At 38.3% G+C, this 69442-nt stretch overlaps 3 protein-coding genes and 2 pseudogenes across 3 annotated transcripts; 4 read left to right on the top strand and 1 right to left on the bottom strand.

Annotated features, from left to right (window-relative positions):
* Window positions 1–28: 28 nt before the first annotated feature.
* Window positions 29–9467, bottom strand: LOC113040539 (solute carrier family 2, facilitated glucose transporter member 11-like; annotated as a pseudogene).
* A 3337-nt stretch (window positions 9468–12804) lies between these two features.
* LOC113040081 (mast cell protease 4-like) lies at window positions 12805–14271 on the top strand. Its single transcript, XM_026198332.1, has 5 exons — window positions 12805–12941; window positions 13025–13175; window positions 13307–13448; window positions 13689–13937; window positions 14020–14271. Exons 1-5 carry the CDS (start codon window positions 12881–12883, stop codon window positions 14176–14178), a joined length of 762 nt encoding a protein of 253 aa, XP_026054117.1. The 5' UTR covers window positions 12805–12880; the 3' UTR covers window positions 14179–14271.
* Window positions 14272–25181: 10910 nt separating this feature from the next.
* On the top strand, window positions 25182–26365 carry LOC113040082 (complement factor D-like). Its single transcript, XM_026198333.1, has 5 exons — window positions 25182–25242; window positions 25324–25471; window positions 25596–25734; window positions 25812–26060; window positions 26149–26365. Exons 1-5 carry the CDS (start codon window positions 25182–25184, stop codon window positions 26305–26307), a joined length of 756 nt encoding a protein of 251 aa, XP_026054118.1. The 3' UTR covers window positions 26308–26365.
* A 31786-nt stretch (window positions 26366–58151) lies between these two features.
* Window positions 58152–66137, top strand: LOC113040538 (granzyme A-like; annotated as a pseudogene).
* On the top strand, window positions 61538–62368 carry LOC113040084 (granzyme M-like). The gene is made up of 3 exons (XM_026198335.1): window positions 61538–61725; window positions 61832–61982; window positions 62231–62368. The coding sequence occupies exons 1-3, from the start codon at window positions 61668–61670 to the stop codon at window positions 62298–62300; spliced, it is 279 nt and encodes a 92-aa protein (XP_026054120.1). The 5' UTR covers window positions 61538–61667; the 3' UTR covers window positions 62301–62368.
* Window positions 66138–69442: the final 3305 nt, after the last annotated feature.

Here is a 69442-nt window from a genome sequence, read left to right as displayed (position 1 = left end):
TTCCTTTAAGGTTAAACATTAGCTTGTACATAATCTTCCACATGACTACAGTACAGTATGTGTGTGCTGGTTAAAGGAAAGGGGGGTGATGCAACATTGAATAATTCACACCTCAAGGGAAAGAGCCACAGTGAAGACTATTGCCCATCCAGTCATGAGAACATAGCCGCCCATCAACATCAGCCTCCTACCCACCTTTCAATCAACAGGTTCTGCACATACACACACACACACACACACACACACAAAACATACAGAGATTTAAATTAATGTATGGCATTGTCATTCTACACAGAAATTATTCAGTATTCAGTTACATAATTAAAAATGGTAATTTAGATTCTACAAACAAATGATATCTTGGTAAAAAGGACTAAAATGTTTATCCAGCCCTGACTGATAACCCCGGCATTCAAGATGAATTAATTCACTCAAACTATGCAAGTGAGGTCAAAGGATTGCCTGTTACAGCTCTGGGACTCTTACATAACTGATAATGGATGAATGGAAGACTCACACATAGAATGCAAGCAGTGAATTCACACATCCCGGTGCCAATGGTCACATATTGGATCTGTCCTGCAGATATACCGCTTCTTGGAACACATATGATGCATAGAAGTAAATCTGAGGATTGAAAAAAAATGTCCTAAGTTTCTGAAATTAGGAGTGTGCAAAACACACATACACACGCACACCAACACTAACACTTGAAATACTTCTGAAGCATTTTTGAGTATGTAAAAAAGTGTTATGTACGTGTTATGTTTGTAAGTGTTACATGTTGTGAGATTTACCAAAGCTCTTTTGCAAGGCAAGTCAATTAGTCATTTGCTGTTTAGTTTTTCAGCAGCCATTACTCCAGTCTTCAGTGTTGGTTATCCTTTAGAAATCATTCTTTGTTCATTTCTTATAATCAGTTTTGGAAACAGTTGTGCTGCTTATATTGTTTGTAGAAACAGTTATATACATTTTCAAACTTCTCTGAATGAATGATTAAATTTTATATTATTTAAAGCATAAGTATTTGAACATAAGTACTACTATTTTATCTAATATTAATACATTAACTTATCTATTTTAACTTCTGATAATAATACATTAACTTATCTATTTCAACTTCTGATAAGTGATTTTGTGTATGTTTGCATGGATTTTTCCCCTGAATCGTGACGAATCTTTCAAAATATTAACATAAAGCCTGCAACACAAGCATTCATTCTCAATGATCGGCTGGGTGTGTTTTTTGGGGTTAACATTCACTTTATGAAGCAATGCACTGGTGATCCAGTTACACTTGAATTACCAACTAAGAGCCAAAGATATAATGACACAGAATTGGACAGGGGCAGGACTCACCGAGTCATTACCACACAGTTGCATGGCACTGCTTAGGACCGCCACAGTGATGCTGCCAGCGGACGCTGCGGTCAGTGAGAGCTCCCACGGCTGTTTTGGCACGTTTCCCTTCGTCTCATTCTGTTCCTGCAGAATCTCATCCAGCTCTTCTCTCTGCACCTCACAGCCTCGCAGACGCTGCAGTGCTGCGGAACAAACATTACTGTTGTATATAATCATGCATGAGAATTACTGCTTTGTGAACACAATCTAACGATATCTAACGTTTTGTACTATTTTTTTTTCTAACCAAAAGAAGCAAATGGTTTACTTTCATTGTATGGCCAAAAGCATCTTTGAAAAACTTGGAAAGAATTTGAATTATCCCTTTAAAAACTGTTAAAGTTATTAAAGTATATATAATATTGTTTTATCTGTAAACTCTTAAAGGGGGGGTGAAATGCTCGTTTTCACTCAATATCATTGTTAATCTTGAGTACCTATAGAGTAGTACTGCATCCTTCATAACTCCAAAAAGTCTTTAGTTTTATTATATTCATAAGGAAAGATAGTCTGTACGATTTTTCCCGGAAAAACACGAGCGCCTAGAGGCGTGACGTGTGGGCGGAGCTAAAGAATCACAAGCGTGTGGAAAGTTTTTGCGTTGAGAGCGTTTGGAAGCTGTGACAGCTGTGAAGGCTGAAAACTGAACGAGAGCAGCAGCAGCAACGACTCGCTCCGAGCGGGCTCGAACCGGGTCTCCGCATGGGAGGCGGAGGACTAACAAGGAGGCAGAGTATTTGTAAGCAGTTTTACTCACCGCATGCGGTTCCAACAACATTGTGACCCTTTTTCGTTGGAACTGCATTTTCCTTAAGAAATAAACGATGTGCAAATCCGTCGTCAAATGGGCCTTGTTTTGAAAAACAAGCATCTTCGAAATGCAGGGAACAAACAAAAACACTTGCACAAATCCGTTGATGCTCTGTAAAATAAACTCCATCCACTGGTCCCTTAATGCTGTTTCTCTTTTGGTAATCTGTGCAGGGTTGTCTTGCCCTGGCAACCAAAAACACACTCCTTTTGGTGACATTTCGCGACGCTCTCGCTCTGATCAGTGAGTCTGTGCTCAGCCTCTCAGTGCTGTGCTCTACGGGAGCGCACGCTCTTGCGGCAAAAGTGCCCTAGGACCCATATAAGGAAATTCCGCTCCATCTAACGTCACACAGAGACATATTCGAAAAAAAAACTTGAAACCGGAAGGAGTATTTTTGGAACAAAAATACTCCTTCAAACGTACAACTTAATTTTTGAAACTTTGTCCATGTTTAGCATGGGAATCCAACTCTTTGTAAAAAGTGTAAAAAACTCAATATGCATGAAATAGCATTTCACCCCCCCTTTAAAAATAAAAGTTCCCAAATAACTTTTCATTATTGAAAAACAAAAAACCAAACATAATATGCTGGATATATATGTTTTGAAGCATAGCAGGGTTTAAGCAGGTCATAAGCAACTATCTCCTGCTCAGGACCAGCTCATAACCAGCTTATGGCTATCATATTCTGTATGGCAAATAGAGCTGAAAACAACGAATCGATTTAATCGATTAAAATCGATCATTAAAATAGTTGTCAACTAATTTAGTAATCGATTCGTCGCTAAATAAATTTTATTTGCCATAAGCGGCTCATTTCGTGCATATTTAAATCTGCGGTGACCAAAGTGTGGCAGTAATGAGCCACCGGAGGTTTTACTCAGCCAGCAGCAGGTGAAGTAGCGAATAGCCAATAGCTGGCCTCGTTTTATGACGTGCTTCCCGAAACAGCGTCTCTGCAGCATTCAGCGGGAAGTGGGAGTACTTTACTTTGAGCCTTTAAAATGAAGAGTAACCTGTAAACTCTGCACTACTGAACTGTTTAAGGGCCGTTCACATATCGTGTCTTTTGCGTTGCTCAAGTTCGTTATTTCCTATGTAGGCGCGCAGTATGCACTCTCATAATGGAAGCGACGCGGTCGCGACACGCACGCGGTGCGATGCGCCCGTTTTTCCAGGCGCGTCCACACCGCATCCATTTATCCTTTGCTGAAATTTCCGGTCTTCATGGAGAGGGCACGTCATGGAGAGAGCACGTCATGGTTGCTTAGCAAAGGCAGACGCCTCAGGGGCGCTTCTGCCCGAGCGCTTTGGGAGAAGAGAAAGCGGCGCGACTAGCGTCTTCCACGCGTTTTTAGGTGCGATATGTGAACGGCCCCTAAGAATTGTATTTGTGCAGATTCTCCAGTACAAGGTTGTTTGCAAATGTTTAGTCGTAAAGCTGATAACATTGCTTTTTAACAGTTAACATTTAAAGCTTTACAACATGTTATGTGATCAGTTTGTCGTTTACCAGTTCATAATTCAGACTTGCAGCCTAATTATGACTGAATGAGAGAGGTAAATGTTTGAGTATATTTAAATGCACTTCTTTTCTAAGTATTCACTGCTCTTTTTCACACAGCAGGTTTTTTGTGTGTGTCCCAATTTTTTTTTCTGGACAACCTTCTGATGGATTTTACTTTAAATTGTGAGTTCCATTCAGGTTTCATGCCATTGGCACTTTTTTTCGAAGGATTGTTTACAATTTCACAGCATAAGCTATAAAGCTTTTTCCCAGTAAATAATAAAATACAATGCACTGCAATTTTATTCTGTTTTATCCTTATACTTCGTGAAAATATGTTCTCAAGATTCCTTAAGCTTTGTTTGGGATGTTAAACTACTTTAGGAGCTCTAAGGACTGCCATGGTGAAAACAATATTTGAAATCTCCTTGTGAATTTTGCTAGAGTATGGATCAGTGTTTTGATTGCAGAAGAGTTCGACAAAGGATTACTAACATAATAAAACAACTCCAGGTATATTTTTGATGAGGATATGACAATGCAAAATGGTTAAATCTCTTAAAAATCTATGCTGAATGATTAAAGACCTTTATTAATAATTTACTTGGGGAAAAAATGGAAAAAACTAAAATATAAGTACATAAACCGATTAATCGATTAATCGTAAAATAATCGACAGATTAATCGATTATTCAAAATAATCGTTAGTTGCAGCCCTAATCGCAAACAATATAGCAATATACAGTATAACTGCACCAATACTTAAAACTCAGGTTCTCATACCCATTAGGGGCCTCTTTGTCTCCACAGTCAATGAGGAGGTAGCGGGGACTTTCTGGGAACCATGGCAAGGTGAGGAGCTGGATGAAGCCTGGGATAGCATTACTAGCCAATAAGTACTGCCAACACGGCTCACAAACCTAACAGCTCTCTGAAATAAATACAGACATTTTTAAAATCAGTCATTCCAGTCATGCTTGTCTATTAATTTGGGCAAAAAATAACATTGCCACGTTAGGTATTTTCAATGCTGTTCATAAAGTACTCAATAAAATAAAATAAAAATCTTCACATTACATAACGAAATGGTAATCACTCTCATTAGCGTCGTAAGAGATATGTCAAATATATAACATACTTCAGACTGACCACCTGTCCCAACACCAGACCAAAGAAGTGAAGACTGCTGAGGACAGGGACACAGCCCCTCGTAAGTGCTTTGTGCACTCTCACAAAATACATGGGCTGTACATTCATTACTGATGCCTGAATAGAAACAGAGAATATGTTTTAATAATACTAGGAAGAAAACTAGTCATCTCAATGGCAAAATAGAAAAGAGACCATTAAACTGCATTTGCAGGAAAAATATATACACAGTACCTGCATTTATGCCAACCAAAATCTGGAGATGATAATCATTCTCAAATGACTTTGCTGTTCGGCTTAACAACGCAAGCAATGAACTTGAGAAGAGAAAGACATTGTTCAGCAACATAGTCTTCTTCCTTGGAAACAAGAACATAACAGAGCATACTTAGATTTACTACTTATTTAAAGTTTAACATTTTTTTTACATTTAAATCATCAAGTCTAAATAAATATAAATAAATAAAAATTGTGCATGGAACATGAACTTTTCATGTAAATTATACTGTATAAAAACAAGATTAATCATACCTCCCGAAACGTACAGACATTGGCCCTGCTATCAGGGCCCCAATAAAGCCGCCCAGTGAGAAAATGGAAACAATAAAGGTCCATATCAGTGTGATGTCGTAAACCCCCAACTGTATTCCCATCGCTCCAAAAAATGTCTCATTGACAAAGTTTTGAATGAACTGCAGGAATGAATACAGAACAGAAAACTGGTAACTGGTCTTAATAGACACAGAGAACTAATATGAAATGAATTTAAACATTTTTACTCTTTCACAAACACTAAGTCAATTAAATACTTACCACAGTTGGTGCATTCATAATGGCCAGGTTGTATCCATATTGTAGAGTCCCCCAATAGCTGTAGAGGTCACCATTAATACCAAAGTGTATGTATGACCCTGAGTATACACATAACTATAATAATAACAGGCATTTAATGTGACAAAACAAAATCAACTTCACAACAAAATAACTACAATTAAATTAGAAATCGGTTAAATATGACTTTACAGTGAAACTCACAACTTATTTATTTAATTTAAAAACACAAATCTGACTAAAAGGAACACCACCAATAAACAGTCTACCTTCTTCTCCTTTGTGGTCATGCTGCCCTCTTTAAAAAGAATCCAGAGGATGAAATCCAAGAATAAAGAAGGTCGTTGTCAGTTTGTGCTCGCCATTAAATGAGACACTGATGCTCCGAGAAAGGTGCGTAGAATAGAGATCTCGAGTCTATGACACACGTCTGCTGATGTTACAGCCAGCAATAAGTAACCTCAGAATAGTTTAATCAACCACCCTCTTGACTAGATTAAACAATGTTGTAAAAGATTTTCGAATTCTCTTGAGAATTTTAAATGAAACTATCGTGCTCTTTACAAACTATACACTGGCGCTATGTCCACGTGAAAGTCCAAGTCCATTTGAAAGAAAATTAATCTGTAGTTCAACTCCACCTATCGGAATATAATATAAATGTGGGTACTGTAAAACGGAATATTAACGTGCTATTTATTTATTTTTTTTTAGAACAAATAATTTTAGCTTGTTTTACATTCAATCATCACAGGTTACTTAAATGTTTATGGTAACGTTTATAGAACTCCAGTAAAATATTAAGACTATCCATACATACCATTAGGGGGCAGCATAACATTATCATCTTTTGGCACTTTGAATTTTGCACTGGACAAGAAAGTTTAAGGAATAAATAAAATCTTGGTTTTTGGTTGCCCTATCAATAAATTAGCATTAATACATTATTTGGATCAGTTCAAAAATCTCTTCAGACCAGTTTAGGTAACACAAAGAAATGCATAACTGACCTAAGACCTCTGTGGACATTTGGGTTCTTCCAATAAGTGTTGTAAAAGCAGACACTTAAGAATGATCAACCAAATCAATCCAGTCTTGAGGAATCATTTTACCTGGTATAAATCAATATGGCTACCAATAATAAGGAGCTGTTCTCAACCCTTAATTCACTCTGTAGTTAGTTCTGAAAATAAACGCAGTCAACCTTTTTTTGTTTTTGTTTTTGTTGCATATTTAAAAAAATAACTTTACATCGAGAAAAAAAGGTACACAGGTTTAACCAAATATGTTAAAACACTATCAGATCTCCATCAACGCACGTCTTTTAAATCACACGAGCGCACACGCATGACACAAGCACGCGCTCACAACAGAAGGATGTCAATGGTGTGAAAAGGGTTCTGTGCTAGGAGTGATTTAGGAGTGTATTAGTAACGGGGTTTTGTAGTTAACAATGTTTTATTATCTTTATCGTGAAAGTGAATTAGAACTAATATATAGATAGGGCTTCATATGACGTCAGTGGTAAGACGGCGTTGCTCAAGTTTGACTCAAGTTCAATACCTGAGTTGACGAAACAGGGAGAATATGCTGTAACTTTCAGTTTTTTTTTTTTTTCATTCCTAATATTATGCACGCAATCTCTATGCTACTTTATGTGCAAGCTTGTGTGCTCTGTCCATGTGCAGCAATGTAGCAGCAAATTTGTGTCAAGCTGAGATTAACAAACTGTACAACTTATAACATGCTTTAACCTCACCCACGTGCAAATCATTCCTGAAGACAGTCAAAACCTTCAGAGGTAATTCATATAATTAATAAATTCATACAATCATTTGAATAATTCCCTTAACACTCTTTTCTGCAACAACCTCCCAACTTTTCCGCCCTATTTCGACTCAAACCGAAACTACTCTGCTCTGCACACCTGAGCTATGTTACCAATTTTATATTCAGCAGATCTACAGCCTGAAGGAAACATCAGTTTCTTAGTTCAAATACACCTTTGTAAAGGGTGCAAATGATACTTAATATATCAATTAATAAAACTGGAGCCCTATTTTAACGATCTTAATGCAAAGTGTAGAGCGCACGATGCAGGTGCACTCAGGGCGTGTCCAAATCCACTTTTGCTATTTTAACAACGGAAAATACGGCCTGTGCACCGCCGGGCACTTTTTTGGAATGGGTTGTCCCTATTCTCTTAATGCGTAATGGGCGTAACGTTCAGTAAACCAATCAGAGTGTCATCTCCCATTCCCTTTAGGAGGCGAATGCGCTCGCGCCATTGCTGATCACTATTTACATGGCGGAATTTGTTGGTGGAAAAGCTGAATGTTTATCAAGGGAAGAAACAGTCATGAGTCAGTTAATATATATGTGTGTGTATTGACACGATTGTTCAATTAATTAGCCAATTTCATTAATCATTATAAGTAGTAATAGGCTGAATTGGAAATAAGTAGCCTAATTCTAATACACGCAATCCATCAATACATTTTTATATTTATTAATTTTTTATATTTATGTAGCATACACAATAATATTCTTTTACACTGTAATCCTATTATTTTTAATATTTGGCATGATTGTGTGATGCGCATCCCTGTATGTAATAAGCAAAGTCAACCTGCACTGTGGACCTGCCCAGAGGCACATTTTCTACCAAGTGCTCTTTAAATAACCAAAAAATATTGAGCCATTGACTTTAGGGGCAGTCTATTTTCAGCTCCTTAAAATAGCAATATGCCAGCAATGTGCCTGAACACATCTCTTTTTTAGACCATCACATCCATGGGGTGCAGAAATGGGCGCAGATGCAGTTGCTAATTAAACGACGTGGCACTGGACGGGAAAATGCGAATGGTGCCAGACTGAAACTAGCAAATACACTTGCGCTGTGCCTTGCGTCGAATTGCACCAGGTGTATGATAGGGCCCTGGTACTTGCACATCTTGCCGGTTCGAAAGAGAGTCCTGATGCACCTTGGAGTTCCAGTAGGTTGGTTGAAGTTAATTGATGAGGAAAAGAACCATTTCGAACTTGATGAATGGAAAGACAAAGCTGAAAGGCCTGCAGAAAAACTTTCTGTATAAGTAATACAGAAGAGTTCTAGCTCACATTCATATTTTCTCAGTATCTAACAAAACCGCATACTGGCATATGTTGGAGACCACGCCCACACCAGATCACATCTTCTTTAGAAGATTCACGCCTCTCAGGATAGGCTTGTCCAATGAGAAAGGCTGAAATTCCAAAGTGGGAAGGTTTGAAATACTGGAGAGTTTTACAGCCCTTTGTCTGAGAGCATGGTTATTTGGGTGTTAGGTGTTGGTGGAAAATTACTAAAGATTCTTAGAATACTAACATATGCTACCAACATATAACAGTACCCTCTCATTTAGATCATCAGAAGATGAATTCATTGATACTAAACATGGTTAAGATTACACGAATGAGTAGTTCCATCATTAGCATGCATAAAACAGCAAAAATACAAAATATAAAAGACAATATACAACATATACCTCGAGTATATGTGTGTTCATTCAAAGAAAGGTTTTCCTATTAATTCATTAGAGAGAGTACATTTTTATGGGCATTTATGTGTCTGTTTATGAGAGACTTGAGTTAAGGGCCCACATTCCTTTGAGCCATAACACTGGTGTTATCAGATGATTTGTCTTTAGCTGCCATGGAAACAGGGGCCTGGTCTGCCTTTTGAGGTGTTAGTTTCATTTCGGGGAAGGGTCCATAGACCCTCATATTTGTGTCACAGTGTCTGGTCTGTGTATCCCTGGGTGTCCATTAGTAGTCTCACTTCCCCATATAGTCACCCCACTGCAGGAAGTGCATTTCCCACAAGCCTTTGTCCGAATCATCAATGTTAATTGCACACCTGTTAATTGCACGCAGTTGTTCCCACTTTCATTGTTTTCACCTGTCCATTGTTGTGGCAAAAACAATTACTAACAAATAGCATCTCAGTGTAAGAGGCAAGGAATCAAATTATATTTAAGGAAAGAAGTTTATTTTCCTTAAATAGGTGCGTTCACTGTTTCAGCAACTACCCTGAAACACAACAGACCTGAATCACACTGAAAACAGACAGCCTTATTATACTGTTATCACCCCCACTTTTTACAAGGCTCCTTCTTTGTAAATTTCCACTTAACCCAGTAAACTCAGAAAACACTATGGTCCTTCGAACCCCCTGGGCTTTTATTATCTTCACACCCGTGAGGTCAAAGGTCTTTATTTATGGCTAAGCCCTCTGTCTTTCCTGAGTAAATTACCCGCTCTAAAGACCTCAAAAGCTATTTGTTTTACTGTGTGATGTCTAAGTTGCATTCCAGGTGACATACATACATATTGAGAGAGAAACACAAGTTAAATCAAAAGGAAAAAATAAAAATATATAAAAACCCACACAATGTCTAAGAAAGTAAATACAACACTATATATACTGATTTTTTCTATCAGTTTCATGGAGTCCTTGGTTTATGTCACCCTTCCTTTTCGTGTTAATGTTTTTTTATGTTTCTTGTTTTCGACTGCCTTTCTGATATTGACCTTTTGCCTGATTGGATATAGATTTTTGGATTCCCCTTTTAAAAAACTGCAACTGGATCTCTCTGTTTGTGTGTGCGTTAGTTACAATTTGGCCATTTGGTAAGTTTAAGGGGATGTTAGAGATTATTTGTTAAATATTACCAATAGATGTGTGTCTGATTGATCCAAATGCTACATCCGGTTGCAGTGTTATCGTGTAGACAGCAAAACCAGAGTATTTTGGCCTGGGACATTGCAGCCTACACTGTTATCTCCACCTACTGGAAACTTTTTCAGGCTTCTGATTGGCCAGCATGGCTTTACGGTTGAGATAACATCACCACCTGTTGGTTTGGCATGCTCTTGACATAGCATGCATTTCCATTTTCATGTGGACAGAGATTTTTATTTATTTTTAATGAAAAGCATGTTACTGACACCACAAAGTGAGAAAAAAGACTTTTAGGATGTTCTGATGAGTTTTTAATGGGTGCGGCACATTGCAAGTAAGACTTCAGTTTAGTCTGCAATGATGATGAGCTAAAAGCATAATATCATAATTTTAAAGCATATATAATAGTGGTATTGTTAATTATAGTAATAAGATCTTCTTGTCTGTTAGAAATGGGAACTCAAAGTATGGTTAGTGCACATAAGCTAAAAAAGAAAGAAGGGTATGTCTGCATTGGTGTTAAGTCCTACCACAAGCACTCAGACTTTAACATTCACATTTTGAAAAATGACATTATGCTTTTGAGGGTAAAAGTAGGTCTAATTGACTCTTATTAAATTATTAATTCAGATTCAGTCTGAATTTTAAAGATGATAATGTTACTGTGTTACAGCTATAGAAAGAAGGTTGTCAATTAGAGACCATCAGTAGTAAGAAGTATCACTTAAGTCATGTGTTGATGTGTCATGTGTTGATCTGTGTTTCTCCTCAGGGGGATTCAGGACCTCCCTTGGTTTGGTTGATGACCCAAAAGTCTGTAATAGTTGTAAATGACCTGAGGTTTATACAAAGATTTCAGCATATCTTCCATGGATCCACTCCATAATTGTAATAAGTGATTTTTGTATTGAGAAAGGATGACGTAGTTGTTTAAATGTTCAATAAACAAAATGTGTGTTAAGCACCAACACGTTTAAGATTTCCTCATTATTGCAGCGCTATAAAATAGTAGTAGGCTAATAAGGACTCAAATAAAATAAAAAATTATAGGTTTCTGGAAACCTGTTTGCTTTGACCTCCATATATGGTGTTATTGTAATTATGTTTTGCATAAATTCGTAATCACAAGCATCTTAAAAGACATTTTCTAAATGTATATTTAAGAAATCAATAAAGGTGTATTGCAGATGAGCAAAAATAGGTATTCCAGATGTAAACGCAAATCTAATAGTCATCTCTAAGATGTAAGTCTATCAGGTAATGATTTTTATGGTGGATTTTTGTCTGCCTTTAAAAGCAGAAGATGTTGTTTATGGGCCACAACCTGTAACTATGTTTCATTATTTGTTGATGTGCGCTGCATGAATTCTCTCTTAAAGGGATATTTCACCAAATTTTCACCTGTAATTAATTATTCACCTTCATTTCATACCAAACCCATAAGGCATCTGTATATATACAGAACAAAAATTAAGACATTTGTGATCAAATCTGAGAGCTGTCTGACTCTTCCATAGACCGTAAGGTTACTTCCACGATCAAGGGTATTTTTGTTTTCTTTGCACACAATAAAAGTAATTAATGACAGAATATAGATTTTTGGGTTAACAATCCCTATTATATAGGCTTAAACTCTAAATTACCATCCCCCCCCCCCCCACACACACACTTTCCCTTTAGAGCCTTTCAATTACTTGACTTGGCGCATACCTCATAAAATATCACAATAACTTAAAGCTTTGATGGAGACAATTATGAGACCTCCAGAGAGTTTAGCTTAAGGAAAACATTGAGCACAATGTGTGATGTTATTGAGATCTCTTCTGAACTTAGATTTAAACTGTTTCAGATCAAATTAATCTTGATAATGTCAGATAACTTTGATAGAAAGGTATGCAATGGATTACAAACAACCAAAAATTCAGACAACTGTTAGTATGACACTATGTAATATAATACTTAATTTTTTATCAGTCTGTGGTGTAAAAAGGTCACATTAGTAATTAAACAAAAATCACAATATATGGTCAGGTCAAAGTGTCTGAATAATTTTTGGTAAATTTTACTGGTAGTCCACTGTATATAGAATGTATGTATATATATGTAAGAAAACTCAACTATCAATATCAACAAACAGTATCAACAAATATAATATGGTGCAGTTATAAAAATATTACTTGACCTTTAACTTGAGACGTTAATGTGACACAGTAGGAATGAAAATACTATGTGTGTGTCCGACATCCACAGCCACATGCACACATATATATCTTACATTTTGTATGTTGCGGTTTCAGATAAAAGTGGATGCAGATGACAAGAACACAAGTAATATCTTCTTACCATCAGTGTTACTGACACCACAAGCTGAGAAAAAAAGGCTTGCAGGCAGCTCAGTGTCTCCACCCATCCTCACATTTATATAGTGTTTTGTCAGTAAGAGCTCACTGTCTTCATGATGATCATCATCTCTCTGCTCCTGCTGGCCTCTCTGCTGCCACACCTGACCTTCACCGGTGAGAATGATTGTATATAACAGCACATTAGCTATATTAACTTGTATACAGAATAAGCTCACTAATAGTTCTCTCTCTCTCAGCTCGTGTGAATGTGGGTATAGTGAATGGCAAAGAAGCAAAACCCCACTCCAGACCTTACATGGTTTCTCTTCAGAATCGTTTTAAACATACCTGTGGTGGATTCCTCATCTCTGATGAGTTTGTCATGACTGCTGCTCATTGCTGGAAAGGGTAAGAGTTTTAATTTTTTTTTGGTTTGTTTTTCAGTCTAAACGGCAATGTTGAGTTAAAACTGACAAAATGACTGGAGTACAACAAGACAATGTTTTGGATTACATAAATACACATTTCTCTTTCAACAGATATCCAGAGATTCTGACGGTTGTGGTTGGTGCTCATGACTTCAGGAAGAGTGAGGATTCATACCGTGTCGAAGTGAAGTCTTACATCTCACATCCACACTATACATTCTGTTCGCGTCAGAATGACATCATGCTTTTGAGGGTAATGACCTGTAAAACATTGTTTTAAATAATCTCTGATCAGAAAACAGTGGAATAAACCTGACTTATCTATGTTTGAATTTCTATTCAGAAATATATTTTAAGAGGCAATTGTAAATAATAATAAAAATACAAATAAAAATAAACACTGGCACTTATCTCAAAAACAGCAGAATAATACATTTCAGTCTTATAAAATATGATTAAATCTCCTAATAATGGTTGTGTTTTTGAGTTACAGCTACAGGAAAAGGTCAAACCAAATAACTATGTTAACTGGATATCATTACCGAAGGAAGGAGATGTTAGTGGAGGCACTCTCTGTAGTGTTGCAGGCTGGGGAAGAAAGGAGATTAATGACATATTGAGCAATCGGCTACTGGAGGCAAACACGACTACAGAAAACCACGAAGAGTGTCAACGTAAATGGGAATCCAAGTTTTTGGCCTCGCAGATGATCTGTGCACATGGTCGTGGAGGATCCTGCAGAGTATGTACAAAACATTTACAGATTTTATGTTAATATATGAACTGGTTTCACTAGTGATTTTCTGATCTTTGTTTCTTAAAAGGGAGATTCAGGAGGTCCTTTGGTTTGTGGAAACACTGCAGTTGGTGTGACATGTTTTGGGTCCAGAATAAAATGCAATTCAGCTGTGCATCCTAATGTCTATACTAAGATTTCAGCATATCTTCCATGGATTCACCAAATTATTAGAAATATTAAGTGAATTAATAAAAAAATTAAAGGAAGATTTTATTTTTTTTTAATTATTGTGAAAATCTCTCAATAAAAATGTCAAATGGCAATCAATCAGTTGAAGTGTCCTCATTGTCACAATCATATATAAAAATGTCCAAGAAGTCCAAAGTCATTTCAAATTAGTTCACTTGGTTGCCATCTTGGTGATGCTATTTCCAGTCGAAACAATACAAAATAACAAATAATAAACTGGTCAATCAACCTCTGTAATTTGTTTAACTCACTACTAGAGAAAGCAAATTTGTGAAAACTTGCAAAACGACAAAAATGTTTGTAACTGTAAAAGAAAGACAATTAGCCTACTGACTTTTGTTGTATTATTCCCAATACTATGTTGATGAAACATGTCTTGATTAATAAAATATAAAAAAGCTCTATTTTTAGTAAAAAAAAAAAAAAAAAAAAAAATCATGTTTTGTCCTGTTTAAACATTTCTTTACGATCAGAGCGAGGAGTAGAAGTGTTCTGTCATGTGAGAACAGCCTAATCAAATGTGACTAAGCTTGTCATAAAACAGAATTACCATCCAATCACAATTCGTTATTGATTAGCTTGAAGTAAGTGAAGGTGGTACAAGCAGAATCACGCTAAATGAACGGGGGGGTCTGGAGATGCCACAAGTCTCTCCCAACAGGCAATCTTATGGTCTGATGTATCAGAAATTATTGTCACCCCTCGTGAGGGTATCACACAGTTGAAGCAGAGCTTCGAGATGACTGCCCAAATCTCAGTGCTTTTTCCCTCACTGCACATGCAAGGAAGTACTGTAGAAATTTAACCAATGAATCTTTAATGCAGCAAGAAAGACATTGAAAAGAGGAAGATCTTTTAATAAATAAAGAGAAACACGTTGTAAAATTATAAATATTTCAGTTTTAAACCAATGCATGCCACACAAACAATTTGCATACTGCACGATTCACATGAAGTATGGAAGAATATGAGTAGCAATATTCAATTTGGAATGTAATATGCAAAATGACAATGCAATACTGCATGTAAAATACCAATGCATTCTGTATTTACATTTACATTTTCCAATACATTTGTACAACGTTTTGTGCAAAATGAAAATGAAATTACATAATTTTCATTTGGCATTTCATACACTAGTTTAATATGCAAAATGAATAAAAATTGTAATGCTTCATAAATTACTAAATTAAAATGAAAATGTATCACAAATTGTTAGATATGTGTAACATGTTCAAGCAAAAACTGTGGCAAAATTATCATTCAAATGTTATTTTTCTTAATTGCATTTAAACTCCGTCAAAGACACTTACTATTGCATTTTCATTCAATGTCACACAATAAATGTGGCAAAATTCAATGGACACATTAGGGGTCACCCCAAATAGTCGACGATTCGATGATTCGATTCGAGAAGCCTGATTCGACAACCAATCTCACAGTCGAATATTAGTGGGCTGTTATGATTATGGCATTTTGACTATATGGGGGAGCTCAAATGTCTGATTTCACATAGAACCTGCTGTTTTCTGCCAATAAGTTAATATGCAGCCTATTATGATAAAGACTATTGAATCTGAAAATAAAGAAGCTTCAAATAAATATTTTAAAGTGCGTGAATAAATCCAACCACCCCTATAGATTTATTTTTCACTTTCCATAATCCATGACCGACAGAGGAGCATCTTGGCGGCATGGATTTAAAACTTTATGTAGACTCAAACTGACACAGGCAGAGACTGGATTTTTTCGAACAGGTAGGGTTTAAGTGATTTCAAAACATTTCAGCCGGTTTATATATATTGTGGATATATTATTTACATAATATACATATTTTGTTGACCCTGGAACAACATTTTACTCCAAAAATATATTCTATACCATATCCCTACACTTAAACCTAACCTTAACCATGAGTAATCCCTAAAATCAGAGGAAATGATAGAAGAATGACACTGATGTACAAGCACCAAACAGTGGTTTTAAGCGTAAACTTCACAAAATCTAAAAACTGGTTCTTCAAATCTGATTGGTTAATCACAATGTTGTTCCAGGGACAACAACGATGTTGTCCCATGAACATGTCTCACTTGGTAAAATCAGGTTCTGCATGATATAAGATGCATTTGTTTTTGAGTCAAGTGGTTCATTGTAGTACTAAGGTGATATCAATTCAGCACACTGCACAAGCAGGACAAACAACAGAGCAGAATATTAATAATTAAGACTGGACTGTCACACCCATACCATTATAATGAGAACACCATTATAATAAAACCCTGTGAATTCTTAGAGTTTAGCTGCTGTGTTTCTGCACATTTTTTTGTGAAGAACGCGTCAAAAGGAGTTTGCATTCAGAGCCCCGCAGACATGTTCATTTGCATGCTGGCTCTTTTCACATAGCCTATAAGTCCTGATATTAATGTTATGTTGTATGAATAAAGCGTGTTCTACATGGAATTATGAGTTTAATCCCATTGATTAAAACTTGCTTTCAAATGCTCACTCTACTGTTCTTTAACGCATGCAGTTCAAAACAGAAATGCAGAACATTAATAACTATTGTCATATAGGCTAACTCTATAATGAGAGCACTATTGTAAAAATGTTGAATTATTAGGGTTTCGCAGATGTTTTGTGTTAACTATCTTTTGATCAAAACATGAAAACATTATTTTGTCGTTTAGGGTTTACATATAGGTTTATGGCTTCAATATTTCATTCACACTTGTGGGTGGCGCTGAAACACTGCTTTCATCTGATTGGTCGAATCGCTCTGCCTTCAGACTGGAGGGTCGGTGTGGGAGAGCGCTGCAAGTTGTTCCAGCCGGGGAACCCATTTCTTGAGCAGGTTAACGTGGTAGATCTAGTCTGTTCTTCGGTGGCTGGACTTTTGCACACAGTACGTTACCGTCCCCATTCTTTCCACCACAGTGTAGGGCCCCCTGCCAGGTTGCCAGCGACTTGCATGCTGCTGTCAGGACCAGAACACCACCATTTCTCCTGGTTGGAACTCGCGGGCTTGGGCCAGCCGGTCATACAGTCGTTGCTGGGCACACTGGGCAATCACAAGGTGTTCCTTCACTAGGGGCATGACTCAGTCGATTCTTTCCCTCATTTCCCCGCACGTGCTCATTCAGGCTGCGCAGTGGTGCTGGCTGGTTCTCCCACGCTTCCCGTGCAACATCAAGAAGGCCTCTGGGCTACCTTTCAAACAGCAGTTTGAAGCCGGTAGAAGCCTGGGGTACCTCTCAGACTCCGAAGAGCATGTACGGGATCAGGAGGTCCCAGTCATGCCCATCTTCTGCCACCACTCATTTCAGCATCTGCTTATGGGTTTGATTATACTGCTCCACGAGCCCATCCGTTTGCAAGTGATATACTGTGTTTTCGGCTCCCAGGTGTCCCGCCATCGGATGGGAATGTGCTAGTTCCATGACAGTCTCCGTCTTGGTTTTCGGCATGACCAGGCACATATCACCACATAGCCATGTATGCAGGTGAGTGGTATCCGGGATTTTTACCAAGGTAGGATGTGCTAAGGTGACCGAACTACCAGAATCCAACAAGGCCTGAACCAGTTTTCCATCAAGCTTTACCGTCCAGCGGGGCCCCCTGGAAGGTCCCTCATGGTGTATAAGGCTCCAGGCTCAGGCAGGGCTGCTGGGGGTTCAGTGGGCATTGGCTCGTCAACGGGGAATTGTTGAGCCGCCCACAAGGGAGATAGTCTCACCCGGGTGAGAATCTCGGCCTTCAGGAACTCGCGGGGTTGGGCCAGGAATGCTTTGCTTTGGGAGTCAGAGCTCAGAGAGACTCTGTTCTTGTCATGGCATGACTATTTGCCGTTTTTAAACCATGCAGGTGCATGAAAGAGAGCCTATGGAATCACCGATAGTCTAAAAAATATATACTTTTAGATGCACTGATAAACTGACGTTAAATATAAAATGACTATATTTAAAACAGCTAGTTCATGTAGTCGGGCACTACTGTCATCTCGCTTGTCCTGCGACAAATTTGCCACATCTGCGCACAGAAGTTATCAGTCTAAATGTTCTGCAAAATCAGTCAACGGTGAAAAACAATAGTAGATTCCATTCAAAGTCCAACAATTTAACCCTAATATGGACGTAAACTAATGCATTAAATATAAAGTATTCAAAACAGGCAAGTTCATATATTTGGAGTAAAGTTCATATGAACTGATGCATTGGTCGTACGCACTCCGGACCATGCGCCTCATTATGAGACCAACGCACCGCCACAGAAAGAAGAATGAGATGCATTCTAACGTTACTGTGGCATTAAACTCAATAAGTGAGAGCTTGTTTAAAATATTGCACATATCAGGTTACCTGTTAAAGTGCAATGAAATACCTTGTATCTGCAGACGCTGTACATCTGTTTGTGGATTGAGACTTCTTCACTCACCTTCAAAGCATCCTAGGTGTATGTGACTTTCTTCTTTAAGAATAATCGAAGTTGTATAAAAACTTTTCCTTGCATTTCCAAGCCTTTGAAAGGGGGTAAGCGGGTGTATGTTATCAACAGTTTAGAAAACATGAAATTGTGTTCATCTATAATAAAACGTCCCTCACATGGGTGCCCAAGACATTACTGCCTACACCATGGAAGCTGTTATTCACGTGTCGTATTTAACCTTATGTGTCGATGGAGGGCGGAGCTGCAGTAGATTTGCACTTAGTAGTAGACACTCAGAATAATCTTGTTTTCCATTTGCATTAAGATTATTTGGTAACACTTTAAAATAATGGTCCGTTGTTAATAAGTAACTACGCAGGAAGTACTAGGTAGTACTACATTAACACTTAACTTAATACTATGAACTAATATAGAAGCAAGATTAACTAAGCAGTAAGTAATAGCTCATTTAGGACATAGGTAGTTCCTTATTAGGTATTTGATAATTACTAAAGAAAAATATTGTCATTGAGAACTACTTTGGAACTATGGCCAACTAATGAAGAATAACTAATTAATTACTAATCACAACAGCTCCGTCTATAAAGTGAACAATTAGCTTCTTTATGGAAACGTATATATATATATATATATATATATATATAGCCTATCCATATGATATATTTTATGAGCTCCATTAAGTTCAATGTCTCCAACTCTAATAACTTTAACGTTAGTGATATTATGCTGGGGAGGGCTTCTCTTTAGGAAGTGACAATATAAATGATGTTCTCTTGTCAAAACATATTTGCATCCTTCATGAAAACATTGACTGCATTTATAGTGTTAAGCACAAAACAACATCTTCCAGATTACAATGTCTGGTAGAATATCACTAGTTCCTCACAGAAATATATGGCTGTACAGTATGTGTCAGATAATTTTATTGTAAATTACTTGTGAAATCCATGACTCATTAATCAAGTGTTATCTTGTTAGTCCGCAGGAACTACTAGTGATCTGGCCCATTATTTTAAAGTGAAAAACATGTTAACTCCTGACTAATTACTCAAGTGTTACCTTGTCAGTCCGCAGGAACTACTAGTGATCTGGCCCATTATTTTAAAGTGAAAAACATGTTAACTCCTGACTAATTACTCAAGCGTTACCTTGTCAGTCCGCAGGAACTACTAGTGATCTGGGCCATTATTTTAAAGTGAAAAACATGTTAACACCTGACTAATTACTCGAGCGTTACCTTGTCAGTCCGCAGGAACTACTATAGTGATCTGGCCCATTATTTTAAAGTGAAAAACATGTTAACTCCTGACTAATTACTCAACTGTTACCTTGTCAGTCCGCATGAACTACTAGTGATCTGGACCATTATTTTAAAGTGAAAGATTTCACTTTAAAGTGAAAGATTTTTTTTTTTATTTTAAAGACAACATTTCTTAAAACTACAAATAACAAACAAACGTAACGTTAATCATTTATTTTTTGCGAAAATATCAAAAGTGGTACCAAAAGTAGTTCAATGATAATGAGTTCCAGTTGCAGTCCTCTATATGGAGGTAATAGTTTTTATAGGGTACAGAGCAGAATTTAATTTTATTAATCCATGAAATTATGTATCTGTCTTCTCTCCTTGAAGGCGCACTGGCGTAGTACTCAAATGTCATAAACTGAAACACGACATGTCGCAATCTGTGACGAATTGGATGAGGACCAATGAGCGTTCGATATCAGTGCCGTAAACCATGTCGTAACGTGGTGCACTGGCGCTATTTTCAAATTCGAATCATAACGAGCGCGAGCTTAGACTGTGACGGACGCTGTTGCTGAGAATGAAGATGAAGACCGATTGATAAAGGGCTGAATTTGGATATGTTCCTTGCAAACATCTGGATTCTAAAGATATGCAGTACAGCAAACAAATAAAATGGATGTGATTTGTAATTGTATGCTGTGCTTTTGTGTGTATCTATGGTTTGCAGCATGCACAGAAATGTTATTTCCTATTAAATAGACGAGTAAACTGCTTTCAATAAATTTAATAAAAACATGTATTGATATGACAATTAAATACAACAGATTTAAATAATTAAAGCCACGATTTTAATATTAATGCATGGGAATTCATATACATTCACATTTTACGTTAGAATATTTATGTTTTTTTAGCTGCTAACACTTAAGTATTTGTACGTTTTACTGCCATAAATACGTCAACATTGTACGTTTCTATGTGCATGAAAACGTAAGTAAATATACGTGTGATAGAACCACATTTAACGTAAAAATACACACGTATTCTCATGAGATCACGTTGAACACTCCAGTAATGAGTCATTGATTTCACAAGTAATTTACAATAAAATTATCTGACACATACTGTACAGCCATATATTTCTGTGAGGAACTAGTGATATTCTACCAGACATTGTAATCTGGAAGATGTTGTTTTGTGCTTAACACTATAAATGCAGTCAATGTTTTCATGAAGGATGCAAATATGTTTTGACAAGAGAACATCATTATTGTCACTTCCTAAAGAAAAGCCCTCCCCAGCATAATATCACTAACGTTAAAGTTATTAGAGTTGGAGACATTGAACTTAATGGAGCTCATAAAATATATCATATGGATAGGCTATATATATATATATATATATATATATATATATATATATATATACGTTTCCATAAAGAAGCTAATTGTTCACTTTATAGACGTAGCTGTTGTGATTAGTAATTAATTAGTTATTCTTCATTAGTTGGCCATACTTCCAAAGTAGTTCTCAATGACGATATTTTTCTTTAGTAATTATCAAATACCTAATAAGGAACTACCTATGTCCTAAATGAGCTATTACTTACTGCTTAGTTAATCTTGCTTCTATATTAGTTCATAGTATTAAGTTAAGTGTTAATGTAGTACTACCTAGTACTTCCTGCGTAGTTACTTATTAACAACGGACCATTATTTTAAAGTGTTACCGATTATTTTTATTACCACCCTGGCATATAATTGCCAGTGTGGTAATAAATATATAATTCTATATATAATATATATAGTATATATATATAATTTCCAAATTAAACGAATCAATACACAAAGCCATTTTCATATTCTGACAGCAAAAGCTAAATACATACATGCCTCTCTTAATTATTTGTCATTTATTTAACCAGGTAAAACTTTTTTTTTTAACAGAAGTGACCTGGCCAAGATGCAAATGACTTTAATGATGCAAAAGATTTTAAAGATTTAAAAAGACTTCTATTTTGTAGTTTCATATAACAGTTGATGCAGATGACAAGAAGTAACACAAATAATATCTTCTTACTATCAGTGTTACTGACAGCAAAAGCTGAGAAAAAAGGCTTGCAGGCAGCCAAATGTCTCCACCCATCCTTGCATTTCTCAATCTCTCTGCTCCTGCTGGCCTCTCTGTTACCACACCTAACCTTAACTGTTGAGACTGGCTATATAACAGCATATTATATTATATTAATTTTTATCTGCTGAATAAGCTGACTGACAGCAGTCTCCCTCTTTCAGCTCATGTGGATGTTGTTCAGCTCATGCGACTAAACGTATCAATGTTCCTCTTTCTACATAATTCATACAATGTGTAAAATGTGTTTGGACACTTTCTGACACGGAAGTGATTAAAACTGAATTAATGTGATTATATTAGATGCAGAATATCACACCGAGTATCATTTGTAATGACACTATGCCTAACATTTCTACAAAAGAAAGTGTCCAATCATATTAGTCTTTCTTTTGGACAGTATATCTTTATTATTATAACTGAAAATTTAGAAACTTCTTTTAAATTATTTTGTGTAATAAAGTGTTTTGTTTTAAAATTGGCAAGCAAAGTATGATAGACACTTGGTTTTGTATTTTGTAACATAATGCAAAGACATTAATACAATTTTTTTAAACGGGGTCACTGAATGTGAAAACAGCTACAGTTGGTAAAGTGGCGTTCATGTCAGTGAAATTTCGTGGGCAAAAAAGTCCATTGTCTATTAATGTTAAACTAGATGGAATTTGAAAATGAAGGCGAGAGCATCTAAATGCAGATAAGCTTTACTGAAGAAATTAACATGAACCAGAATGACAGAAACCATAGACAGAAGGAAACCAAACACGTAACAGCAAGAGCATTAACATTACCAGACAAAGGGCCAGAGCTGAACATTGTTAACGATATTATTAAAATAATGTTTTACAATATGCACACTCTCAATATATCAACTTTGGAGGATGTGTTATAAAACTTCGTAAAGCAAGGATTTTCACCTTGGATGATGCCAAACATGCCTTCTCACAGTGCAAGCTGGACCAGGAGAGCAGCTTCATGACCACTTTCTGGACCCTGTGGAGTAGGAAACAGTGAACTGTTACCAAGTCTGAAGGGAATCGAGCCCAGTGCAGATGATATTTTAGCTGTTCGATGTGGTGACATTTAATCCTTGGTAACATCAATGCCTGTGTTGTGCTATTATGATGTTACTAAGCCTATCACAGTACAAAGTGACTCTTGTGCCTAAATGGTCTTGTGTACCATCTTGTGCAAGAAGGATAGCCAGTTGCCTTTGCTTCAAGAACTTTGATTCCCCCGAAAAAAATGCGCTCAAAACGAGAAAGATTGTCTTAGCTTTCATGATGCCAACACCTTACCCAACTCTAAACCTAATCTTACAATATTAAAAATACAGTGTTAGTAGCATGTTCTGATTGGTAGCATTATGTGTTAGAACACCAGATTCGCCCAAAAGCTTGTCCCACTTTAACTGCAGAAGCTGTTGTTTATGGGCTACAACCTGTAAGTATGTTTCATTCTTTGGAACACCCATTAAGCTGACTGACCCTTCCATAGACAGCAAGGTTACTACAAGGATCAAGGTTATTTTTGTTTACTTTGCGCACAAAAAGTATCCTTGTAGCTTTGTTAAATTGTGGTTGAACATATTTTAGCAATGTCCTTGCTACATTTCTGGACAATGATTGTGGTAGTAACCTTGCTGTCTATGGGAGGGTAATAGAGATCTCAGTTTTATCAATGAATTACTTCATTTGTGTTCCTGAAGATGAACGAAGTTCTTACGGGTTTGGAACAACAAGAGGGTGAGTAATTAATAACAGAAATTTTTGTTAAAATATAAATAATGGTGTATTTAATTACATATTTACCACATAGACATGATCTATTTGTTGAAGTATATTTTGGGTCCAGGTTCAACTTAATTCTCAGAACCAGAATCAGAAAGAGCTTTATTGCCAATTATGCTTGCGCATACATTCTCACATCCAGAGCCACATGCACATATGAATATCTTATATTTTGTATGTTGTTGTTTCACATAAAAGCTAATGATGCAGATGACAGGAACTAAGACAAATAATATCTTCTTACTATCAGTGTTACTGACACCACAAGCTGAGAAAAAAAAGGCTTGGAGACAGCTCAGTTATTTGACACCTTTTTGGTCCAGAATATGCTGCAATTCACCTGAGCATCCTAATGTCTATACTAATATTTCAGCATATCTTCCATGGATTCACCAAATTATTAGAAATATTAAGTGAATTAATAATTGTGGTGGATATTGGTGAATCTGGGTCAAGTTAGTTTAACAAGTTCAACCTGCCACAGGAGCTACTGAATTAGTTCTACTCCGCCATCACTGAATCTGTTCTCTGCACATCTATAACTGTCTGGCTCAGCTCAGCTACCAAATCTGACCTCAGAAGACTACAGAGGATACTCCAGACTGCTGAATGAATCACTGGCACAACCCTCCTTACTCTACACGAACTGTACTCCTATAGAGTGAGGAAAAGGGCTAGCAAAATCACTCTGGATCCCTCAAATCCCGCACACTCCATCTTTAAAATGGTGCCATCTGGTCGACGCTACAGAGCATCAGAATGGTCAGACACAGGAACAGTTTCTTCCCTCAGGCAACCCATCTCATGAACAGATAACGTGGAACACACAACATTATTATTATTATGCATTGAAGAGAGCCACGGCCCTGCTGCACCGGAAGGGAGAGCCCTGTTCGATGCTGAATAGGCAAGGAGATTTGTAATGACAGCTGGAGGACCCTTACTTTGACCAAAGAAGCAATATCTGGCTGCATTGGGAAGGAGAACCTCTGATTAATCAAGTAAAGAATATGATTTAAAACGCTGATTTTTTTTTCTGATCAGGACTACATGGGCTGCCTTTATTGGAGTGAAGTTGATCATACCTGATGTAATTTTTGAAAGAGTCTGACGACCAACAACCGAGGGCCTCTATCTGATTTTGTGAGAGGCACTTTTTAGCTGCTGAAGTTGCTGGCCCGATTTGAAATGAGTGGCTGGAAAATTTTCTGTGGGTGAGCCTGATTGAGCAAGGATCATGAGAAGAAGTAACACAAATAATATCTTCTTACTATCAGTGTTACTGACATCACAGGCTGAGTGAAAAAAAAAAGCTTCTGGGCAGCTCATTGTCTCCACCCATCATTATATAAATATATTGTCCATCAGTAAGAGCCTACTGTAGCCATGATGACCATCATCTCTCTTCTCCTGCTGACCTTTCTGCTGCCACACCTGACCTTCACTGGTGAGACTGACTATATAACAGCACATTTTATTAATTTGTATCTGCTGAATAAGCTGACTGACAACAGTCTCTCTCTTTCAGCTCATGTGAATGTGGGTATAGTGAACGGCACAGAAGCAAAACCACACTCCAGACCTTTCATGGTTTCTCTTCAGAAGAACTGGCGACATACTTGTGGTGGATTCCTAATTTCTGATAGATATGTTATGACCGCTGCACATTGCTGGAAGTAAGACTTCAGTTTAGTCTAAACTGCAATAATGAGTCAAAATCGTAATATGACAATAATAAAGGGAAAAAACTTCTATTATGATGGTATTGTTCATAATACTAATATGTCTTTTCTTACACAGAAATGAAAGCCTAACAGCTGTGGTTGGCGCACATGAGCTAAGAGAGAATGAAGGCTATGTCCGCATTGGTGTGAAGTCTTACCACATGCATCCTGACTTCAACATGAGCACTTTGGAGAATGACATTATGCTTTTGAGGGTAACAGTAGTTCAAATGACTGTTATTAAATAATTAGTCCGAATGTCTTTTAATGATGATAACGTTTTGTATTACAGCTAGAGAAAGAAGTCGAACAAAACAAGAATGTCATGAAGATTTCCATACAAACAGAGAAAGACATTGAAGCTGATTCTGTTTGCCGTGTTGCTGGCTGGGGAAGACTGAATTTTAAAGGGAAAAAGATTTTTCATCTCATGGAAGCAGAAGTGAAGATCATGAATAACACTGAATGCAAAAATAAATGGAAAGACAAATTCTCAGTCTCAGAGATGATGTGTGTCTATGGAGATGGAGGAAGCTGCAGTGTAAGTAAAAACATTGTCGAATTGAGACCATCATTAGTGAGAAGTACTGTATCATTTCAGTCATGTGTTGATCTGTGTTTCTTCACAGGAGGATGGAGGAGGTCCTTTGGTTTGTGGAAACACTGCAGTCGGTGTCACTTCCTTTGGTGACCCAAATATCTGCAACAGTCCTGAATTACCTGTAGTTTATATAAAGATTTCACCATATATTCCATGGATCTGCTCCGTTATTGCAAATGTTGAGTGATTTTTGCAATGAAACAGAATTAAGTGTTTGTTTAATTGTTCAATAAACAAACTGTGTGTCATGCATCGTTTGTAAGTGGTGCTTATTATTGCAGCCCTATAAAATAATAGTAGTCTACTGATAAGGATTCAAGTAACTAAAATCCAATCCGCCACAACAGTATCCAAGTCAAATAAATGCTTCATAATGATAATCATGATTGTCATCATAGAATTGGAAGTGAAATGTCTAGACGTATCAATCCTCTTATTTCTACAGTGGTCATACAATGTGTTTGCACACTTTCTGACACTGAAGTGATTAAAACTGAATGAATGTGGTTATATTAGATGCAGAATATCACACCAAGTAGCATTTGCAATGTCACTAGGCCTAACATTTAGACATTTTGTCTTTCTTTTGGACAGTATATCTATAATATTATAACTGAAAATTTATCAAGCTTCTTTTAAAGTAATTTGGGTAATAAAGTGTTTTGTGCTCAAATAAATACATAAACAAAATAGGCAAACAAGCTTGACAGCCACTTGGTTTGGTATTTTGTAACATAATGCAAAGACATTAATACACATTTTTTAGACGGGATCACTGAATGTGAAAACAGCTACAGTTGGTAACGGGGCAGTCATCACGTCAGTGAAATTTTGAGGGCGAAAACAGCCATTGTCTATTAATGTTAAACTAGATGGAATTCGAAAATGAAGCTTATTGAAGGAATTAACATGAATCGGAACAACAGAATATACCATAGACAGAAGAAAACCAAACACGTAACAGCCAGAGCATGAACATGACCAGACAAAAGGAACAGAGCTGAACTTTGTAAACGTTACAATATGCACACCTGTCGAAGATTCAATGCTTTGATAGGATGAGCCTGATTCGACTACCAATCTCACAGTCGAATATTCACAGAGGTGTTATTAAACCAGGATCATGCCATTTTGGCAAAACAGGGGTGATCAATGTCTGATTTCAACTACCGGTTTTGTCCTAATAAGTTAATATACAGCCTATTATGATAATTCTGTAAATAAGAATGTGCAAAAGAAAGAAGCTTTTAATAAACATCTTTAACGTGCATGAATGAATCCAACCACCCTGTGACAGATTTAAAGAGCACCTATTATGCCCCTTTTTACAATATGTATTGCTATACTTGGTTGACCTCCCAGGTGGCAGTATTTGCACCTTAAAGGGTCATGAAACCCAAGACAGCAGAGGAGTTTGTGTTACACATCATAGAAGACAATGTTAGCATCTGATAATTTTAGCTGTATGAGAAAACTGGTAAAAAAAAAAAAAGAAAAAAAAAAGGCCAAAGCCTTTTTTGCATTATTTTCATCTTCTGGGTGTAAAATAGGGCTGTAGATATGGAATATTTTAGTAATCAAGTATTCTACCAAAAATTCCATTGATTAATCGAGTAATCGGATAAAATGAGTTTTTGCTTAATTAAAGTGCAATATTAATTATGCAAGAGAAAATAAGACTCATGGGTCTCTTAATATGAACAACTAAGTTTCCTTTTTTTAGAGAAAAAAAAAATATATATTTTTAAATGCATAAAATGCAATGCATACATCAAAAATAATTTAAATTTAAATGTAATGATTACCCATTGTTTCTCTGTCTGTACTTGTACTTTGAACAATGACAATACAATTGACAGATTAATTTAGTGCATTTAAGTACCATTCAGTTGGGGTTTTAAATAAAGCATTTTCTGTGATGCACATTAAACATTAAACACATAAAACATTAATTTAATTTAACTATTGAAAATTAAGCAAACTTAACTTTTTGGTAAACAATGGGGATTTACTATAAAAAAATGGAACAAATGTTGTGGGGTTAAACCTTTAAAAAAATTATGTTTGATTTTTTATTTAGTAGTAGGCTATGTACATTCTGCTGAACAATAGTATTACGTATCTGGCAAATAATTGTCTTTAAACTAAACCAGACTTTTATTTTGACTGGTTGACGTACCTTTACAGTTCTATGTATGTGATGTGACGCTAGTTTTACTCAAATCAAACGGTCAAATGCTCATGAACTGACTGTCAGAGCAGTTATGGAGATGTTGTTCATGTGTTCACGTCCTTATTTAGTGAGACTTTACATTTGCCCGCGCCCTCAAATCAAAACACTGCTGACTCCTTGCAGAATACGATTTCGGACACATCGCTTGTGTCTCCTTCTGCTTTGTGGGTGACGTAAACGCACTGTGTAACATTAAAAACATAATTGCAAAAGAACCTGACGTGAGATTTAAAATAAATTAAAAGAGGCTTCAAGGCAGAGGAATTTGCTTTCAAAAGCCTCTGTTTCCAGAGTCCATACTACAACGGATAAACAACATCCCAATTTATCCACTCTGGAGGCGGTTTAAAAAAGGCCGGAAGGCCAATACAAGAGGAAAAAATGCACGTATTAAAAACAGGAACGTATTAATGCGGACAAGGCTTGAGCAATTGTCAAATCAGCCAACCAATTGCAAAGCTGGCAACACAGTAGGCTACCCAGACATTTTTAGCTTGCCTCTTCAAATGTTACTTACCCTTCTACTTTCCCGCAGCCAACAACTACAACAGCCGAAGAAAGCACAAAGCTATTTTTACTTTCAACACTTTACTTTCAACACCCAGTATTTCCATCCTGTTACTTCTAACCCCCTTTTTTCTTTTCAGTGTCCTCCAGCTCACGTAGCAGACATTAGCATAAGGCTACCTCTGCTAGCAGTGCAGGCTACACAGGTTCTTCAAGACATCACACACCTCAGCCCTTTCCCACGACCCACAGCTACAGCAGCTGAAGCAAATGTGAGGCCGCCTCCATTCATAAACACGCCCACAACTCTTCTGCTCCCTCATGCTACTAACCATTTTTCTGTTCAGTGGCCTCCAGCTCCAGATTTTGGTCGCATGGTGGGCCTCCAGCTCCAGATTTTTGGTCACATGGTGAACCTCTCCGTCCGAGTTATGTTGCATGCTCTAGGGCGGACCCGGATCTCCCTCCCGGTGGAATAGAGCTGCTGACTCCCTTCGGTTGCAGTGAGAGCCCTCTATCAAACGCATCAAACCATGCTTTGCATTTAGTCGCAAGGGGGACTCACCCTTCTGGTGCAGCAGAGCCGCAGCTCCCTTCGGACGCAGCAAGAGTCCCTCCACCAGTCGTCTTTCATTTAGCGTCAATCAGGGCTCTCCCCTCCGGTGCAGCAGGGCCGTGGCTCCCTTCGGTCACAGTGTCATCCCTCCTTCTGTCATTTTGTATCATGCCGTGTTCCTTACGGCAGACAGGGCTCCCACTCCCAATGAAGCAGAGTCACGGGCTCCCTTTGGATGCTGTGAGAGCCCTCCGAGGCATAAAACCATGCCTCTTATCAACTCGCAATGTGGGACTCCCCCTTCCGTTGCAGCAGAGCCACAGCTCCCTTCGGATGCATCAAGAGTCCCTCTATCAGTCACGTCTCTTTGCCTTCTCAGCATCGGACTAGGGCTCCTCTTCCGGTGCAGCAGACCCATGGCTCCATTTGGTTGCAGGGTGAACCCCACCATCTAAAATATGTTGCATGCTCAATGGTGGTCAGGGCTCTCCCTCCCGGAGTAGAGCCACTGGTTCCCTTCAGTTGCATTAGGAACCCTTCATCCGACACGCCAATCCCCGCCTCGAATGTCATTGCCTATTCAGCACCTGACGGGGCTCTCCCTTCCGGTGCAGCAGAACCACGGCTCCCTTCAGTCACAGCGTGAACCCCCTGTCTGATTTATGTCGCATGCTCAATGGCGGCCAGGGATCTCCCTCCCGATGGGGTATAGTCACTGGCTCCCTTCGGTCGCAGTGAGAGCCCTCCATCAGATGCATCAAACTGCACTCAGGGTTCACGGGCTCCTTCGGATGCTGTGAGAGCCCTCCGAGGCATAAAACCATGCATCTTATCAACTCGCAATGGGGGACTCTCCCTTCCAATGCAGCAGAGCCACAGCTCCCTTCAGATGCAGCAAGAGTCCCTCATTTTTGATATCTGGCATCGTGCTCCTCTCATAGCAGCACGGAGGGCTTGCCAGTAAGATGTTGCAAGCCGTAGCTCTCGTCGAACTCTGCACGGGCTCTCCTGGTCGCTCTGTGCTTTTCTCTCTTCTCAGAATGCATATTTTGGGGGGCAACTAAATTTAGCTCTCTGACTGCTGTCCAATGCCTTTAAGCTTCTTTTGGGGAGTTCTTTGGGTTCGGGCTATGCTCCTGGCCAGGACCCCTCCCCCAGGACAGCACGCCAAAATATGCTTACTATTCACTTTCAGATTAGATGTAAGGGTTAACTCGTGAAATGGGGTTTTATTAACAAAGTTCAGGAAGAGCACGATCAGATAATCATCCAAATTGGCACAGGTGCATCTCATTTAGCTAACCATCTTAACTACCACAACAAGTGTATATATATCTAGCCTTCCTACCTCCTGTCCTACGAAGGTTTTTCGGCATCCCTCCTCCACCCCAATTTCTCACTTCTAATCTATTTTATCCCAAATTAGGGGGAGTTATTTGGGTTCGGGCTATGCTCCGGGCCCGGACCCCTCCCCCCAGGACAGCACGCCAAAATATGCTTACTATTTGCTTTCAAATTAGATGAAAGGGTAAACTTGTAAATTAAGTGAGCGTGTCTGCTACTGCACTCTGCAGACGCAGGTAACGTTACATTAATTGATACAAAACAAAATATATATTAAGAGGCAGTGTAGAGAAAAATAAATCTCTGATAGCTCAGGCCATGCCCTGAAGAAGGCCCCATGCCGCTACGCGTGGGCATTTAAAAATTGTCCATTTAGGACATGCCATTTTTGCAATAAAGACATGTTAATTATGGAGTGCCTTGGCTATCAGAGATTTCTTTTTCTCTACACTGCCTCTTAAGATGTTCTACCTTGGACCGAAGAGCACCCAAATCAAACTTAAAAGGGATTGAGCACGCCATTCATCTTGAATCTAAACAAAATATATCTTATTATTAAAATATAATTTAAGTATTTATTCAGGAATTATTTAAACATAAAAGTATTAATATCAGAAATTGATTTGAATATAAAATTAATAATAAAATAGCCTCTGTAACATTATTGCTCATGTTATACTGAAATGAGAAAGCTTAACTTACCATGCATTATCTTGGAAATAAAGCTTTTTCTTTAAGTCCGTACTGTGTGCAGTCAGTTATTTCTCTGAATAAATTATGATGTGTATATTTTTTATGTCCTGATTGAGTAGCATCTTTTTCAGCTCTCTAGGATTGTGCAAATATGTTTACTAGCATTACCTTTCCATGTAAAATGTTATGTATATGCTAAATCAATCATTAATTTAACCACCATTTAAATCATTACATGCTTCAAAACTAATGTGGTTAATGAAATCCTTGTTGAAACATTTGCTGTAAGCCTACTGTACGAATAAAGACACTTCAACACAATTACATGAACAATGAATGACTACAAGGCGAATGATATGTGTAACTGTTGTACAAAGCATAAATCTTCAGATTTTGGAATGAGCACTTTGGCATTTGCTGAGGTCATGTCCATCTGATGTTCATCATGTTCATCTGATGTTCGCTACTGTAATGAATATAACTTTTTAATAAACAGGGGAAGCTCCCGAAAAAAAAAAAAAAAAAAAACTGTTTATGCCTAGGGTGTTTGCATTGTAAGAATATACAGGGATACTTCAGATTTAAAAATGCAGACTTGTTAGGTGGTTTTCTCATTAAATTTGTACTGTATTCTGTATTGGAATAGTGGGAATACCAATCCACATAGCAAACGGACTTTGCCCAAATGTGGCTATAAGCTGACACTGCTGGCCTCCTGTCAGAAATCTGGGCCATGTGTCACAATGACGGCACGGTGGAGATCCAGCAAAAAATATGAGGGCCGATTGTTGGTGGGAGGAATGTGGCCTAGTTTAGTCTGGTGATATGTGGCCCAAATCAGGCTTAGATCTGGCAGCATATTATGTGACCCATGTTAAACGAGATAAATACAATATTGCATGATAATGTTTAAATGATCACATACATTTTAATGAAGTGTAGTATTGTTTAAATATAATCCTTGAAATGGCAAGTCAAAACTGAATTAAACATTATCATTTAAAAATTAAGCAAATTAGTCGAGTCCATTAAACTGTACTTAATTAAAATTGTATTAAATGTTATATTATTTTTCTTGGTATATATAATCGTATAATCCTTACATGAAGAGAGAGAGAGAGATCATTTAACCATTATCATGTAATATTTATTTTGTTTACCATGGGGCACACACTGATCTATAATAGAGAGTGGGGTCACATCACTTTTATTACCATAATGTGATGCACAAGCATGAAATAAAATGATCATGAAAGTGTCTTATTTTTATTTAATTCCTCTGTATCCATATGATGATTAGTGTAAGGAACTTATCAAAATTCAAACCATTCATAGGCGATATGTATCTCCTTCTTCTGTGGCTATTGTAACTACTAAATAATTTGCCATTAAGAAGTTTTACAACAAGTTTTATGGCAGCGATATCAAACGCTCATTGGCTCTCATCAGTTCTTGTCATAGATTGCGAGATGCCGTGATTCCAGTGATGTGTGTTTTGAATGAGAAACGCGCACATTGAGGGAATGGATTAACTTACTGTGGTACTGCTCTTTGACACATTTGCAATAAATTCTTGATGAAGTTACATGTGTCTATCTGTTACATTTCTATTATAGACTGTATACTTTATACACTCACCCTTTATTGGTATTTACTATTATTAATTATTATTATTAGTAACCAATTATTATATTGGTATTATTTATAAAAATAAATAGAAAAATCAATGCAATAAGTTTATTATTTTTATTATTGTAATAAATAATCTGATTTTCAGTTTAATGTACTTTATTGGCAAATGTTTGTGTGTACATTACCCAGACAACAGTTTCGGCCTGCATGGATTTCATGGATTTCACTACGTTGCTGATTGTTTTTTATCATTTTGATGCAGGATAAATAAGGGCAATCTGATGCAGACCGATTTCTCCTTCCTTCTTCACTCTTAGAAATAAAGGTGCTTCACGATGCCATAGAAGAACCTTTCTGTCTAACTGGTCCCATAAAGAACCTTTAACATCTCAAGAACCTTTCTGTTACACAAAAGTTTCTTTATTTATGAAGATTATAAAAAGGTAAGAAAGAGGTGGTTCCTAAAAAAAACTTTGACTAAATCTGCCCAATCACGGAAAGTAGGGACACAAGTCGGTTCTTGGACATTTTAAGTTATTCACAGATTCTGAAAGTGTAGTCTCCAAGCTTTCCAACGATGTGTAACACATGGAAATCTGATAATATTTGGAGAAGTTGTGGCCAATTAAAGTAGGCACGCAAAAAAGCTCAAAAGGGTGAAAAATGGCCTCTAAACATTGTGCAGTTCTCACCTGTTCTCACCTGCTGGGAGTGACAATAGGGCTCATTTACATCTCATTTAGATAAGCCATACCCCCTGTAAAGCTTCCCCTGTAAAGCTGCATGGTTGCATAGCAACAACAGACACAACAGGTTCTTTTTGGAACCAAAAATGGTTCTTCTATAGCCCCTTTCACACTGCACGTCGGACCCGCAATATTCCCGTAACATTGCCTGGTCGCCTTCTGTGTGAAAGCAACCACGTCCCGGAATTGATTACCGAATCGAACCCGGGTCGGGGACATAGTAACATTGCGGTAATCGATCCGGAACGAGCGCTGTGTGAACAAAAGCCAGATCTAATTCGGTATCGAAGTGATGACGCGCGTTATCGCGCGACTCTTTTACCGGCTGTTTTGAAGGAAGATCAACATTCGCGACGAAAACACATGTGCAAACTGTAATGAAGCAGAGATCAGTTAGTTCCTCACTTTCCGCGCTGACGCAGAGATCGTTTGCTTGCTTCAGTGAAAGTATAACGTGCCTAGCGTTGTCGACTCGTACATTACACGTCACGCGCTGATGTCACGTGTCGTTACGGGATCTTCAAGGGTTGTGTGTGAAAGCACGCACATATACCGGATCATCACTGGCTGTGTGAAAGTGCCAAATCTAGCAACCAGGGAACAATTACAGGAACACTTTACCGCTGTATTTGCCGGAATGGCAGTGTGAAAGGGGCTTATGGCATGTCTCGAATAACTGTCACGGGCCGAGCCAGGGGTGTGGAGGCACTCCCTGTCGGCCGACAACCCCACTTCCACCCTTCTTGAGGAGCTACCCCGCACCAGAGAAAAAGCGGACCACAAGAATTCAAAGTTAACACATTTATAAATTTAAAATAAATGTCTCTAAAAGCGGTATGAGCTTCCTCCCTCCAGGTTGAGTGACTGGATGTGTAGCTCTAGTTCCCCTTCTCCACTACCAACACAGTAAGGTGAATACAGCCTGAGCAGCTACACTGCCAGATGGCGAAGGCTTGATGGTAACTCCGTTCTTTGAGTCCTCAGGCTAGATATCATCAGCGACTATCTCTGTTCAGTGGGGTTTCAGCAACAATTCAGTGACTCTGCAGGGCTTCACACAGATTCAATATGAGTGGTCGAGTCAATGGATACTCAATTCCATATGTCACGGGACCTACAACGGTAGCAGATCGACAACAGCAGATAACTCACTTCAGTAACTATGCAGGCTTTTCACTAAACTCAGACAGAGAGAGAGGAGGTACAAATAGGTCACAGCTTTAACAGGCTCTTCACTGAGCTCAGACAGAGAGGAAGTGAGGTACATATATTTCACAGTGTTAACAGGCTCCTCAGCTTCACAGCTTTAACAGGCTCTTCACTGGATTCAGACAGAGAGAAGGGAGATAATTATACTTCACCGCTTTGCAGGTTCTTTATTCACAGCTTTAGCTGATGCTTCATTCAGGGCTCAGACAGAGAGAACAGAGGTAAATACACTTCACCGCTTTAGCGGATTCTTCATTCAGAAAGTGGACGGTACATATACTTCACCACTTTGCAGGTTCTTCATTCACAGTTTAGTCAGGGATTATAGGTTGGTCGCCCGTACACTCTGCAACATCCCACACTCGTGTATACACTTCAACACACTCAATTCACACGTGATAATTGAAACGCAGCACAGCATCCACGAACCTTAAATCCTTAAGGTAGAGTGCGGGCCCATACGACAGTCTCAACCAATGAACTCTCCGTATGCTTATACAAAACAGAACTCTCACTACAGTGTCATTTCCAAACATCCATCTCCAGTTCATTCCTCGCTGTGTCACTACTGCGTCTCCGCGGATTCCTTCCTCTTCTCTTCCTCTGTCTTCACTGATCCTTCCTCTCTCTTTCCTCCATCTTCACTGATCCTTCCTCCCTTCTTCCTGTGTCTTTCCCAATCCTTCCTCTCTCCTCCCCTTCTCTTCTTCTTTTTAATGTTTAACGGCGGTTGACATCCAGCATAATTGGTGCATTACCGCCACCCTCTGCTCCGGAGTGTGGATCAGAAAACAGGTTCACATATTAATTCACCCCATTCCCTCCTACTCCCCAATCATATAAATCCACACACTTCACCATTATTCTACTCTATTATATTAAAAATAATAATAATAATAGTTATAACCTTCCTCAATACTCCTGACTCTTCACACTCTATTATAAACCCCTGTGTCCCTTAAGAAACCCATCAGAATTCTGGTCTGTGCCCTATGTTGAGTGCTCAATAGCCCTTTTAATGTCATTTCCTGAACCCGTCTCTCTCAACTTATTCCTCATCATCTCTCTCTGAACATCATACCTGCTGCACCTCAAGACCACATGCTCCACTGACTCCTCTTCCTTGCACAACTCACACAATCCCGTGTCATGTTTACCTATTAACTTTAGTGTTTATTCCCCTCCTGGTCCAATCGCCTGCTTACATATTTTCTTCTCGCACAGCTTCCAGCAATTACCCTCATTATCCTCTTTTCCAGCATATTTTTCCTGCTTCTGCGTATCTCCGGAACCGGGCTTGTGTTACTCTGGAAGTGCTCCCCACCACAACAACAACCTCGGCCTATAGTTCCAGCCTTCATCACTCTGTGACATAACCTTTTGAAGCACATTTATTTTAAGAGTGTTGTTAGGTCATGGAGTAATGATGACTGAAAGACATGATGCTGTAAGTCCCCTTAATCAGCACACAGCAATTAGGCATTCTTAAAAAAAAAAAAAATTCTGATTAGATGACAGACATCCTAAACTGCTGATTTTTTTTCTGCATGGCCAAAGTGAGTGCAGGATGGTCTTGACCTCATTACCAGTTTGCAAAATTGATTCAGTTACTTCGAAAGAGCTTTGCACACTAGTACAGCAAAATAATTAAACACCACAAAGACACCAATCAAGCAAATAAATATAAAAATGACAAAATATTTGCATTTTTTAAACAAAATGATCTTTTATTATCTATAAAAATGATCTTACTCTTGCTCGCTCATCAACATACAAAAATGAACCCACAGACTCACACACAGAAACCTATTAGCTCTGTGCACGCTATTTAACTACTATTAACTAATGAAAAACATGACATTTCTAGGAAACAAGACAAGATGTTATAGATAGATAGCTGAGTGGTTGAGCTATCTGTCTATGGGATCTGTTCATGAGCCCACCCAAATATCTTAATCAGAACTTCTAAATAAAGACAGCATTAATGTTTATTAATTTAATTTGGCAAATAATGTTTATTAATTTAATGATTTTTTTTGCATTAAAGGCAATCTGAGGTGGGCTATTTGATGAACATTTTGAGAAAGGGCTCAATACTGCTCCAACCATTAAAATAGCACCAGAAAAGTGCTATATTTTAGGAGTTTTATTAGCTTTTCTGACTTAGAAGATTAGACTGAAAAGTGAAAGTTGTGACATTTGCCAAGTATGGTAACCCATACTTGGAATTGGCGCTCTGCATTTAATCCATCCAAGTGAACACACACCCGGAGCAGTGGGCAGCTATAGATCCAGCGCCTGGGCAACAACTGGGGGTTCAGGGCCTTGCTCAAAGGCATTACAGCCATGGGTATGAAGGGTGGAAGAGAGCGCTTTTTGTTCTGTTTTGTTTTCTAGTGAAAGATCTGGAGTGCAGGCTGGCCATTTCAGTATCCGGATCCTTCTTCTACACAGCCTTGATGTTGTAAATGATGCAGTATCTGGTCCGGCATTTTCATGTTGGAAAATGCAAGTTCTTCCCTGAAAGAGACCACGTCTGTATGGGAGCATATGAAGAGTTCCATCTGAAATTTTCATCTAAAATGAATTTTTTGAATTTTAGGATTTTTATCAGGCTCCAATATTTATGTTCAGTTATTTCACTTTAATAGCCTGGAAAAGGACCTGCACATTGCCATTAAAGTAAAATGACTCAACCTAATCATAGGCGCTTGATAAAAATCATAATTTTAGATAAAAATTTCAGATGACACTTAGAGGCTTTTGCATCTGAACTCTTCATATGTTGTTCTAGAACTTGGATATACTTTTCAGCATTGATGGTGCCTTTCCAGATGTGTAAGCGCCCATGGCACACGCACTCATGAAACCCCATACCATCAGAGATGCAGGCTTCTGAAGTGAGCACTGATAACAGGGTGGCGTTAGCGCAGTAGATGTGACACACGTCTGTGGTGTGAGAGACCCAGGTTCGAATCCACTGTGAGACACCAATGTGTCCCTGAGCAAGACACTTAACCCCTAGTTGCTCCAGAAGCGTGCAACCTCTGACATATATATAGCAATTGTAAGTCGCTTTGAACAAAAGTGTCAGCTAAATGAATAAATGTAAATAACAACTTGGATTGTCCTTGTCCTCTTTAGTCCGGAAGACATTGTGTCCCATTTTTCCCAAAAGAACTCCAAATTTTGATTCGTCTGACCACAGAACAGTTTTCCATTTTGCCACAGTCCATTTTAAATGAGCCTTGGCTCAGAGAAAACGCCTGCGCTTCTGGATCATGTTTAGATATGGCTTCTTTTTTGACCAATAGAGTTTTAGCTGGCAACGGCGAATTGCACGGTGGATTGTGTTCACCGACAATGTTTTCAGGAAGTATTCCAGATTCTATGTTGTGATTTTCATTACAGTAGCATTCCTGTATGTGATGCAGTGCCGTCTAAGGGACCGAAGATCACGGGTGCTGAATGACGAGTGGCAAGGCAAAGATCCTTTTAACAACAGTATCTTTACTATGAGACATGCAGGAGTTCAATACACAGTGTACAAACTTCAACAGCGTAGCACCAACTAGCGCATGCGTATAAGCAAGCTGGAGGATAGTCCGCTCAGATTTAAAGCTACAGAACACTACTATGTTCTACATCCTCCTTCTTTAACTTTGACAGTTATTCCTTAATGAACAGTTTCTTATATTAAAGTTAACTCAAAGGTTTTTTTTTTTTTCTCATAGGAAACGCATTTAACAGATTACTTGAGCTGAGAGTAAAAAGGCAATTAACACAACATTTGTTAAGTCACATTGTAACATCAGTTATAATGTTAACATTTATAAATTGAACATTTTGTTACTGAATTACAGAACTTTCTTTTCTGTCTTTCTTTTTAAAATTCTTGTTTTTCATTCCAGGTACTTTGGGTTTGGTTTGCAAATGCGACCTGCTCTGGTCACATATGGAGCTGTAGAAAGAACTTTTGTTGAATGTTCATTCAGGGGTTTCTTCTCGGTTCCTTGTGGGGTGCATTGTTCTTTGACCTCACTTGGAGTGAAGAATTTGTGCTTAGATTCAGTAGAGGGGGTCTGAACAAAGGGAAGCAACATTTCGCTGTGGTCTAACTTTTGTGGTGGTGGCTCTGGGACAGGAAGGATATGTTTTAGATTTCGCCTGTATTCTCTTCCTTCAACCTCCACAAGATATGATCTTGGTTCATCGCAGAGCTGTTTGACGAGTCCGATTTGGTCATGGCCTTTTGACGTTGCAAGTCTCACCACCTCTCCTTGTAAGAGTGGTCGGTGAGTTCTGCTAGACTTGTCATAGTATGCCTTTTGACAATGTCTCTTTTTTGAGATCTGATTCTTGACAGCAACGTTATTCTTTGAGGCTGGCACCAGAATGGACTTGCTGATTGGCAGAGATGTGCGCGTCTGTCTCGACATTAATCTCTCTGCTGGTGAACCCAGTGTCTGGTCACGTGGAACATTTCTGAGGTTGAGCAAGTTTTGAAAAACATCAGAACTGTCCCTCTTGGATTTCTCCATTAAATGTTTTGCACTCCGCACTGCCCTCTCGGCTAGTCCGTTAGCTTGTGGATATTCAGGGCTACTAGTAGTATGTGTAAAATCCCAAGCAGCAGCAAATTCTTTGAACTGTTGGCTTGTAAACTGGGTACCGTTGTCTGAAAAGACTTTGTGCGGACTCCCATGAACTGAAAAGTGCCTTTTGAGTTTTGTGATTACTGTGCTGGAGGACAGGTTATGAAGCAGATCAATTTCGAACCATCCCGAATTTGAGTCAACTAGTACGAGGTAGTGTTGACCATTCCACTCAAAGATATCCGTAGCCACACACTTGACCATGGAAGATCTGGGATGTGATGTAAGTGTAGAGGCTATTTTTGTTGATGGGGTTTCATATTGTTACAGACAGAGCACGATAGTACCTCCTTTTCAATGTCTTTAGTTAAAGAAGGCCAGAATACAATGCCCCGTGCCCTGTGTTTGGTTGCATCAAGGCCTTGATGACCTCTCTGAATAATGGTGATATATTCACTGCGTAATGATTCTGGAATAACCGTTCTCTGTCCCTTCATGAGTATATCTTCATCGACTGTGAGCTCATCCCTGAAGGGAAAATACTCACGAATTTCCGCTGGCAGCTTTGATTGGCTACAGGGCCACCCTGACTTGATAATACTGCCGAGACGTTGAAGGACTGGATCCTGTGCAGTAAGAGTTTGCAACTCCTTCAGTCTGGAAGATGAGATGTGTTGAACTGACATAACTTCGAAGTCAGCTCCGTCATCTGTGTGTTTGTCTGGTGAGTCTCTGGGGGAATGTGACAATGTGTCGGCAAGGAACATATGTTTTCCTTTCTTGTATGTGATTGTGAAGTCGTATTTCTGCAATCTTAGCATCATGCGTTGCAGCCTTGCTGGAGCTGTGTGGATAGGCTTGTTAAGGATGGTAACCAATGGCTGATGGTCAGTTTCGATGTGAATTTGTTTACCATATATGTAGTCATTGAATTTGGTGCATGCAAATACAACAGCCAGAAGTTCTTTTTCTATCTGCGCGTAATGCACTTCTGTTTGCGTCAGAGTACGTGAAGCGTACGCAACAGGAGCACCTTCTTGAAGACACGCAGCTCCGAGTCCGAACTGGGAGGCATCACAGGTGAGTGTGACGGGTTTAAGGAAGTCATAATATTTTAAAGTAGGTGGACTAGAAATCCTGTGCTTCATAACTTCAAAAGCGTCCTGATGCTGTTTAAACCAGCACCACTCTGTGTTTTTACAGGTCAGCTCGCGCAGAGGGGCAGACAGCTCACTAAGGTTCGGTAAGAATTTTCCTAAGTAGTTGATCATGCCTAGGAAGCGCTGCAGCGCAGTAATGTTGTCTGGTGCTGGCATTTCTGTAATTGCTTTTGTTTTTGCTGAGTCTGGTTGTAGTCCCTTGCTTGTGAAAATATGACCGACATAGCTCACCTCACTAAGGCGGAATTTGCACTTTTGAGGGTTCAGCCTCAAGTTCACTTTACGAGCACGGTCCAAAACGTTTCTTAGGTTTGCATCATGTTCCTGCTCGCCATTACTTCCCACAATGATGTCATCGACTATGACTGCGCACGGGTAGCCAGCAAAGATCTGCTCCATAGCGCGCTGAAAGACCACGCTGGCCGAATTAATGCCAAAGGGCATCCTTAGAAATCGGAATCTTCCAAATGGCGTACTGAACGTAGTCAGGAGGGAGGACTTGTGATCCAGCGCAATCTGCCAAAAGGAGCTTTTTGCGTCGAGCACAGAGAATACTGTGGAGTTTGGCATCTGCGCTGCCACTTCTTCCACTGTGCGCATGGGGTGATCCGTACGTTTCAGGAACTTGTTTAGGTCCCTAGGGTCAATGCACAGTCTTATTTCATCTGAGTTTTTCTTGTAAGTCGCCACCATAGATGACACCCAATCGGTTGGCTGAGACAGAGGAGTGATTACTCCCATAGCGACCATTCTTTCCAACTCTGCTTTTACCTTTTGTTGCATTGCTGCAGGAATACTGCGTGCTGGACGGACAACAGGTTGGGCTTCTTTGTCCAGTTTCATGCAGTACGTTACGGGAAGCTTTCCTATTTCATCTCGGAAAAGATCTGCATATTCTGTGTTAAGCTGCTGGACAAAACTTGAGTTTTCTTTTACGCTGACTTGGTGGACTGCATTATTGAGAGAAATGAGGCCCATCCGAAGAGAGTCAATACTACAATGGCTGTACATTTTTTTGCACTACATAAAACTGTAGAGAGTAGGTCTGGTCACTCAGATTGCAAGATAACACGGTTGATCCAGCAGTTTGGATCTCCTCTCCACCATACGCAACAAGCTTCACATGGCGTGACACCTGAAGGTTTTCATCTTGCTTTACCTGTGCGAATGTCTGCAAAGACATGATGTTACATGAGGCTCCTGTGTCGATCTTTAGTTCGAGAGGCTTTCCACTGGTTTGCACTGTGCAAGATATTGCAGTTTTCTTTAACTGTTTTGAATCAATTCTGGCCACCTTTTGATTATTAACCGCAACTCCATCTATAAAGAATGAGTCTTCGCTACTATTTGAAGCTTTGATAACATCGATTTGATTTACAGTCTTTTTTAGATTTCGTGTGCGCTGAATTTTTACTGATTTGCAACATTTTTGGAAGTGGTTCCATTTGTTGCACCTGTGACATTGCTGGCCATATGCAGGACATTTCTCCTGTTTTGCCTCATGGTTGCTTCCACAATTGCTGCAATTATGAATTTGTTGCGGGGTAAACTTGTCTAATCTGTGTTTGGAGTACGAAATGGTTTTCTTTTTACCGTTTGTTGAACACTATCCACATTTGTCAAGTGTTGCTTTGGTCCAGCTAGTGTTTTAGTGTGCTGGTCAGTCAGTTCATGTATTTGACATATTTCAATGGCTTTTGTCAATGTAAGCTCATTGTCACGCAACAGGAGTTTTCTCATTCCATAGTTGAGTATCCCACACACGAGTCGATCTCTTATCAATTCTTCCTGTAAATCTCCAAACCTGCAACTCTGTGCCTTGTTTCGTAGGTTGCTTACATATGCCTCAATTGTTTCTCCTGGCTTTTGGTTTCTTGAATTAAATTTGTGTCTTTCCATCGTTATGTTTGTTTGTGGACTGCAAAGTTCGCGAAACTTATGTTTTAGACATTCTGGGTCCTCGCCTGATTCAGCCGGAGTAATTATTCGTCGGTTTTCTCCCTCGCCTGTATATGCAGCGGGTGCATAGACGAATGTTCGCTTGCGCTCAGTGGCTTCCAAGCCGGCCAGATTAAGCAGTATGAATGCTTTCGTGCAAGGCTCTTTCTCAGAGTGTGCAGCAGCAATGAATATATCGAATTCCTGCTCAAACACACGCCAATTTTCGGTGATATTGCTATCAAATACAAGAGAATCGGGTCTGCGGAACCCTTCAGCCATGATTTATTGTGCGATGAATAATGATGGCTTACTGTGTGGATGCTCGTTGGAACAGTTCATTTTCTCCTGCTCTTACGAGTCTGTGCAGACCACTTCTGAAACCATGCTGAATGATGAGAGGCAAGGCAAAGATCCTTTTAACAACAGTATCTTTACTATGAGACATGCAGGAGTTCAATACACAGTGTACAAACTTCAACAACGTAGCACCAACTAGCGCATGCGTGTAAGCAAGCTGGAGGATCATAGTCCGCTCAGATTTAAAGCTACAGAACACTACTATGTTCTACAATAGGCATCCAGTATGGTTTTCTGGCCTTGACCCTTACTCACAGAGGTTGTTCCAGATTCTCTGAATCTTTGGATGATATTATAGGAAAGATATTTGGGTGGTATCATGACCAGTTCACACAGACAGATTGCTCAACCACTCAGATATCTATGACATCTGGTCTTGTTTCTGAGAAATGTCATGTTTTGCAGTAGTAAAAAAAAAAAAATGATGAAATAGCATGTGCAGAGCTGATAAGTTTCTTTGTGCGAGTCTGTGGGTTCATTTGTGTACATTGAGGAGAGAGCAGGAGTAAGATCGTTTTTATAGATAATAAAAGATAATTTAGTTTAAAAATGGGTAAGAGTTGTGTTTAGTCTGAACTGTGTTTCATGTGTTAAAATCATTTTGGCTGACAAAACAATAGCAGTGCAACCACATATGTCATAAATGAGCAGCATTATGACCCGGGGCCTTTGAAGGAATTTGGGGGCCCCAAGCAAAATGGACATAGAGGCCCCCTGCATGCACACAAAGCCTACAGGAACCACAGCATAGCCATACAGTTTAAGTTCACCCACACTTTATATAAATAAAAAAGGTTTACAGTGCAAATACTGCTTGAAAAAATAGTTTGGTGAAAATTCAATAGTGATTTGCAATAATATGACAGCACACACTTATCAGTTTAAACTCTGGGCTTTGCAGTGTATCATAGAGCTTGTAGTACCTTGTGCTATATAGAGGAAACATCAGCACTGAGAAGTGATGCATCTGTTGATGCTGAGGATGAAGTTGATGGTGTAGCTGGGAAAATAATTGAAAAAAAAAAAAATCTGAAATTAACTGTTGAGTATGTTTTACCATTTCACTGTTAGCATATTGAAAGAGGTCACTATTAACAGCTCAGGGGTGCGTTTCCCAAAACCATAGTTGCTAACTAAGTTAGATGGTAGACACTTTATAATAACAATCATTAATAGATGCTAAATTGATAGTTAATTAATCTTTAGTTAATTGTAATTTAACTGTTAGCAAACAGTATTTTTACTTATTATAAAGTTTACTGAAAACTTAAAGATATGTTAGCATTTCCATATTTTAATATTAGAAGGGAAGGGATGCAGGCAGCTGCTTTCACTACCAATGCTTAAAAACATCCCAAGCTAATGTTTGATGCACGGAATTTATTGTGTGGTTTTCCTAACCCCCATTTGGTGAATAGATTATCACGGTGGAATAGTTTTGCATGCTATTTGCTGTGCCACTTTCATCTAGGGCTGTAGCTATCAAATATTTTAATAATCGAGTATTCTACCGAAAAATCCATTGATTAATCAAGTAATCGGATAAAATGTGTTTTTGCTCAATTAAAGTGCAATATTAATTATGCAAGAGAAAATAAGACTTCTGGGTCTCTTAAAATTAACAACTAAGTTTCCTTTTTTTAGAATTTTTTATTTTTTAAATGCATAGAATTCAATGCATACATCAAAAATAAAGATTTAATTAATACCCATTGTTTCTCTCTGTACTTGTACTGTGAACAATGACAATAAAGTTGACAGATGAATTAAGTGCATTTAAGTCCCATTCAGTCGGGGTTTTAAATAAAGCATTTTCTGAGATGCACATTAAGCATTAAACACCAAACATTAATTTATCTTTTAATTATTGAAAATTAAGCAAACTTAACTTTTTGGTAAACAAAGGGGATTTACTATTAAAAATAAAACACTCTCAGGGAACCATGGTTACATGGTTACATGGTTACAGAGAACTGCGTCCTCTGAGGGGACACTATGGGGAACAGTATACCCACACCGCCATGCAGAGGGGAGTGCAGGCCAGAATCATGGCAAACACTAAGTAACAACTCTAAAGTGTGCAAACACTTCACGTGCACACTTACCATAGCATGGATTTACAAATACTGTTCTAAGGAGGGGCTCTCGTGGCACACTGATAGAGCAGCTCGTAGATGGAATGGCCTGGGAGCAGAGCAATTGGAGGACGGAACGTACACATGAAGCCTTGGCCACGATTGTAACATGGCGTCCAGCCCCAATGGAGCTGGATGAGTCAGAGGAAGCCAGAGGGGATAGTGTGATGCTCTCTCGAACCGCAAAACTGATCCACCCAAGTCTGGCCAACCTCTCCAACTCTGCTTCAACACCTTGGTGCGAAGGCGCCATTCCCCGAGCCTCAGCCCCTGCCTCAACAGGATGTCTGCTCTCACAGTGCGTCTCAAAACAGTATGTAGTACTGGAGCGCTCTGAAAAAAACGAGAATTCAGTCTCCCAAGAGAGGAGGACTCCGAGCAGCATGCTCATAGGCGACCCTTTTTAGAAAAGGGGAGCGCTGCTTAACTACCATCAGAATTGCCCACACAGCCCCTCATGTTGAGGGGCGGTGCTTGAGGTGTATAACAAATGCACTCACTGGTTGAATGAAGTCCAAGGAACCAAGGGCTAATCATCTTAAGAAAAGGAATGAAGCGGAGCGCGTAACCCCTACCGTAAAGGATTTCAGAAAGTGCGCAGAATCTTGCGTGTACACTTACCACTTTATGTGGATTTCAGAAAGTGAGCAGAGTCTTGCGCCCCTTTCTTCCCTCCCGATGTCTGCCAGGTTCACCCACAGATGTCTCTCCGTTACTACCATAGACCTACCCATGGTGGAGGCAGCCTGCTTGGTAGCCCGGAGAGAGAGGTCTGTGGTGCGGCGCAGCTCGGCTACCTGATCAGCTGAAAGGCCCTCGCCTGTATCCAAGTCCTTCAGCAGGTCAGCCTGGTAAGCCTGAAGCACTGCCATCGTGTGCAACGAAGCCACAGCCTGACCTGCTGCTGTGTATGATTTGCCATTTAAGCAGGATGTATCCTGGAGGGGCTTAGATGGCAAAGAGGGAGATTTAAGAGAAGACGTTTCCCCCACAGAGAGATACCAAGCCAGCGTCTCTTCTATAGGGGGCATCCTCTCATAGCCGTTTTTGTGCATGCCCTCGATATTAGCATAACTCGTATGCTGAAACCGATGGATGCGAGAGGAAAACGGCCTCTTCCATTCCTTTTCTGCATGTAAGTCGGGCAAGAATGGAAGGCTCACCTGGGCTGGGGGGCTATGGTCAGACAAATAACGCTCATCGAGGCGACCTCGCGACGTTGCCTTTTTGGCACACTTTCATGGCAAGTCTAATTTTACCTTGGCGCGATCTATAACCTCTAACAGCTCCCCATACGCAGGGCAGGAGGATTTAGGAGGCTCAGCCTCAGCTTCTTCGCCACTCTCAGACATCTCCTGCTCTTTCTGGGTAGAATGGTTCTGGGTGATAAATGCAGGGAAATAGTTATGCTGTGGCATTTCAGAATTAGAGACACGCATCCAAACTTTAATTGAGGACAGTAAGAATGTTAGGGCTCAAGATACGGCTTTGGATGCGTCTAGCTCAGGGATTCCTGTACATTGTTCGATTCTGGCAACAGAGCCCCTGCAGCAGGGCAACTGGGTGACAGTGAGGCAGCATAGGTCAAAACAACGCTCTTCTGTTCCGATCAAAACATCAAACAGGTTCTCCCCACTCAGTGATGCACCCACTGAGAAACCTGATGAAAGTGCTCTAGTTATTGGTGATTTGTTATTGGCGGTATAGTGCTCTAGTTATTGGCAACATTAACATAGAGACACCAGCCACCATAGTCAAATGTTTACCGGGAGCCAAAGTGCCTGACATCTTGGCAAACCTAAAAGTGCTGGCTAATGCTAAACGTAAATACAATAAGATTGTTATTCATGCCGGTGCTAATGATGTTCGACTTCGCCAGTCGGAGATCACTAAAAATAACATTAAAGAGGTATTTGAACTTGCAAGTATTATGTCAGACACTGTAATATGCTCTGGCCCCCTTCCTGCTTACCGTGGTGACGAGATGCAAAGCAGATTGTTATCACTCAATGGCTGGATGTCTAAGTGGTGCCCGCAGAATAACATAGGTTTTATAGACAATTGGACGAACTTTTGGGGCAGACCTGACCTGTTGAAAAGAGATGGTCTTCATCCCTCCTGGGGTGGTGCCGCTCTTCTCTCTAGAAATATGGCAAATAGTCTTAGAGTTTATGCTTGACTAACTGGGGCCCAGATCAGGAAGCAGACAGACTGGCTAAACCATCTGCTAGCTGCCTCACGTCACAGAGGTCAGTTAACTCTCAGCACATAGAGACTCTTTCATCTAGATATCACACTATAGAGACTGTGTAATACAAAATACAAAAAACGTCCAAACCAAGTTAAGAGTAAAAATTTAATTGAGGTTCAACAAATAAAAAACAGATGCAATACGGATAAACAAATGATAAAGCTTGGCTTATTGAATATCAGATACCTTTCTAGAAAACACTTTTTGTAAATTAAATGATCACTGATTCTAATCTGCGTTAGTTCTGGCTGCAGATAAAGTTTTAATAGTTGGTGATTTTAATATCCATGTTGATATAATGAAAAAAAATGCATTGGGATCAGCATTTATAGACATTCTGACACTCTAATAGGGTTAGACAACACGTTTCATGACCTACTCATTGTCGAAATCATACTCGATTTAATACTGTCATATGGAATTGTTGTTCATGGTGTTGAAATTATGCAGCCAAGTGATGATATATCAGATCATTATTTAGTTTTGTGCAAACTTCATATAGCCAAAATTGTAAATTCTACTTCTTGTTACAAGTATAGTAGAACCATCACTTCTACCACAAAAGACTGCTTTTTAAGTTATCTTCCTGATGTTTCTGAATACCTTAGCATATTCAAAACCTCAGAACAACTTGATGATGTAAAAGAAACTATGGACTCTCTCTTTTCTAGCATTTTAAATACAGTTGCTCCTTTACGCTTAAGGGAACCAGTATGAACCCATGGTATAATGAGCATACTCGCACCCTAAAGAGAGCAGCCCGAAAAATGGAGCACATATGGAAGAAAACAAAACTAGATGCATTTCGTATTGTTTGGCAGGAAAGTAACCTATCCTACAGAAAAGCATTAAAAACTGCTAGATCTGATTACTTTTCTTGTCTTTTAGAAGAAACCAAACATAATCCCAGGTATTTATTCAATACAGTAGCTAAATTAACAAGAAATAAAGCCTCAATGAATGTTGACATTTCCCAACATCACAGCAGTAATGACTTAATGAACTACTTTACTTCTAAAATCGATACTATTAGAGATAAAATTGTATCCATTCAGCCGTCAACTACAGTGTCGCATCAGACAGTGCACTATAGACACCCTGAGGAACAGTTCCACTCATTCTCTACTATAGGAGAGGAAGAATTGTATAAACTTGTTAAATCATCTAAACCAACATCATGTATGTTAGACCCTATACCTTATAAGCTCCTAAAAGAGGTGCTTCCAGAAGTCATAGATCCTCTTCTGACTATTATTAATTCCTCATTGTCATTAGAATATGTCCCCAAAACCTTCAAACTGGCTGTTATTAAGCCTCTCATCAAAAAACCACAACTTGACCCCAAAGAACTAGTTAATTATAGACCAATCTCGAATCTCCCTTTTCTGTCCAAGACACTAGAAAAGATGGTATCCTCACAATTATATTCGTTCTTAGAGAAAATGGTATATGTGAGGATTTCCAGTCAGGATGTAGAGGGTATCATAGTACTGAGACTGCTCTCCTTAGAGATACAAATGTCCTGCTCTTATCATCTGATCGTGGTTGTATCTCTATTAGCATGCATTTAATTTAGCATGGTTAGCATGGTTTAAATCATACTTCTATGACCGCCATCAATTCGTAGCAGTGAATGAAAAGGTATCATATCGATCACAAGTGCAGTATGGAGTACCTCAAGGCTCAGTACTAGGGCCGCTACTCTTCACGCTTTACAAGTTACCCTTGGGAGATATCATCAGGAAACATGGTGTTAGCTTTCACTGTTATGCTGATGATACTCAGCTCTATATTTCTTCGCGGCCCGGTGAAACACACCAATTTGAAAAACGAATAGAATACATAGTCGATATAAAAAAACTGGATGACAGAAATTTCTTACTGCTAAATTTTGAAAAAGCAGAGGTGTTAATTATAGGACCTAATAACCTAGAACACTGTCTAAGACTTGATGGCTGCTCTGTCAATTCTTCTTCATCAGTTAGGAACCTAGTTGTGCTATTTGATCGCAATCTTTCCTTAGAAAGCCACCTTTCTAGCATTTGTAAAACTGCATTTTTCTATTTCAAAAATATATCTAAATTACGGCCTATGCTCTCAATGTCAAATGCAGAAATTTTAATCCATGCATTTATGACCTCAAGGTTAGATTATTGCAATGCTTCATCAGGTGGTTGTTCTGCATGCTTAGTAAACAAATTACAGCTAGTCCAAAATGCAGCAGCAAGAGTTCTTACTAGAACCGGGAAGTATGACCATATTAGCCCGATCCTGTCAACACTGCACTGGCTCCCTACCAAACATCATATAGATTTTAAAATATTGCTTATTACTTATAAAGCCCTGAATGGTTTAGCACCTCAGTATTTGAGTGAGCTCCTTTTACATTATAATACTCTACGTCTGCTACGTTCTTAAAACTCAGGCAATTTGATACTACCTAGAATATCAAAATCAACTGCAGGCGGCAGATCCTTTTCCTATTTGGCACTTAAACTCTGGAATAACCTACCATCTCCATTCTGGGATTCTTCACAGAATGATTTAGGAGGTTTGTGGAGACACTGCAGTTGGCATCACAGCTTTTGGATCTAGATTACAGTGCAATTCTAATCAATCAATCAATCACCTTTATTTATATAGTGCTTTAAACAAAATACATTGCGCCAAAGCACTGAACAACATTCATTTGGAAAACAGTGTCTCAATAATGCAAAATGATAGTTAAAGGCAGTTCATCATTGAATTCATTGATGTCATCTCTGTTCAGTTGAAATAGTGTCTGTTTTAATTTGCAATCAAGTCAACGATATCGCTGTAGATGAAGTGACCCCAACTAAGCAAGCCAGAGGCGACAGCGGCAAGGAACCGAAACTCCATCGGTGACAGAATGGAGAAAAAAAAAAACCTTGGGAGAAACCAGGCTCAGTTGGGGGGCCAGTTCTCCTCTGACCAGACGAAACCAGTAGTTCAATTCCAGGCTGCAGCAAAGTCAGATTGTGCAGAAGAATCATCTGTTTCCTGTGGTCTTGTCCTGGTGCTACTCTGAGACAAGGTCTTTACAGGGGATCTGTATCTGGGGCTCTAGTTGTCCTGGTCTCCGCTGTCTTTCAGGGCAGTAGAGGTCCTTTCTAGGTGCTGATCCACCATCTGGTCTGGATACGTACTGGATCCGGGTGACTGCAGTGACCCTCTGATCTGGACACAGACTGGATCTGGTGGCCACGGTGACCTCGGAACAAGAGAGAAACAGACAAATATTAGCATAGATGCCATTCTTCTAATGATGTAGAAAGTACGGTGTTATGTGAAGTGTTCCGGTTCCAGTTTACCTAATTAATGCAGCCTAAAAATCCTTTAACGGATTTGGATATTAAAAGCATATTAGTATGTTATGTGTATGCCAGGTTAAAGAGATGGGTCTTTAATCTAGATTTAAACTGCAAGAGTGTGTCTGCCTCCCGAACAATGTTAGGTAGGTTATTCCAGAGTTTAGGCGCCAAATAGGAAAAGGATCTGCCGCCCGCAGTTGATTTTGATATTCTAGGTATTATCAAATTGCCTGAGTTTTGAGAACGTAGCGGACGTAGAGGAGTATAATGTAAAAGGAGCTCATTCAAATACTGAGGTGCTAAACCATTCAGGGCTTTATAAGTAATAAGCAATATTTTAAAATCTATACGATGTTTGATAGGGAGCCAGTGCAGTGTGGACAGGACCGGGCTAATATGGTCATACTTCCTGGTTCTAGTAAGAACTCTTGCTGCTGCATTTTGGACTAGCTGTAGTTTGTTTACCAAGCGTGCAGAACAACCACCCAATAAAGCATTACAGTAGTCTAACCTTGAAGTCATAAATGCATGGATTAACATTTCTGCATTTGACATTGAGAGCATAGGCCGTAATTTAGATATATTTTTGAGATGGAAAAATGCAGTTTTACAAATGCTAGAAACGTGGCTTTCTAAGGAAAGATTGCGATCAAGTAGCACACCTAGGTTCCTAACTGATGACGAAGAATTGACAGAGCAACCATCAAGTCTTAGACAGTGTTCTAGGTTATTACAAGTAGAGTTTTTAGGCCCTATGATTAACACCTCTGTTTTTTCTGAATTTAGCAGTAAGAAATTACTCGTCATCCAATTTTTTATATCGACTATGCATTCCATTAGTTTTTCAAATTGGTGTGTTTCACCGGGCTGCGAGGAAATATAGAGCTGCGTATCATCAGCATAACAGTGAAAGCTAACACCATGTTTCCTGATGATATCTCCCAAGGGTAACATATAAAGCGTGAAGAGTAGCGGCCCTAGAACTGAGCCTTGAGGTACTCCATACTGCACTTGTGATCGATATGATACATCTTCATTCACTGCTACGAACTGATGGCGGTCATATAAGTACGATTTAAACCATGCTAATGCACTTCCACTGATGCCAACAAAGTGTTCAAGTCTATGCAAAAGAATGTTGTGGTCAATTGTGTCAAACGCAGCACTAAGATCCAATAAAACTAATAGAGAGATACACCCACGATCAGATGATAAGAGCAGATCATTTGTAACTCTAAGGAGAGCAGTTAGTATACTAATATGTATACTAAGATTTCACCATATCTTCAATGTATCCACAGCATAATTAGAAATGTGAAGTGAGTTAAGTTCCACGAGCTGATTCTTCCCCACCTGTCGCTCATTCCCCCACTCCCTTATATGTCTCTGCTTTTCTGTCTGTTGTCGTGAGTAGACTGTTTTGTCTTTGTCCATGTTCTGTATGATTCTCAGTATCAGTCTCACCTTCTGTTTTTCCGTCAAAGGATCCGTAATTCGGAGATCCGGCAGCGCAAGTGGTCCGCAGTGTGCCGGCCAGCTCGGAGATCTCTGTGTGCGCCAGAGCATTTTATTATTGTTTATGTTATTTTGTGTTTTGTGGGGAGAATAAAGGTTCTCCTTTTCTTTAGGGGAGAGCGGGGGTCGAAAGTAACGTGGGACGAAAGTAACAAAGCGATTTTCTCCGAGCCTATTACTGCATTTGCATGCCAAGCTATGACAGCATGCTCAACATGCAACCCTTCACAGAGCTGAGAAATATCACGTGATTTCCTCATCATTTCCCGCAGTTTTGACCGTAAAACTGTTTTCGACAACAAAAAGTAAATTATTGAAGCAGTAATTTTTTTAATTAGTTGTGTTGTTTTTCTTGTTTCATGTGTCACAGTAATGATCAATCTACAGGTTATTTAGTGCTTTAACATATCCTAAAGTTTGCATTATCAAAGTTTTTTAGTATAAAAGAAAATCAGGTTTAAATGTCAGGAGTTTCTGGTGGGACAAAAGTAACAATTGTTACTTTTGTCCCGCTACAGTAACAAGTAGTATTTATTTTGTTCCGGTACATGCTATTCTGTGAATTTTGCATCATTTATTAAAATGTTAATATTATACCAAAACAATATGTCTGAGTGAGGGTCTGAAAGACAAACCGAGGTATGGTTTTATCCAGATGATTATGAGAGGGCGTTTCTGGACATAGAGGAACATCTGGGCAGCTCCTACCTCACATTTACCTTAGTTATGTTTAGGTTTTAGCCACATCTTAGCCTTTACACCTCCACCTATGAATTTGCAGTGTTTCCAGATGTTTTAATGCACATTTTCAAATTATGCATAAAAACAACTGGATGGAAACATGAATAGGCCTACTGTTACATTATGTTTAGAATTTATATTATGCTAATATAATTTAATTATTATATTGTTAATTCTAATTAAATTTTTTTTTATAAAAATACACTGAAAAAACAAATCAAGTTTGTACAGTCGGTTTTGAGACATTTGAAGAAACTTAAATTTAATATAAAAATCTAAAAATGATTTTTCTAATATAATCTAATTTAATATGTTTTTGCAAAAATAAAGGTCAAAATATGTTTGCAGTTACATATTAACAATGCCATAATCAGGTTTACTTAATAAAAGAGTAACAGAAACAAATCTAGCTTATATTGTTGTGTTACTTTTGACCCACATGTATGTTACTTTCGTCCCAACCGATGGGGTCGAAAGTAACAATGTGCAACTTATGTTCAAAGTGAAATTATACTGAAGTCTTTCTACATTTCTACAAAATACCACCTGGTATTGTTAGACCACACTTGTGAGTTACTGACCACAGCAGAATGTATCTCTGTCTACAACGTTATCTTTTAAAATTATGTTTTTCTGAAAAATGGTACTTTCACCCCTGCTCTCGCCTAAACACTTTTTTTGAATGATTGAGCAAATGATTAGGAATGACACAAAACCCTGTCCATGATTGCACATGCGGTTACTTCTGTTCATGCTTAAATGACTTCCTTTTACACTGAAATGCCTTCCGTTTACATTGAAAATTCACGCACATCCACACATGAAATCACTTGCATATATATATATAGAATTACTCTGCATCCGAGTCAAGGACGCACCTTGACACATTTATATTGCATTGCATGTAAAATGCATAAATTGAATTGGTTTTGGGGTCCACAACAACAGGGTTGCATGCATACAAGTTCTAAAACAATTAAATCTTTTTTTTAAGTATGCATTTAATTTTACATTATTTATCAATGACTCTCAAATGGAGCCTTCTCACAAGACTATGATAATGGGTTTCAGCGGTCATATGCATCGTAAGTCCTCAAAAGTTTTTTTAGATTTAGATTTTTTTTTTATTATTATTATTTATGAACATTTATAACAATATACTTTGTATCACATTTGCATCAAATTATTTTACAAAGAATAGTTAACACTAATGTGAGGTTGTTTCTAAAGCAGCGTCTATGGGAGGGACAGTAAATTTGACATATAAGTCTCTTTTTTTCCCCATTCTCTTTTGCTTTTTGACCCTGTCTGTTGTGATTGGTCTACTGTGTTCAACGCATGTCAGAACACCCATTCTTTTATAACTATGATAGTGCTTCACTCGGTTCTAAATATAAAGAATTGGAGGGGGGAAAAGTTGTATTACACTTATTTCAGCGAACCAGACCCTCAGCTTAGTAAAGACCCAAACAATATGTAATATAGGTTAGCAGAACCCCGAACCCTGATATCTGATCATTGGGTCTTGACTGCTGCACATTGCGGGGACAGGAAAAGTTTTTGATTACTTTTACCTGAAATGTTTAGTTAACAAAATGAGCTGCAACAAAATTATTGAAGTGCAACTATAGTTTATTGAATGTCATAAATGAGCATCATGACTCCATAAATCAATCTTTCCAATATGCTCTTTCAACAGGTGTCAGACTTTGATGGTTGTGGTTGGTGTGCTTGACTTAAAGCAAGTGTAACAGTTTGAACTGCATCAAAGTGAAGTATTGCTTCCAACATCCACAATCCACCACCAGACCTTATCGGAATGACATCATGCTTTTGATGGTAAACAACTGTGCCCATACTACTTGTTTAAAACAATGTCTGTGTGACCACCCTACATATAATTTGGGTCACAAATTAAATTTTTATATACATTTTATTTTTATAGGTTCCTTTCTTTCCTTATTTTAATTACTTAAATATATGAGGAGTTTGCACTGTGTAGTTCAGCTGCATTTTCTGAACTCTGGATGACAGTTGAGAGAGAAGAGTTATCATGACGATTGCAGCGCATCCTCAAACAAAGAGAACGGTTAAGGAAACAACAAATTCTTGTCTCCCTCTCTCATTTAATGTCAAGGTTAGTTAAATTAATTAAATGTCATACCTGTGACGGCTGGTGAAAGGACAATCTGGAAACAATAGCGAGTTTATAGTTTTAATGAGAAGATATGGCGATGGTACATAAACAAACAATGACGATGAGACAGAGATACTCCGAGGGGATGGTGAAGCGATGAGAAGTCCAGACGGTGGTGGAGAGAAGGGGAGTAATCCGGATGTAGACGGCGTGAGGCAGCAGGAGAGAGTGGCACAGGAACTGCGGGGAATAGAGCCGAAGGTAAGTGTCCGTGGCTGAATGAACGTACGAAGAGTGGATGAGGTTCTGGGGAAACACAGACATCCAAACGCAAAACACCACTGAAGCCAGACAGGGGGTAAACACATCAAACATAGAACAACGATCTCACAAACACAAGACGTGAGACAAGCCATTATATAGTGGATGAGTAATGAGTGGCAGCTGTTGCTGATACAATTAACGGAGACGCCCACAACTAATCAGTGCAGATGCGGAACACACAGAATTCACCACAAAGTGTAAACATCCCGAGATCACGGTTTACCAACTGTGACAATACCATACTGTAACTTACATGTTTTAATGTCCAAACAATTTGTAAGATTATAAGACACTTACAGTATGTCATAGAAAAAATTACTCATGTATCACTTACCTGAAATACTTAAGTTGTTGTCTTAGACGAAGGCATTAAGGAAGGCTGCACTGAAAGCAATATAATCTGAGGGGTGTTCCGCATGATTAAACCTGGACATTTTAAAGATATGTTAATAACCAAGGATGACATGACTGTTGTGGAATTGAAGAATTTTCTCCGGTCTCATCTAGGTAAAAGCAGCAGTAATAAACTTTTCCAGGAACTTATGACTGCCAAGCAGCAGGACCATGAAACGCCACAGCAGTTCCTGTACCGCATGATCAGCCGAAAAGTAGAAGATATTGTTCTGCTCTACACAGGTGAATTCAGACATCAAATATGATGATCATACAGTTCAGAGTGTGTTTCTCCATACTCTTTCACAAGGCATCGGCCTAAAGCACAGTTACAAGATGTCATCTCTTTCAGGGAAGAGTGTGTGTTTGTGTATGTGTGCATATTTGTCTGTAGTTATTATGTGTAAGGTATATGTATGGATATGGATACATATGGATACATATATATGTGAGATTAACTGTTCTAATTTTCTATGTATGTATCTTAATATGTATTGTTATTTTTATTTTCTTTGCTCAAAATAAACTTACTACTACTACTACTACTAAAACAAAATCGGAGTGCTCGTCTAATGGAGGCAAGCATTTTAATACAAAATCAGCAAAAGTGTCACTTTGGATGGGGAGATTTGTACTTAGACACACAGATGATCTATGTCTATGGCAGCGGTGGATCCTGCGAAGTATGTACAAAAGATGATTGACAGATGTTATGTACTGTATGAACTGGTTTCAATAATGACATGCTGACGTGTGTTTCCTCAGTATGATTCCGGAGGTCCTGTGGTTTGTGGAAACACTGCAGTTGGTATCACATCCTTTGGTGACCGTGATCTCTGTAATGCAAATCTGAAACCTAATGTGTATACCAAGATATACTTGTATCTTGCAACGTGTATCGCAGTCCTCAGCTAAGTGCTGATGCGGACAAAGAGATACACCTTAACTGTTGGCAGTAAGCTAACTTCATTTATCTCTTTTGAACATTTCATATTAGCAAAACTGTCCGCCAAAGTCATTCATTTCATTGGATCACTTGCTGATGACGATGCAGATTCCAGATGCGGGGGAAGAAGCTGCTGATTGGCTGAGAAGCTTTCACTCAAAGCTTTCCTCTGGCTGTTTATCGGATGAATCGCTAGAATGAAAATCACTCACTACTCATAGGCCTGGGCTAAAATGAGCAATGGTAGTGCCACAGCTGATTGTCATCACATATAATTAAACTACAATGGGACACATATCCAAAGTCACTTCACAATAGTTCACTTGGTTGCCATCCATATACATACACTATCTATCCATCCATCCATCTATATATCTATCTATCTATCTGTCTATCTATCTATCTATCTATCTATCTATAAATAAACAAAAGTTCAATAGAAGACTGTAAATACTGTAATTAGTGGACCTTAAAAAAGCATGTAGATCTTACAAAACGATTTCCTTACACAAAAACTAAATAAAAGCCTTTTTTTTTCAACAAATTCATTTGTAGTTAGATATACTTTTACTTTAAGTTGAGCTAACTAAAGTAACATGGCAATTTCAGATTTACTTGTTAAAACCATATAGACTGATTGCCTTAAAAAGATCAAGTAAGTGTTTCTCCAGTAGAGTGTGTTTCAATTATCCAGCTACCCATGGCACACAGGCATGTGGTAACATAACCAGAAAGACAGTGCACCAACATCTGCAAATGTTGATTTTTAAATAAAGCAGTGTATAGTCGTCTTATCCCTTCTAGACCAATCCTCGACCAAAGGCTCTACCCTTCAGGACAATGGTAAAACCCTCAAAATGCAGCGATAACAGAAATCATTTTAAAACCAAATATAACAGAACATTAAAGATTACCAGAGCACCCCCTAATTTAACGTTAGGCAAAATAACAGTACATTTCAACGTTTACTTCTGAAGAAGCAAAGCATACTGGGAATAGAAACTATACTGTGAGAATCATTTTATCTTTCAGGGTTTTCTGAGCAACAAATGCATAGTATGTTAAATGTACAGATTAATATATTTTTACAATTAAAATCAACTAATTGTTTGTACATTATGTACAGTCAACTAAAAAGTGTGAGATAAGAGCCAACCAAGTATAGCATGTTACTTCTCAGACAGTTCAACCTCAGATCATCGCTAACATAGGTAACACGTGGTGCTCAGACAAAACCCGACCAACTGTTACTTTTGGTTGGTGTCTTTTAATGCAGTGTGAGTTGACATTCAGAGATCTAACCACAGGTAGCATGAGCCAGTGTGACTAAGCTCTTAAATGATTTCTCACGCCTAACATAATTTTCAAGAAATATTAATTTACATCAAACATGGAGGAGAATAGTCTACTTCTATTAAGACCACAAACCTAACACCTATCTTTTCCACCTCGGTGCTGCAAAATGAAAGCCACATCAAGCTGTAAAAGAGGAAGTATGACTGGTACTGGGGGGCTAAACCAGCAAACTATGCATTAAATACCACCATCAACACCAGTGAGATCTTCAGAACTCCTGAGAAGCCTTCAAAGTACAGCATAATGATCATCTCTGTGCTTTTGCTAGTCACCATGCTACCAAACCTGAGTGTTCCAGGTAAGAAAATGCTGAAAAAACTGACTTCTATTATGTCTTCTACATTTATCAAATATATGGTATTTTAATGTTCATTTTATGCAATGTTAGCAATATGCTCTGTATTAGTTCAAGTCTACTTCTCACTTAACCAACCTAAACAATTTTTCTCTATCTTAGAATCTGTGCAAGTGGGTATAGTGAACGGCACAGAAGCCAAACCTCATTCAAGACCCTACATGGTTTCAATTCAAAGAAATCAAAAACACATATGCGGTGGCTTCCTTGTGTCTGCGCAGTTTGTCATGACAGCTGCGCACTGCTTCAAATAGTAAGTCATTAATATTAAACACACACATATATATATATATATATATATATATATATATATATATATATATTATTTTATTTTATTTTTTTTTCAGTTACAATTTTACTTTGAGTCAAAGAGAGCCCCATACTACAGCACAAGGTCATCACTTGGTGCGACTTCTTTGGAAATAACACAAAGTATAATAGTACCCAACCAAATGGGCCCACGACTCATACGGTCTCAAAAATAAAAGTTCTTTATTGGCATTGATGGGTGTAAGATGAACCTTTATCATCAAAGGAACATTTCCACTGCACAAAGGGTTCTTTAGATTATTAAGACCACACTAAGAAAGACTGCTCTTTTAAGAAGTGTTTACTGAAACTTTCTTTGGGGAATTAATAATGGATCTTCAGTGGCATTACTTTTGGTATGTAGTTCAACAAATACTGTTTTTTTCTTAAAGTAATGTTTGTTTTCTTCTTCATCTTGTCAGCGGAGACAAGTTGACAGTTGTGGTTGGAGCTCATGATTACACTAAAGGCTCTGGTCGCATGGGTGTGAAATTCTACCACATCCACCCTGGGTATAAGCCTAGTCTGCTAAATGACATCATGCTACTTCAGGTAAATGACTCAGCTAGTTTGGCAGAGCAAACTGCAATAAAGCAATAGTGTTTTAACTATTTTTTACGTTTTAACTAAAGTGAACGTACTACTCCCTTAAGCCTATTACACATTGCACACAAATCTGATTTGGTTTCAAATCTGATATTAAAGACTGGCTACTCAGTTCATTTTGCAAATCATTACATGCTTTAATTCAAACATTGTTTCCCATACTAACAAAGTGATAAAACAAGCTACCTGAAACCTGATCGTTCAGACTGAGACACACTGAGAATTTGAATTTGAATTGGATTTCACAACACATTTGGATATGACTTGGATTTGGAATGTCAAAATTTATAGGTTTTCTCTTATGTTGTAATTACAAGATTTAAGATTCCAGAAAATAAGATTTTTGTATCAACAAAGCCTTAAAGATATGATCCTATATGCTGTTAACTGAACAATATGTACAGTATTTAATTACTATTAATATATTTTTACTTTTGTTTCATGTTTCTATTGTTTTAAAGCATATGTAACAACTGTAAAATACTAACATACCTAGTAAGCCAATTATCCTTAGAAGTAAACAAAATGTAAATAGAAAAAGAGTTGATTTTTGGAAAACGATCTGCATTAATGATTGAATTACTTGATATAGCTAGATGAAAAAATCGAAAAGAGCAAGAACGTGAAGTTGATCTCCATACCAAGAAAGATAAGGACATCAAGGCCAAGTTCAAATGCAGTGTTGCAGGATGGGGGAAAACAAACAACAATGATATAGCAAGTAATAAGCTAATGGAGGTGAATGTCACCATCATTGACAACAAAGTATGTCAGAAGAAGTGGAGAAAAGAATACTCCACCTCACGTATGGTGTGTGCAGGCGGTCGTGGAGGATTTTGCCAGGTACAAATAATATTCTGTACAAATCACAAATCGTGAGATAGTTCAATTTTATTCACACCCTGCTCTTTTCTCAGGGGGATTCTGGAGGACCTTTGGTGTGCAATACTGATGCAGTCGGTGTGGTTTCATTCAATGAGAAAGACAACTGTGACTCACCTAGTCGACCAAATGTCTACACCAAGATTTCTAAATTTTTAAATGGATAAATGCTATTCTTGAAGGTGTGGAGTAAAAACTTGATGAATAAACAATAATGGGGTCTGCTTGTGTGGATGAATTTTTTTGAGATAATTTAATAATAAATTAATTGAATAAATCTTGATTGATGTGACAAGCACCAAATACGGTGTACAGTTGTCGGCTTCAGTCATCGGACAAAACGGCGTCGCGCCTCGGACTGAAAAGCATCAGGTCTCAGGCAAAACAACGTCAGGTGTCAGGTCTCATATAATTAGGCATCAGACGAAACGGACTCAGACAAAAAGGCATCAGATGAAACGGACTCAGACAAAAAGGCATCAGACGAAACGGACACCTGACTTTTCAGTCCGAGGCGAGATGCCGTTTTGTCCGATGACTGAAGCCTTTTAGTCTGAGGCATGATGCCTTTTCATTTAATGACTGAGGTCTGAGGATGTCCTAAAATGTACACCGTACAAAAGCTTTTTCTGTGGAAAGATGGTTTCAGCTGTTCTCATCCGGCCTAGTTTCCTGTGGGGGCCGAGCTCATTGCTTGTGGTCAGACACCCTGTGAGAAAGTCTAGTTTGCAGACTCATCTCAAAATAAATTCTGATGCCTATGCAAGGTCATGAGACTCACCACAGTAAAATAAATAAATAAATAAAAAATAAAAAAGTTGTGAGCTAACAGTCTTAAGTAAATATGCATAAAATATTAAGTATGAAAAAAAAAAAATATTTCACACAGTTTTCCAAAAATATTGTTCAGGCATCTCTGCCCAAACTAACACCAATGATTGAACCACTGTTGCTATGTTAAGCTGGTCAGGGTTTTCAAGCAAGTGAGCAATGTTTTTACAAACAGAACAGGAAAATCAACCTATAAAATTTTACTATTTATTGAGTAATGGGAGATTCACCAATTCAAAAATAAATGTCGGAATTTACTGACCCTCATGACTTAAGTTTTCTGTGCAAATTTTGTATATGAATAACATTTTGAGTGAGGCCGAGAGTTAATTTGTACTGCATTGACTTTCATTATATGGAAGAGCTGTGGTTTGCTGTGCAAAGGGAGGCTTGCCCTTTTACATTAGTAAAATACAGTAGTCTAAAAGTCAGTGACACATTTTCAGTTCTCCACAAGCACAATGACAGGCTTCACTGCTATTCTGTTTGCCACAGCTGAGACCACACTGCACATCACAGGTTGCATCTTTCATTAGTAATTCTTAACCTTTACACATTGAATTTTTGCCATTAAAGGGACTATTGTTTGAGTTTATAGTTATCTCTGTATTGTTTTTCTCAATAGTTGTGGCTGGAGATGACATAATCAATGGGGGAAAAAAAGCTTCAAAAAATTCTTTGCAATACATGGTCTCAGTGCAGAACAATAAACCGCATCTATGTGGAGGATTTCTGATATATCCTCAATATGTGCTCACAGCTGCACACTGTGCAAGGTAAGTGGTTCATTTTAGTGCCATTTTTATCACTAAATTAAATATTTAAGCTTTTGCCCTTGACTAGCTCCGCTTTATTGTTTTTCAATAAAGATATGACTGTTGTTCTTAGTGACCATAATATTTCTCCATGGAAAAATCTATAAAGATTTGATGTGTTTCGCAAATTTATACCAAAAACATTTAAAAAATGCAGGAGACTGTTGATGCAGGAATTATTGAATAAAGTCATTATTTTGTTTTCACAGCTTACAAAAAGTGTTCCAGTCACTACATATAACCCAGATTGCACGTCTGATGGCAGATGGAGTTTTCTGATGATGACTTTCATACATTTTATGGACCTTGACACTGTTATTTACATGAGTCTATGGGACAGTCTCAAGCCTCCAGGTTTTCAACCAAAATATCTTAAATTGTGTTCTGAAGATGAACAGAGCTTTTACGAGTTTGGAACGACATGGGGGTAAGTGAATAATGATACAATTTTCATTTTGGGGTGGAGTATCCCTTTAATTCTGAAAATTATGTCAGTGTCCAAATACACACACACACACACACACGACTCATGAATGATATGTGTGGTAACACTTTAGAATACGTAACACTTATTTACTATTAACTATGACTTTTCCATAGATAAATTCCTGCTTATTAATAGTTGGTAAGGTAGTTGTTAAGTTCAGGTATTGGGTAGGATTAGGGCTGTAGAATAAAGTCATGTAGAATAAGGCATTAATATGTGCTTAATCAGTACTAATAAATGGCTAATATTCAAGTAATATGCATGTTAATAAGCAACTAGTTAAGAGACCCTAAAATAAACTGTCATGTGCTTTATAGGTACAAGTAAACAGCAAATATGTTATTAATAGTCATGTTAATAGTTAAATAGTGAAAATTGGTCCCCATACTAAACTGTTACCAAATTTTCCTTTTTAGGCGATTTCTTTAAATGGTGATGGTAAATGTCACAGTTTTCTGTCTTTCTGTCACTGTCTTTTGTGAGTGTTGTGTTTGTTTGGTGCCATGTGCTTTTGTCCTGTCTCTTTTTTTACCCCGCCTATCTTGTTACCTCATCATTGTTTTAGTTGTTACACCTGGGCTGCCTTCAGCCCCGACAAAACGTTGCACAACGTTTTTTAAACAGAAACGGTGATGCGTTGAACACACTGTTCTGATGACGCAAGCGTTGCAACTATGGCAGCTGAGAAGGCCATTCTCTGTGTTATTTTTGAAGAATTTTCGGAGCCATCTATTTAGCCTCACGTACTGACTTTATTTGTAGTTCATATGGGTTTAATACCCTGTATTTTCTTTCTCATTTTTAGGAAAAGCTCTTAATTACAATTGTTTATTTCTATACCAAATGTCATAGACTTGCAATGAAGCTAAAAATATAAACAACTACATCATGTTGATATCCTATATTTTTACAATAAAACTTACGACAAACATGTCTTCTAATATCCTCAGTTGTTGCGTATACCGAGCTGCAACGAACACATGTGTACATTATTTTTCTTGAAGTCATTGTGCGAGTTCACTTTAATACCGCGTGCTTTATATACATGTTGCTGCTGGTTGGACTGCAGTTCTGACACACCCACCAAACAAGAGAAAACGCATCTCAAACCCCGTTGCACACCGGTGCACGCCGTTTCCAGGAAACATGACGTTCAATGCGGAAACCGTAGCAAAACGTTGCGCACCGTTTTGAACTTGAACATGCCCCTGTGTTTCTCCCTTGCTCCTGGACTCATTTACCTTCACTCTGCACACCTGTTTCGCAATCACACACACACAGCTGTTGCTCATTGTCATAGACTATATATTCTCAGTTCAGGGTGACAGGTCACATACTCCCTTTGTCCAGTCAGTTACATGGATGCTTCACATATGCAAATAATAACATTAACCCAGGGTTTAGGAATGTTCAGTGATAAATGCCAGCATTTGAACACACAATTATTTTCTTACCTCAAGTAAAATATGACCATTTTGAAAAGTGAAACCAGAAAACCCAGAATGACCCAGAGTTCATTTTTAGAGTTATTTTAAATGTGAAAAGCCCAAAATCCAATTTTGATTAACTTTACATTTTCACATCGCCTTCTATTTCATCTGTCAGTTTTATATATTCAAAGTACGTTCATCATTTATATTTATGTTCATAATAAATGCTTAAAGGTGCAATGTGTAATATTTACAAAGCTATAAATAACGTTTTCAGAGGTGGATAAAGACCTTACTTGAACCGTTATGTTTTTATTAGCATAGATTGAGCAATTTCTATTCAATTTCTATTGAATAATCAAGTAAATAGAATTCCTTAATTTACCTTTGCAAAGAAATATCATTGCTCTCTGCTGTCTTTACCAATGACATCTTTACCGTATCTTCTCCTAAGGGAGGGGTGAGTGGGGGACTCAACCGTTGGTTACAATTTGCAACCTCACTGCTAGATGGCACTCAAATTTACACACTGCACCTTTAATTCTTATCACCCAAACCACCTGTGGCTTAAATTTGTGACCGCAAGGATTAACAAGAAACTGTGCTCACTCATTTTACAATATATTTTTTTAAAGAGTAGGTAGCTCAATGTCTCCGCCCACCTTTAAAGTATATTTATACAGTGTTTTGTCAGTGAGAGCTCACTGATTTGTCTTCATGATGACCACCATCTCTCTGCTCCTGCTGGCCTCTCTGCTGCCACACCTGACCTTCACTGGTGAGACTGATGGTGTATGAATTGTAAGAGTATTTCATTGGTATGTGCTGAATAAACTCACTTATAACACTATCTCTCTCTCAGCTCATGTAAATGTGGGTATAGTGGATGGCAAGCCTGCCCACTCCAGACCTTACATGGTTTCTATTCAATGGAACAAGCGACACATCTGTGGTGGATTCCTCATCTCTGATCAGTGGGTCTTGACTGCTGCACATTGCAAGGAGGGGATAAGGTTTTGATTACTTTTAACTGAAACGTTAACAAAATGACTGCAGTGCAACTATACAGTGTATCTAATAAATGAGCATTGTGATTCCATAAATCAATCTTTCCAATATGCTCTTTCAGCTTGTGTCAGAGTTTGATGGTTGTGGTTGGTGTGCTTGACTTAAGCAAGAGTAACAATTTGGACCGCATCAAAGTGAAGTATTGCTTCCAACATCAACAATCCACCACCAGACCTTATCGGAATGACATCATGCTTTTGATGGTAAGCAACTGTGCCCATACTACTTGTTTAAAACAATGTCTGATCAGGAAACAGAAAATGCCAAGTGCTTTTTTTGAACACGTTTCCAATTTATTGCTCATTGTACCAACAAAAAAATTCCAAAACTGCAAAATAAACAAATAAATTAATTAATAAAACATCACTGGTAATTTTTTTTTTGTTGTTGTTATACTTTTTTAAGAGGCACATTAAATCATTTAATTGAATTGACCTTAGCCTTTGTGTTTTCTGTTCTAACCTCAAGAACAGCAGTACAATCAACTGAAACTAGACTTATAAAAGAATATGCTTATTAATCATGGTTGTGTTTTTGAATTACAGCTATATGAAAAGATAAATCCAAACAAACATAATATTCAATGGATACGCTTACCAAAAGAAGGAGATGATGGTACAGCAAATCGTGTCTGTAGTGTCATGGGCTGGGGTAGACTGAAGCCTAATGGTAATCCGAGTGCTCGTCTAATGGAGGCAAATGCATTTATAGAAAATCGGCAAAAGTGTGAAGGTATATGGAAATTTGAGTACATAGACTCACAGATGATCTGTGTGTCTGGCAAAGGTGGATCCTGCGAAGTACGTACAAAAGATGATTGACAGATTTTATGGTGATGTACTGTATGAACTGGTTTCACTAATGACATGCTGATCTGTGTTTCCTCAGTATGATTCCGGAGGTCCTCTGGTTTGTGGAAACATTGCAGTTGGTATCACATCTTTTGGTGACCGTGATCTCTGTAATGCAAATATGAAACCTAATGTTTATACCAAGATTTCAGCTTTTCTTCCATGGATCAAAAAAACCATAAAAAATGTTAAGTGACTTCATGGAAAATAAAAAAAGGGAAGAAATGTTTTCTTGAATTCTCCCATAAACCTTCTTTCAATAAAAGTATCACATGGCAAGCATCAATCAGTTGTATAGTGTCCTCATTGTCACCACATATAATTATATTACAACGGAACACATATCCAAATTCATTTCACAATAGTTCACTTGGTTGCCATCCATATACATACATGTGTATATGTATAACATATCTATCTATCTATCTATCTATCTATCTATAAATAAACAAAGGTTTAATAGAAGACTGTAAATACTGTAATTAGTGGACCTTACTTAAGGGAGAGGATGGAGGATGAGAGGCTGTCTAACTTAACAGACTGAGGTTGGTTAGTCAGAAAATGTAGAATCCAGTTGCAAAGGCATGTGCTGATTAAGAGCTGGCTGAGCTTGGAGATCCGTTTGGAAGGGATTACAGTATTAAATGCAGAACTGAAATCAATGAACCGCATTCCCACATGTGTATTTTGACTGTCCAGGTGGGTGAGGGCAGAGTGAAGTGCCGTAGAGATGGCATCCTGTGTTGATATATTGGGGCAATAGGCAAATTGGTGAATGGGTCTAGTGTAGGATGAAGACAGAATTTTAAGTGGGATGCAACCAGCTTCTCAAAGCACTTGGCAATGATGGAGGTGATTGCGACAGGATGGAAGTTGTTAGGGACCAGGGTTGGGGAGTAACGGAATACATGTAATGGCGTTACGTAATCAGGATACAAAAATCCAGTAACTGTAATCCGTTACAGTTACGTCAAAAAACGTAGTAATCAGATTATAGTTACATTTTGAAAAAAAGGGGGAATACTTTCAGGATTACAATGGTTTCATTTAAAACTAAATAAATAAGTATTTTGGCATAATAACACTATATTAAGCGCAGCTTGATTAATGACTCACTCAAGTCACGTGTGCCACCCGCTGGCGCATGCGCAAATTGATTAATGACTCACTCAAGTCACGTGTGCAACCCGCTGGCGCATGCGCAAATAACAGCTGTCTACAATCTCCTCAGACGCAGATTGAATCACTGTTGCAAAAACGCTTCATTTCATGGAAATTCCTATGGAGTGAGTTTTGGTTCTTTATTACATGCGAGAAAATAAAAGATCTGAGAGAGAAAAAAAAGTTTGAGAGAAAAAGTTATCACACTGATAGCAAAAAAACATTTCATGAGAGAAAAAAGAATATTTGAGAGAAAAAGTTTTCATGCCAATAGCAAAAAATAATAATATTTGAGACTAAAAAAAGTAATAAAGAACCAAAACTCACTCCATAAATTCCGCTGCTATTTTGATTAAATGAAGAAATTGCAAACAACGTTGAACAGTGCAAACTGTGTCTTACAGCAAAGAAAACACTTTGTTCATTGAAGGATTCGACATCCAACCTAAAGAAGCACTTGCACTTTTAAAAATTAGTTTTATATTTACAAAGATAAAAAATAATAATATTTGTATTCTCTATTTTCCTTTTGAAGAAACATTTTCAATTGTCTAAAAATTGTTCTTATATTTTCATTGAAAAAAAAAATTAATTTGTATTCTATATTTTCCTGTTAAAGAAACATTTTCCATTGTCAAAAAATTGTGTTCTTATTATATTTGCTTGGGGAAAAAAATGAATTTGTATTCTCTATTTTCCTGTTGAAGAAACATTTCCTTAAAATTCTTTCTTATTATATTTTCTCCAAAATAAAACAAAATAATCTGTAATACCAATACCATGCACTAGATGTCTGTATAGTCCTTTACATATATATTAATTCAGGGCTGTGAAAATCATAATTAATAAATGTTGTTTTTAAAAAATAATATTTGACCTTGAAGTAATCCAGAAGTAATCCAAAAGTAATTACTAGGGCCGGGACTCGATTAAAAAAATTAATCTAATTAATTAGAGGCTTTGTAATTAATTAATCGAAATTAATCGCATTTTAATCTCATATAAATATTTGACCTGAGAACAGTGAGAAGTAATTTTTTTTCACATGGATTTATAGTATTAGAAAACATCTCTCTGTTGCTTCAGAGGCCAAACATACTAAGTCCAACTCTCAATAACCTTGGCCAAAACAATAAAGAGTTCAACATAAACTGTTGCACCAACAAAATAATACATAGTTCAACATAAAGTGTAAAGTCCACGCTAGCTGCTATATGTTTTGCGTTGAGGTGATACTTGAGGCTCGTAGATGTGCTGTGGTGATATGCGAACGCTAGTTGGTGCTCCAGTATAATCGGTCTGGCGACACTCATCCAGTGAGAAACGTTCCGCGGTGCAAAAATAAGTTATTAAAAATGCGGCAATTTTTTTTCTGTAATTAATTAATCTTAGTTAACGCGTTATTTTTTGTGTAATTAATTAATCTCAATTAACGCGTTAAAGTCCCGGCCCTAGTAATTACGTTACTGAATACTTTTTTTATGAAGTAATTAGTAACTGTAACGGAATACATTTTAAAAGTAACCCTCCCAAACCTGTTAGGGACCGAGGCAGTGGAGTGCTTCGGTACTGGCATGATGGTGGAGGTTTTGAAGCTAGTGGGGACAGTTGTTTGGGCCAGCGGCAAATTGGCACAGTTCAGGGTGGTTTGTAGTCTGTGATAGTTTGTATGCCTTACCACATATGCCGGGGGTCTGAAGAATTAAAGTGTTCTTCTATTTATGTGCGGGTTTGGCCTGGCTGATACTTTTCCTCAGGTTGGCTCTGATTGAGCTGTAAGCCTCCTGGTCTCCAGACCTGAAGACTGCATCTCTTTCTCTTCTGATTTGGGAAAAAAAAATTTGTTTGTTTGTTTGTGTGTGTGTGTGTGTGTAGTCATTCTGCCCACACATCTTTTGATGTGCTGCAAGACAAAGTTGGTGTAAGTGTCAATGTTCTGAGAGTTTGTGGTGGCCTGGGCAGCAAACTCTCTACAGTCTGTGTGCTGGAATTGATGCTGAAGAGTGGAGTCAGCACATTCCTGCCAGATTTTAGCAGTTCTTATTGTAGGTTTCACATCTGATTACCGGGGTATACTCGAGGAGCAGGAACAAAGAGAGGTGGTCAGACTGACCCAGGTTGGGGAGGGATGTGACTTCGTTGACATCAGTCACATTGGTATATACGTGGTCCAATGTTTTATGTCCCCTTTTTATGCAGGAGATATTTTGGTGAAATTTAGGGAGAACAGATCTTAAGAAAGTGTGAAAGTGACGTTACATTTAGCCAAGTATGGTGACTAGGGATGGGTATCGTTAAGGTTTTAACGGTATTACTACTCTTACCGATACTGCTTAACGGTCCGGTACTTTAACGGTATTCTTATCGGTACTTTGTGTTGTGTTACTTTGTGTTGTGTCAGGCAGTCGAAAACTTTGCATTTCT

This window comes from Carassius auratus, chromosome 22, assembly GCF_003368295.1.
Source record: "Carassius auratus strain Wakin chromosome 22, ASM336829v1, whole genome shotgun sequence".
Taxonomy (NCBI): Eukaryota; Metazoa; Chordata; class Actinopteri; order Cypriniformes; family Cyprinidae; genus Carassius; species Carassius auratus.
This window is presented reverse-complemented; position numbering and strand designations above follow the sequence as displayed.

Bases quoted from the DNA above. Each gene is read 5' to 3' on its own strand.
- LOC113040081 (XM_026198332.1), top strand. From the start codon at position 12,881: ATGATGATCATCATCTCTCTGCTCCTGCTGGCCTCTCTGCTGCCACAC. The intron at 12,942-13,024 runs GTGAGAATGATT...TCTCTCTCTCAG, and splicing joins GCCACACCTGACCTTCACCG to CTCGTGTGAATGTGGGTATA. The intron at 13,449-13,688 runs GTAATGACCTGT...TTTGAGTTACAG, and splicing joins ATGACATCATGCTTTTGAGG to CTACAGGAAAAGGTCAAACC.
- LOC113040084 (XM_026198335.1), top strand. From the start codon at position 61,668: ATGACAGGCTTCACTGCTATTCTGTTTGCCACAGCTGAGACCACACTG. The intron at 61,726-61,831 runs GTTGCATCTTTC...TTTTCTCAATAG, and splicing joins GACCACACTGCACATCACAG to TTGTGGCTGGAGATGACATA. The intron at 61,983-62,230 runs GTAAGTGGTTCA...TTGTTTTCACAG, and splicing joins ACAGCTGCACACTGTGCAAG to CTTACAAAAAGTGTTCCAGT.
- LOC113040082 (XM_026198333.1), top strand. From the start codon at position 25,182: ATGATGACCATCATCTCTCTTCTCCTGCTGACCTTTCTGCTGCCACAC. The intron at 25,735-25,811 runs GTAACAGTAGTT...TTTGTATTACAG, and splicing joins ATGACATTATGCTTTTGAGG to CTAGAGAAAGAAGTCGAACA. The intron at 26,061-26,148 runs GTAAGTAAAAAC...GTTTCTTCACAG, and splicing joins GAGATGGAGGAAGCTGCAGT to GAGGATGGAGGAGGTCCTTT.